Source organism: Oncorhynchus mykiss, chromosome 25 (genome assembly GCF_057628025.1).
Source record: "Oncorhynchus mykiss isolate SJ-2025 chromosome 25, ASM5762802v1, whole genome shotgun sequence".
Classification (NCBI taxonomy): Eukaryota; Metazoa; Chordata; class Actinopteri; order Salmoniformes; family Salmonidae; genus Oncorhynchus; species Oncorhynchus mykiss.
Genome location: NC_143046.1, coordinates 18,642,465 through 18,714,553, shown reverse-complemented (window position 1 = coordinate 18,714,553; position 72,089 = coordinate 18,642,465). Strand labels below are relative to the sequence as shown.

The 72,089-nt window shown below is 42.9% G+C and overlaps 1 protein-coding gene across 1 annotated transcript; it reads right to left on the bottom strand.

Annotated features, from left to right (window-relative positions):
* Nucleotides 1–17,805: 17,805 nt before the first annotated feature.
* On the bottom strand, nt 17,806–62,499 carry fat1b (FAT atypical cadherin 1b). The gene is made up of 30 exons (XM_036969679.2): nt 59,216–62,499; nt 58,728–58,846; nt 58,494–58,589; nt 58,298–58,397; nt 56,298–56,359; nt 55,781–56,155; nt 54,836–55,046; nt 52,178–52,317; nt 47,543–47,818; nt 46,286–46,496; nt 42,060–46,115; nt 41,732–41,928; nt 40,800–40,953; nt 40,433–40,666; nt 38,206–38,592; nt 37,871–38,085; nt 37,546–37,683; nt 37,213–37,356; nt 36,662–36,859; nt 33,626–34,451; nt 33,162–33,284; nt 32,768–32,925; nt 30,548–30,867; nt 30,266–30,426; nt 29,972–30,125; nt 26,964–27,074; nt 26,407–26,695; nt 25,976–26,321; nt 25,602–25,718; nt 17,806–18,115 (listed from the first exon to the last, which is right to left on the bottom strand). Exons 1-30 carry the CDS (start codon nt 62,496–62,498, stop codon nt 17,937–17,939), a joined length of 13,380 nt encoding a protein of 4,459 aa, XP_036825574.2. The 5' UTR covers nt 62,499; the 3' UTR covers nt 17,806–17,936.
* Nucleotides 62,500–72,089: the final 9,590 nt, after the last annotated feature.

Here is a 72,089-nt window from a genome sequence, read left to right as displayed (position 1 = left end):
GTCATTTCAATATATTTAATGTATCAAATAGTAGGCTTCAGTAGCCTGGAAATAAAATAAATGAATAGACTATTTGATGGCCAACAGATGCAAATGTAGCCTATCATTCTCCACATTTAATGTAATTTTCTTGTGGACCTTTTCCCATAACAAGCATGAGAGAGTTCTATAACTTCCATTTCAAAAGTACAATCGCGCAGCGCTCCAGACCCTAGAACTGAGCACGAGTAAAACCACTCGCTTGATACTGTTATTCATAAGATAAGTCCACATTAGAATTCAGTTTACTCTTTGCGAATTCATCTAAAGAGCTCCAGTGCGCCTAACACCGTTTCCCAGCGCGTTGTGGTCGTTGTATCAGTTCTATCGCGTTAATATGTTTAATGGGAAAAGCGTGTCTCCATAACGACCAATCTAAATAGCCTACCTACAACTGGTCAAATGTTATCACGACGTGCGTGCGTGTTGCTCTGTCTCAGTGACTCAGATGCCTCTGCTGCTGCGCTCTCTCAACGAGTGCTGTCAAAGCACACACACCCCCCCGGCCCTCTCCACCATTCATTCGCTCAGTAACAGTCTGCTCAGTACCTGATAGTCAGCAGCAGGTCACAGTGAAATATATATTTTTTAAGAGAAATTACATGGCGGCCGCGGTGCAATTTAGAAGTAGCCCAAAAAGCTGCCACCCGCGACCAATACATTCTCACCCGCGACGTCGTCTTCAAAGTGCCCGATTTTTCTGAAAAACCCAAGAATATAGCAACACTGCCAGAGAGCAAATCAAGTTCAGTTATAGGCCTACTGCTGGCCAATCAGATAGCTCAGATCAACATGTCTGCAGTTTCCTTGAACCATACTGTCAAATTAAGCGTTGAGCGCACAGCTAAATTGATACTGTGATATTTCAAAACGTTTAAACCATGACTAGAGATACTCAACGAATGTTTTTCTGAGTGAGTTCATATTTAAGTTGTTATTCATCACTGTCAACATGTTGTTCAACATTTTTATAAGCCATAAAATGCGATACAACCAGCTCTGCAGCTGCAATGAATGAGTTATTATTAGCAGCTCGTCTGTTTTTTATATCGAGTAATATTTCACTGGACATCCGATTAACAGCATGAATTTGTGCATGAGGCAGAAATAATGCAGTGCAACTTGCATTTCGCCATCAGCTGGAAGACAGTGTCCCCTTTTCTCCGCAAAGGGAGGGTGAGCGGTGAGTCGGTTCTCTCGCTCCCCTGACTGACCATCAGATGCAAGCCATCAGTCTAGTAAAATAATAAAAAATAGCAAATGATTCTACTCACTCAGTTGTGCCTCAAAAGTAATACAACAAAGTATCTATTACAAGTGTGATCATATAGGCTACCTACTATTTTGAAATATATTTTCAAAATGGTCTCAGTACAACACTGGCAGGGAAATTCAAGCATAGCCAATGTGCAGTGTTAATGTATTGGGCCTATAGCCTATGACAAATCTCATTGCTACAGAACTTTTTTTAATGGGTTAATGTTGCATAGGCTTACATTTTTTAAGTCATATTTAATCTGTGCAGTAGAGCCGTAGATCTCGCCTTGCATTTAGACTCAGAACAGGGACAGCCGAAGACCCTTTTAGGTTCTAGATAGCACCTTTTTTTCTAAGTGTACAGTCAATTTAAGAGAGTCACTCCTCAGAGTTAAAGGCCTGGACCAGAAGAACAAGGCAGTGGAGTGAGACAATAAAGACCAAGGGAACATTGTGGTAACAGAGGCCAGAAACAGACTCGTCTCTGGTGGACAGAAAAAACATTAAGACTGTAGAGGCCAGCGAGATTTGGTTCTGGGTTGCTGAGATTAAGGACATATAGCGGGGCAGCCATGGAGGGGGCAGATGAAACAGGCTACAGCAGAGAGGATGGATGGAGGAGAAATCTTGTATCTTGTGATGTGAGTAGACAGTCAGAGAGAATAGAGTCAGCTGAGAATAGAGAGAAAGCAGTGCAGTCTGGGTAGAAAATGTATTCTGATGTATTGTATATGACAATGTTTGGCTGGACCACTGTATTTGGTTTATATTGAGCTGCTATGCTTCTTCCCACATTTGATTCCATGTTTTATTCTTCCCATTCTACTAATTCCATACTGAGTCAGATGTTTCACAACTGTGATGTGTCAACATCTACTTGGAAATGCTTACTTGGAAGTTTTTCCTTAATGCATTAAGCAGTATGAAAGGTAAAGGAATAGAAAATAGATCATAGAAACTAAAAAAGGAGCACAGAATAAATACTCCCACTGGCAAAAACTGGTTGAATCAACAGAATACTGGTGGTAGTAGAGGTAGATCAGGGATACTGGTGGTACTAGAGGTAGATCAGGGATACTGGTGGTACTAGAGGTAGATCAGGGATACTGGTGGTAGTAGAGGTAGATCAGGGATACTGGTGGTACTAGAGGTAGATCAGGGATACTGGTGGTAGTAGAGGTAGATCAGGGATACTGGTGGTACTAGAGGTAGATCAGGGATACTGGTGGTACTAGAGGTAGATCAGGGATACTGGTGGTACTAGAGGTAGATCAGGGATACTGGTGGTACTAGAGGTAGATCAGGGATACTGGTGGTACTAGAGGTAGATCAGGGATACTGGTGGTACTAGAGGTAGATCAGGGATACTGGTAGTACTAGAGGTAGATCAGGGATACTGGCGGTAGTAGAGGTAGATCAGGGATACTGGCGGTAATAGAGGTAGATCAGGAATAGTGGTGGTAGTAGAGGTAGATCAGGGATACTGGTGGTACTAGAGGTAGATCAGGGATACTGGTGGTAGTGTAGGTAGATCCGGGATACTGGTGGTACTAGAGGTAGATCCGGGATACTGGTGGTACTAGAGGTAGATCAGGGATACTGGTGGTAGTGTAGGTAGATCAGGGATACTGGTGGTAGTAGAGGTAGATCAGGGATACTGGTGGTAGTAGAGGTAGATCAGGGATACTGGTAGTAGTAGAGGTATATCAGGGATACTGGTGGTAGTAGAGGTAGATCAGGGATACTGGTGGTAGTTGAGGTAGATCAGGGATACTGGTGGTACTAGAGGTAGATCAGGGATACTGGTGGTAGTAGAGGTAGATCAGGGATACTGGTAGTAGTAGAGGTATATCAGGGATACTGGTGGTAGTAGAGGTAGATCAGGGATACTGGTAGTAGTAGAGGTAGATCAGGGATACTGGTGGTAGTAGAGGTAGATCAGGGATACTGGTGGTAGTTGAGGTAGATCAGGGATACTGGTGGTAGTAGAGGTAGATCAGGGATACTGGTGGTAGTTGAGGTAGATCAGGGATACTGGTGGTAGTAGAGGTAGATCAGGGATACTGGTGGTAGTTGAGGTAGATCAGGGATACTGGTGGTAGTAGAGGTAGATCAGGGATACTGGTGGTAGTAGAGGTAGATCAGGGATACTGGTGGTAGTAGAGGTAGATCAGGGATACTGGTGGTAGTTGAGGTAGATCAGGGATACTGGTGGTAGTAGAGGTAGATCAGGGATACTGGTGGTAGTAGAGGTAGATCAGGGATACTGGTGGTAGTAGAGGTAGATCAGGGATACTGGTGGTAGTAGAGGTAGATCAGGGATACTGGTGGTAGTAGGGTATATCAGGGATACTGGTGGTAGTAGAGGTATATCACGGATACTGGTAGTAGTTGAGGTCAGGGGTAATAGTGACTGGGCAGCAAATAATAATAAATAGTAAGAGCAGCGTAAAAGGTCATGGTGTGTGTGCGTTATATCGGCATCGAACACATCACCCTCCCTAGGAGAGGGGGTGACCTCGACAATTTATTGTTAAAATGAGAGGCTGTCTGGATCTTTAATTTAGACCCTTCGGTCTCAACGTAGACTTTGATCTGAAGCCATTCTTGTGATTTTGCTATTCATTGTACATTTTTGTTGGCCTTTGTAGCCAAATTGTATCTATGATCGTATGCTATCCATTCATGTTTTTTCTATTTGAAATATGTTCTATTTATTTACATTAACCAATGATATCAAGCCACACCCGGCCATGATTACAGACACCTGTGTGTGTCCTTTGACACTATATAAACTAGTCACCCTGCAGTGTTTGTCATTGTACCCTGAAGAGGACAGCTTGTCTGTCCAAACGTTGATTATTAGGTTATTCAATGATTGCATCTGAGCTCCTAGAGTGTGCGTCTCTCCTTTTCTTTTTCCAAGTGTTCTACTCCGCTAGCCAGCACCTCGCCTAAACAGGTGTGCATTTCTTTTGCCTCCAAATTTGTGTGTGGAAAGAGACCTGTGAGTGTGCATAGAGTCAGTGCAGATAGTCCAAGGGTGAGGGTGGGCAGCCATTGATTAGCTGTTCAGTCTTATTGCTTGGAGATAAACTCAGCAAAAAAAGTAACGTCCCTTTTTCAGGACTCTGTCTTTCAAAAATAATTCTTAAAAATCCAATTAACGTCATGGATCTGCATTGTAAAGGGTTTATGAACCATAAACAATTAATGAACATGCACCTGTGGAACGGTCGTTAAGACACTAACAGCTTACAGACGGTAATTAAAGTCACAGTTATGAAAACTTAGGACACTAAAGAGGCCTTTCTACTGACTCTGGAAAACACCAAAAGAAAGATGCCCAGGGTCCCTGCTCATCTGTGTGAACTTGCCTTAGACATGCTGCAAGGAGGCATGAGGACTGCAGATGTGGCCAGGGAAATACATTGCAATGTCCATACTGTAAGACGCCTAAGACAGAGCTACAGGGAGACAGGACGGACAGCTGATCGTTCTCGCAGTGGCAGACCACGTGTAACAACACCTGCACAGGATCGGTACATCTGAACATCACACCTGCAGAACAGGTACAGGATGGCAACAACAACTGCCCGAGTTACACCAGGAACGCACAATCACTCCATCAGTGCTCAGGCTGGACTGTGGGCTTGTAGGCCTGTTGTAAGGCAGGTCCTCAACAGACATCACCGGCAACAACGTCGCCTATGGGCACAAACCCACAGTCGCTGGACCAAACAGGACTGGCAAAAAGTGCTCTTCACTGAAAAGTCGCAGTTTTGTCTCACCAGGGGTGATGGGTGGATTCGTGTTTATCGTCGAAGGAATGAGCGTTACACTGAGGCCTGTACTCTGGAGCGGTATCAATTTGGAGGTGGAGGGTCCGTCATGGTCTGGGGCGGTGTGTCACAGCATCATCGGACTGAGCTTGTTGTCATTGCAGGGAAGATATCCTCCTCCCTCATGTGGTACACTTCCTGCAGGCTCATCCTGACATGACTCTCCAGCATGACAATGCCACCAGCTATACTGCTCGTTCTGTGCGTGATTTCCTGCAAGACAGGAATGTCAGTGTTCTGCCATGGTCAGCGAAGAGCCCGGATCTCAATCCCAACTTGCAGGTGCCTTGGTGGAAGAGTGGGGTTACATCTCACAGCAAGAACTGTCAAATAAGGTGCAGTACTTAATGCAGCTGGTGGCCACACCAGATACTGACTGTTACTTTTGATTTTGAACCACCCTTTGTTCAGGGACATATTTATGTTAGTCACATGTCTGTGGAACTTGTTCAGTTTATGTCTCAGTTGTTGAATCTTATGTTCATACAAATATTTACACATGTTAAGTTGCTGAAAATAAACGCAGTTGACAGTGAGAGGACGTTTCTTTTTTTTGCTGAGTTTAGAAGCTCCCTCGGAGCCTGTTAGTCTGAGACCTGATGCTCCGGTAGCGCTTGCCAGACGGTGGTGGAGATAACAGTCCATGGCTGGGGTGGCATAAGTATTTGGCAATTTTCCTCAGACCCAGCCTGGTATAAATATCCTGGGTGGCTCGGAGCTCGCCCCCTGTGATGTAGAGCCTTGGGGCTGAGGGCAGTGCTCTCAATAATGCATCTGTAGAAGTTCTTGAGGATCTGAGAGGCCATGCCAAATCTCTTCAGCCTCTTGAGGGAGAAGAGGCGCTGTTGCACCTACAATATCTTTGTTCATTGCCAGATTATGCCGTGAGTAAAATATCGATATTATTTTGTGACACAAATGCATGTGTGTAATGGGGAAATCTAAGATGAGTAAAGGTTTCCAGTGATTAACACGATGCATAGCATATTGATGTTTTCAGTTTCTGTAATACACATGATTTCCAGTGATTAACACACTGCATAGCATATTGATGTTTTCAGTTTCTGTAATACACATGATGTCCAGTGATTAACACGATGCATAGCATATTGATGTTTTCAGTTTCTGTAATACACATGATGTCCAGTGATTAACACACTGCATAGCATATTGATGTTTTCAGTTTCTGTAATACACATGATTTCCAGTGATTAACACACTGCATAGCATATTGATGTTTTCAGTTTCTGTAATACACATGATGTCCAGTGATTAACACACTGCATAGCATATTGATGTTTTCAGTTTCTGTAATACACATGATTTCCAGTGATTAACACACTGCATAGCATATTGATGTTTTCAGTTTCTGTAATACACATGATGTCCAGTGATTAACACACTGCATAGCATATTGATGTTTTCAGTTTCTGTAATACACATGATTTCCAGTGATTAACACACTGCATAGCATATTGATGTTTTCAGTTTCTGTAATACACATGATTTCCAGTGATTAACACACTGCATAGCATATTGATGTTTTCAGTTTCTGTAATACACATGATTTCCAGTGATTAACACACTGCATAGCATATTGATGTTTTCAGTTTCTGTAATACACATGATGTCCAGTGATTAACACCCTGCATAGCATATTGATGTTTTCAGTTTCTGTAATACACATGATTTCCAGTGTACTATTTGTGACACTGATACTAATTACTTATGTTCCTACCTTTGACCCGTGAAACTGCCAGTATCCAATGTCTGCCAGTGTTGAATGGTATGGTTAAAGTTTGGCTCCATTCTGTGCCGGAGACACACGTATAATGTATCTGTGAACCTGTTTGATTCTGTACCAGCTGATGTTTGTGACAAACCTCTTGAGCTGATGTTCAGAGAACGTTTGGTACGGTCTGATTAGAATATAAAGGGCACGTCTCCAAGAGGTCTGTTTCTCTTCTGTGTCTCCCTGTTGATTTACAATTGAATATATCTGCTCTTCTCTTTTATTCACCTAAACATCCCCTTTAAAATGTGTATAGGCAATGGTACAAACCATGAATGAATTAATGGGGTCTCTTCTGAATGGACAATAAGCACTCAGTGCGGGGAGTAAGCTAAGAATAGTTTTTGTGAGAGTTAGGCATCCATGTGATTGTTGCGAAACGGTCTGCTAAAGTGACTGGGGAGACAGCGTTGGTTTACCTCTCTGACTGGGCCAGGGTTGACCTGGGGACACAGCGTTGGTTTACCTCTCTGACTGGGCCAGGGTTGACCTGGGGAGACAGCGTAGGTTTACCTCTCTATGACTGGGCCAGGGTTGACCTGGGGACACAGCGTTGGTTTACCTCTCTATGACTGGGCCAGGGTTGACCTGGGGACACAGCGTTGGTTTACCTCTCTATGACTGGGCCAGGGTTGACCTGGGGACACAGCGTTGGTTTTCTGCTCTATGAGGCCAGGTGTGAGGAGACTGCAAGGGACAATTAATATGTTAAATATGGTTATTACCACCTGGGCTCCTCATTAACATGAATACATTTTTGTTTATTTATTTGTGTGTGAGAGAAAGTGTGTGTGTGGGGAGAAGAGTGTTTCTGAGTCTGTGTGCATGTGAGAGAGAGTGTGTGTTTGTGTGTGGTGGGGAGTGTTTGGGTCATTGTGTGTGAGAATAACTGTGTGTTTGTGTGTGTGTGCGTGCATGTGTTCTGACCAGGGATTTACATGTGTGTGTGTGTTTGTCATACATCTCCATTGTGCCTGTGTCACATGTTCCTGTTTGTCAGTCAGTCAGTCAGTCAGGGTGAAGCAGGCTGCCACATCACGTTACACACATGGCTCTGCTCCTCTCCCCTAAGGCCCACCCACTACATGTCACAGAATTTAAATTATGTCACTGTCTGACAAGGATTTGTGCTACATGTAGGACAGAAGTAGACCTGTTTAATCCAAATTATAAACTGGGTGGTTCCAGCCCTGAGTGCTGATTGGCTAACAGCCGTGGTATATCAGACCGTATACCACGGGTATGACATTTATTTTTACTGCTCTAATTACGTTGGAAACCAGTTTATAATAAAAATAAGGCATCTCGGGGTTTGTGGTATATGGCCAATATACCTGGCTAAGGGCTGTGCCTAAGAAATGCCCTTAGCTGTGGTATATTGGCCAAATACCACACCCCTCGTGCCTTATTGCTTAATAATACCATCCTGTAGTTGGTAATGCCCTCCCTCCTTTCTGGTTTGATAAGGTGATGAAGTCTGACACATCCATTCAGAGGAACATTGACATCTGAGCTAGACCACATGAATCCAGGTTACTTATGGTGTCTAATCCACACCATTCCCAAGAAAAGCTTTCTGGGGTTATACTGCCATCTTGTGCTATGCAATGAGCATCTTTAGCTCTCACTATCAAGAACCTACACTAAAACAGGGGCGTCAAACTCATTTTCCCTGTGGGCCGCATTCCATCTTCACCGAGGTCTGGAGGGCCGCACTGAAAATAGATTATTAATCCTAGCTGTCAAAATAGTAAAAATAAAGAAAAACCCAGGAATGAGTAGGTGTGTCCAAACTTTTGACTGGTTCTCTATATATTTTGTTTTACATCATATTGACCTCATTTATACAGGACTGAACAGAATGGATACAATATATTTGTTGTGCATCTCTGGCTTGCTGTAGTGTGATAAGATCCTATGGAAACAGAAGTATCTGTCATTCTATTTCTCACAGAGGGTTAACCTTGTGAAAAGAGCTTTATTTTCCTTGAGAAACATGTAAACATAAACAACAGCTTCTAAAATGATTTTCCTCCAATGGAAACCGCATAAGAAGTAGAGGTGACCGTACTATCGACAGGCTAGATCACCACCATCAAGTCAAGTGCATCTGGTGAGGGAATGAGCAGCAGTCTTCCTTTGATACCCATGTATACGTCCCAAATGGCACCCTATTCCCTACATAGTGCATTACACCCTTATGGGATTTGGCCAAAAGTAGTGCACTACATAGGGAATAGGGTGCCATTTGGGAAGAAGCCCAGCTCTTTTACATCTCACAAGTTAAACTGGAGTAAATAAAAACAATTTGAAAGTGTTCCAAAGTAAAATGCTTCATTCTTTGGTGAAAGTCCTATTCAGTCCAAATTTAAACATATCAGTCCAAAGTAGAAGTTAGAAACTGTTACCCCCTTTTAAAAAGAATGAGCTTGAGGGCAAAAAGAGGACTTTCCTCTCATCCTCTTCCCCTTTCCTTACTGATGATAGCAGGGTATGGCAGGACAACAGGATAGCTAATGCTAAAACAGTATTGCTGTCCCTTCTGCTGACTGATCTGTATTCATTTATTAAAACAAACGTAACAGCAATGATTCAATGGCAGAATCATTTATATAAATGTTTATTGTACAGTACAATCAAATAGCTGATTAATATATAATAAGTATAAACCTAACATAAGCTTCATGCAATGCAATATCACTGATAAGAATATGCAGACATGTATGGTATTTACAGTATTAGCCATTACAGACGTAAGGTGTGAGCTTTTTCTTCTGAAATTACATAACATTCACTACACCTTTCCTGCAGTCAAATGACCAAATTGCCCTATAGTGGCCTCATGGGTGGAATGTTATTCATATTTGTTATAATTTCATAATTAATAAACATTATTTTACAACACGCCAAAAATCTCACGGTTATGTTATTTTTCAGTCTTCTGTGAAGTATATAAAGTGTAATATTGGGATGCAAACTCAAAGTGTAATACATTTTAACTCTATATCTGACATGGTAAAGGTGTCTTCTTTCTCTAAAGCCCATAACCATGTGTATGAGATGTATACTTTTGTTTCAAAGTAGATTTGATTAAGACTACCAAGACATATTTCCAATAGAGAGCCAACGCTCTGATCATCAGTGTCTATCTCTGAATTCTCTAAGTTAAGTTTATAGTTTCAGTCACCTGTCAGAGGCGTTGTGTCCAGAGGTTAGGGTGTGAGATAACCAAACAAGCCTGCTGGTCACTCTGACCCAAGCCTGACAGGTCAGAGCTGGAGGCATGGGAGATGGGCACACTGCTGCTGAGCTCCTATCCACAGCTCATGTCCAAGGGGTCACTTTGTGTCCCTATATGCACCCTGCTGATACCTGTGTTACTGCCTTGGAGCTTAGTGGGGTCTGTAGGGTAGAGGTGGTGCTGCTGGTGCTGGTAAATGTTTCCCCCTGCTGGCTACAGGTGAAGTATGTGTCTGGATGGAGTCATCATAACTGGCCCTGATGCCTAACAGGCATCATCCAGAACCAGAGAAAGGAAATCAGTTGGTGGAGTCACTCTCAATGTCTATACCTCCTACATAGCAGTCAAGGTTGAGGAGCTCAGGGTCAGAGTCAGTGCAGGAGGGGGCAGGCTTTTCTATACATATACACTGCAACAGTTCCTGATCTACAGGACGCTGAGCACTCGGCATCCAATCAGATGTGTCCCAGTGATAGCCTATTCGGGGCGAAAATGTTATCAGTGAAAAACAAGCATCAAAGTGTCTGTCTCCCCTTAGACACAAATACAGACATGCATAGATCATCTCAGTAGTCTGTTACTGTGACCATTGTTGGAGAATAGTCTGATAGGAGGTTTGGAGAATATAAACTGTGGATAATTATAGGGTGTCCAATCTAAAAAAAAAAAATAGGTAAAATAATGTGTAGATACTCCACTAAGAAAACCAATGGTCCAAACCTTATGTCTCCATCATAATCTGTTAAAAAGTTTACCCTTGTAGGATGGCCAAGATTAGGGTCACAGTAACTAACCTCATCATCTGTATTCTCCAATCAAGAGGACATAAAACAACAGAGGTAAGACAGATACAGTTGAAGTCGGACGTTTACATACACCTTAGCCGAATACATTTAAACTACGTTTTTCACAATTCCTGACATTGAATCCTTGTAAAAATTCCCTGTCTTAGGTCGGTTAGGATCACCCCTTTATTTTAAGAATGTGAAATGTCAGAATAATAGTAGAGAGAATGACTTATTTCAGCTTTTATTTCTTTCATCACTTTCCCAGTGGGTCAGAAGATTACATACACTCAATTGGTATTTGGTAGCATTGCCTTAAAATAGTTTAACTTGTGTCAAACATTTTGTGTTGCCTTTCACAAGCTTACCACAATAAGTTGGGTGAATTTTGGCCCATTCCTCCTGACAGAGCTGGTGTAACTGAGTCAGGTTTGTAGGCCTCCTTGCTCGCACACGCCTTTTCCGTTCTGCCCACAAAATGTCTATAGGATTGAGGTCAGGGCTTTGTGATGGCCACTCCAATACCTTGACTTTGTTGTCCTTAAGCCATTTTGCCACAACTTTGGAAGTATGCTTGGGATCATTGTTCAATTGGAAGACCCATTTGTAACCAAGCTTTAACTTCCTGGCTGATGTCTTGAGATGTTGCTTCAACATATCCACATACTTTTCCTACCTCATAATGCCATCTATTTTGTGAAGTGCACCAGTCCCTCCAGCAGCAAAGCACCCACACAACATGATGCTGCCACCCCTGTGCTTCACGGTTGGGATGGTGTACTTCGGCTTGCAAGCCTCCCCCTTTTTTCCTCCAAACATAACGATGGTCATTATGGTCAAACAGTTCTATTTTTGTTTCATCAGACCAGATGACATTTCTCCAAAAAGTATGATCTTTGTCCCCATGTGCAGTCTGTCTTTTTTATGACGGTTTGGGAGCAGTGGCTTCTTCCTTGCTGAGCGGGCTTTCAGGTTATGTCGATATAGGGCTTGTTTTACTGTGGATATAGATACTTTTGTACCTGTTTCCTCCAGCATCTTCACAAGGTCCTTTGCTGTTGTTCTGGGATTGATTTGCACTTTTCGCACCAAAGTACGTTCATCTCTAGCAGACAGAACACGTCTCCTTCCTGAGCGGTATGACGGCTGCGTGGTACCATGGTGTTTATACTTGCGTACTATTGTTTGTACAGATGAACGTGGTACCTTCAGGTGTTTGGAAATTGCTCCCAAGGATGAACCAGACTTGTGGAGGTCTACAATTTTTTTCTGAGGTCTTGGCTGATTTCTTTTGATTTCCCCAAGCAAAGAGGCACTGAGTCTGAAGGTAGGCCATGAAATACATCCACAGGTACGCCTCCAATTGACTCAAATTATGTCAATTAGCCTATAAGAAGCTTCTAAAGCCATGACATAATTTTCCTGAGTTTTCCAAGCTGTTTAAAGGCACAGTCAACTTAGTGTATGTAAACTTCTGACCCACTGGAATTGTGATACAGTGAATTATAAGTGAAATAATCTGTCTGTAAACAATTGTTGGAAAAATTACTTGTGTCATGCACAAAGTAGATGTTCTAACCGACTTGCCAAAACTATTTGTGGAGTGGTTTTAATGACACCAACATAAGTGTATGTAAACTTCCAACTTCAACTGTAGATATGAATTTTGAGACATGACATTTTAATATTTTAGTATACGCTTTTCATATTAATGAGACATAACTCAGAAAAACAAGTGTATCTCTATGAAATGTCAACCGAGCACTGAGCGTACTGCAAGCTATTTATTTCAGTCTTTTACATTTCATTTTCAACATATTCAAATAAGGATTGATAGACAATTTCATTAAAAACATTATTTTGATGAATTTTTTCATACTATTTCTTCCACAAGATATAGTCCTGACCCAAATCTGGGGTTGCAACACAAGCCGGCTGGTCGTTCGTTCTATCGGTTCGGTTGCCAGAGACACAATCCAGTAGTTAAGTCTTTTTGTTCTAAATGCCATGATGGCTGGCAACGTTCTTATCCCTTGCCTGCTAGCTAATCAACTTTGACTAACACAGTCAAGTCAAACAGTGTAGCCAGAAAAACAGCAAAGTAGCTGCATTTGCGTTTGTTTAAGCTGTTTTCTAGTGACTTTTTGGGGGATACATCCATAACAATAAGCTAATGATGTGTGATTTCGCCTGGCCTAGAAAATGTGCTCTCTTGCAAGGCCACTGTTCAGAGGAGATAGCCAACTACACAGCTAAAACAATGATTTCAAACTGAAGCTGGAATGACAACAAACTAGCTGCCTTTTGTGTTTTTCTATTGGCATTTCTTTGTATACAGTGCCTTGCGAAAGTATTCGGCCCCCTTGAACTTTGCGACCTTTTGCCACATTTCAGGCTTCAAACATAAAGATATAAAACTGTATTTTTTTGTGAAGAATCAACAACAAGTGGGACACAATCATGAAGTGGAACGACATTTATTGGATATTTCAAACTTTTTTAACAAATCAAGAACTGAAAAATTGTCCGTGCAAAATTATTCAGCCCCCTTAAGTTAATACTTTGTAGCTCCACCTTTTGCTGCGATTACAGCTGTAAGTCGCTTGGGGTATGTCTCTATCAGTTTTGCACATCGAGAGACTGACATTTTTTCCCATTCCTCCTTCCAAAACAGCTCGAGCTCAGTGATGTTGGATGGAGAGCATTTGTGAACAGCAGTTTTCAGTTCTTTCCACAGATTCTCGATTGGATTCAGCTCTGGACTTTGACTTGGCCATTCTAACACCTGGATATGTTTATTTTTGAACCATTCCATTGTAGATTTTGCTTTATGTTTTGGATCATTGTCTTGTTGGAAGACAAATCTCCGTCCCAGTCTCAGGTCTTTTGCAGACTCCATCAGGTTTCTTCCAGAATGGTCCTGTATTTGGCTCCATCCATCTTCCCATCAATTTTAACCACCTTCCCTGTCCCTGCTGAAGAAAAGCAGGCCCAAACCATGATGCTGCCACCACCATGTTTGACAGTGGGTATGGTGTGTTCAGGGTGATGAGCTGTGTTGCTTTTACGCCAAACATAACGTTTTGCATTGTTGCCAAAAAGTTCAATTTTGGTTTCATCTGACCAGAGCACCTTCTTCCACATGTTTGGTGTGTCTCCCAGGTGGCTTGTGGCAAACTTTAAACGACACTTTTTATGGATATCTTTAAGAAATGGCTTTCTTCTAGCCACTCTTCCATAAAGGCCAGATTTGTGCAATATACGACTGATTGTTGTCCTATGGACAGAGTCCACCCTGCATAGCATATTGATGTTTTCAGTTTCTGTAATACACATGATTTCCAGTGTACTATTTGTGACACTGATACTAATTACTTATGTTCCTACCTTTGACCCGTGAAACTGCCAGTATCCAATGTCTGCCAGTGTTGAATGGTATGGTTAAAGTTTGGCTCCATTCTGTGCCGGAGACACACGTATAATGTATCTGTGAACCTGTTTGATTCTGTACCAGCTGATGTTTGTGACAAACCTCTTGAGCTGATGTTCAGAGAACGTTTGGTACGGTCTGATTAGAATATAAAGGGCACGTCTCCAAGAGGTCTGTTTCTCTTCTGTGTCTCCCTGTTGATTTACAATTGAATATATCTGCTCTTCTCTTTTATTCACCTAAACATCCCCTTTAAAATGTGTATAGGCAATGGTACAAACCATGAATGAATTAATGGGGTCTCTTCTGAATGGACAATAAGCACTCAGTGCGGGGAGTAAGCTAAGAATAGTTTTTGTGAGAGTTAGGCATCCATGTGATTGTTGCGAAACGGTCTGCTAAAGTGACTGGGGAGACAGCGTTGGTTTACCTCTCTGACTGGGCCAGGGTTGACCTGGGGACACAGCGTTGGTTTACCTCTCTGACTGGGCCAGGGTTGACCTGGGGAGACAGCGTAGGTTTACCTCTCTATGACTGGGCCAGGGTTGACCTGGGGACACAGCGTTGGTTTACCTCTCTATGACTGGGCCAGGGTTGACCTGGGGACACAGCGTTGGTTTACCTCTCTATGACTGGGCCAGGGTTGACCTGGGGACACAGCGTTGGTTTTCTGCTCTATGAGGCCAGGTGTGAGGAGACTGCAAGGGACAATTAATATGTTAGATATGGTTATTACCACCTGGGCTCCTCATTAACATGAATACATTTTTGTTTATTTATTTGTGTGTGAGAGAAAGTGTGTGTGTGGGGAGAAGAGTGTTTCTGAGTCTGTGTGCATGTGAGAGAGAGTGTGTGTTTGTGTGTGGTGGGGAGTGTTTGGGTCATTGTGTGTGAGAATAACTGTGTGTTTGTGTGTGTGTGCGTGCATGTGTTCTGACCAGGGATTTACATGTGTGTGTGTGTTTGTCATACATCTCCATTGTGCCTGTGTCACATGTTCCTGTTTGTCAGTCAGTCAGTCAGTCAGGGTGAAGCAGGCTGCCACATCACGTTACACACATGGCTCTGCTCCTCTCCCCTAAGGCCCACCCACTACATGTCACAGAATTTAAATTATGTCACTGTCTGACAAGGATTTGTGCTACATGTAGGACAGAAGTAGACCTGTTTAATCCAAATTATAAACTGGGTGGTTCCAGCCCTGAGTGCTGATTGGCTAACAGCCGTGGTATATCAGACCGTATACCACGGGTATGACATTTATTTTTACTGCTCTAATTACGTTGGAAACCAGTTTATAATAAAAATAAGGCATCTCGGGGTTTGTGGTATATGGCCAATATACCTGGCTAAGGGCTGTGCCTAAGAAATGCCCTTAGCTGTGGTATATTGGCCAAATACCACACCCCTCGTGCCTTATTGCTTAATAATACCATCCTGTAGTTGGTAATGCCCTCCCTCCTTTCTGGTTTGATAAGGTGATGAAGTCTGACACATCCATTCAGAGGAACATTGACATCTGAGCTAGACCACATGAATCCAGGTTACTTATGGTGTCTAATCCACACCATTCCCAAGAAAAGCTTTCTGGGGTTATACTGCCATCTTGTGCTATGCAATGAGCATCTTTAGCTCTCACTATCAAGAACCTACACTAAAACAGGGGCGTCAAACTCATTTTCCCTGTGGGCCGCATTCCATCTTCACCGAGGTCTGGAGGGCCGCACTGAAAATAGATTATTAATCCTAGCTGTCAAAATAGTAAAAATAAAGAAAAACCCAGGAATGAGTAGGTGTGTCCAAACTTTTGACTGGTTCTCTATATATTTTGTTTTACATCATATTGACCTCATTTATACAGGACTGAACAGAATGGATACAATATATTTGTTGTGCATCTCTGGCTTGCTGTAGTGTGATAAGATCCTATGGAAACAGAAGTATCTGTCATTCTATTTCTCACAGAGGGTTAACCTTGTGAAAAGAGCTTTATTTTCCTTGAGAAACATGTAAACATAAACAACAGCTTCTAAAATGATTTTCCTCCAATGGAAACCGCATAAGAAGTAGAGGTGACCGTACTATCGACAGGCTAGATCACCACCATCAAGTCAAGTGCATCTGGTGAGGGAATGAGCAGCAGTCTTCCTTTGATACCCATGTATACGTCCCAAATGGCACCCTATTCCCTACATAGTGCATTACACCCTTATGGGATTTGGCCAAAAGTAGTGCACTACATAGGGAATAGGGTGCCATTTGGGAAGAAGCCCAGCTCTTTTACATCTCACAAGTTAAACTGGAGTAAATAAAAACAATTTGAAAGTGTTCCAAAGTAAAATGCTTCATTCTTTGGTGAAAGTCCTATTCAGTCCAAATTTAAACATATCAGTCCAAAGTAGAAGTTAGAAACTGTTACCCCCTTTTAAAAAGAATGAGCTTGAGGGCAAAAAGAGGACTTTCCTCTCATCCTCTTCCCCTTTCCTTACTGATGATAGCAGGGTATGGCAGGACAACAGGATAGCTAATGCTAAAACAGTATTGCTGTCCCTTCTGCTGACTGATCTGTATTCATTTATTAAAACAAACGTAACAGCAATGATTCAATGGCAGAATCATTTATATAAATGTTTATTGTACAGTACAATCAAATAGCTGATTAATATATAATAAGTATAAACCTAACATAAGCTTCATGCAATGCAATATCACTGATAAGAATATGCAGACATGTATGGTATTTACAGTATTAGCCATTACAGACGTAAGGTGTGAGCTTTTTCTTCTGAAATTACATAACATTCACTACACCTTTCCTGCAGTCAAATGACCAAATTGCCCTATAGTGGCCTCATGGGTGGAATGTTATTCATATTTGTTATAATTTCATAATTAATAAACATTATTTTACAACACGCCAAAAATCTCACGGTTATGTTATTTTTCAGTCTTCTGTGAAGTATATAAAGTGTAATATTGGGATGCAAACTCAAAGTGTAATACATTTTAACTCTATATCTGACATGGTAAAGGTGTCTTCTTTCTCTAAAGCCCATAACCATGTGTATGAGATGTATACTTTTGTTTCAAAGTAGATTTGATTAAGACTACCAAGACATATTTCCAATAGAGAGCCAACGCTCTGATCATCAGTGTCTATCTCTGAATTCTCTAAGTTAAGTTTATAGTTTCAGTCACCTGTCAGAGGCGTTGTGTCCAGAGGTTAGGGTGTGAGATAACCAAACAAGCCTGCTGGTCACTCTGACCCAAGCCTGACAGGTCAGAGCTGGAGGCATGGGAGATGGGCACACTGCTGCTGAGCTCCTATCCACAGCTCATGTCCAAGGGGTCACTTTGTGTCCCTATATGCACCCTGCTGATACCTGTGTTACTGCCTTGGAGCTTAGTGGGGTCTGTAGGGTAGAGGTGGTGCTGCTGGTGCTGGTAAATGTTTCCCCCTGCTGGCTACAGGTGAAGTATGTGTCTGGATGGAGTCATCATAACTGGCCCTGATGCCTAACAGGCATCATCCAGAACCAGAGAAAGGAAATCAGTTGGTGGAGTCACTCTCAATGTCTATACCTCCTACATAGCAGTCAAGGTTGAGGAGCTCAGGGTCAGAGTCAGTGCAGGAGGGGGCAGGCTTTTCTATACATATACACTGCAACAGTTCCTGATCTACAGGACGCTGAGCACTCGGCATCCAATCAGATGTGTCCCAGTGATAGCCTATTCGGGGCGAAAATGTTATCAGTGAAAAACAAGCATCAAAGTGTCTGTCTCCCCTTAGACACAAATACAGACATGCATAGATCATCTCAGTAGTCTGTTACTGTGACCATTGTTGGAGAATAGTCTGATAGGAGGTTTGGAGAATATAAACTGTGGATAATTATAGGGTGTCCAATCTAAAAAAAAAAAATAGGTAAAATAATGTGTAGATACTCCACTAAGAAAACCAATGGTCCAAACCTTATGTCTCCATCATAATCTGTTAAAAAGTTTACCCTTGTAGGATGGCCAAGATTAGGGTCACAGTAACTAACCTCATCATCTGTATTCTCCAATCAAGAGGACATAAAACAACAGAGGTAAGACAGATACAGTTGAAGTCGGACGTTTACATACACCTTAGCCGAATACATTTAAACTACGTTTTTCACAATTCCTGACATTGAATCCTTGTAAAAATTCCCTGTCTTAGGTCGGTTAGGATCACCCCTTTATTTTAAGAATGTGAAATGTCAGAATAATAGTAGAGAGAATGACTTATTTCAGCTTTTATTTCTTTCATCACTTTCCCAGTGGGTCAGAAGATTACATACACTCAATTGGTATTTGGTAGCATTGCCTTAAAATAGTTTAACTTGTGTCAAACATTTTGTGTTGCCTTTCACAAGCTTACCACAATAAGTTGGGTGAATTTTGGCCCATTCCTCCTGACAGAGCTGGTGTAACTGAGTCAGGTTTGTAGGCCTCCTTGCTCGCACACGCCTTTTCCGTTCTGCCCACAAAATGTCTATAGGATTGAGGTCAGGGCTTTGTGATGGCCACTCCAATACCTTGACTTTGTTGTCCTTAAGCCATTTTGCCACAACTTTGGAAGTATGCTTGGGATCATTGTTCAATTGGAAGACCCATTTGTAACCAAGCTTTAACTTCCTGGCTGATGTCTTGAGATGTTGCTTCAACATATCCACATACTTTTCCTACCTCATAATGCCATCTATTTTGTGAAGTGCACCAGTCCCTCCAGCAGCAAAGCACCCACACAACATGATGCTGCCACCCCTGTGCTTCACGGTTGGGATGGTGTACTTCGGCTTGCAAGCCTCCCCCTTTTTTCCTCCAAACATAACGATGGTCATTATGGTCAAACAGTTCTATTTTTGTTTCATCAGACCAGATGACATTTCTCCAAAAAGTATGATCTTTGTCCCCATGTGCAGTCTGTCTTTTTTATGACGGTTTGGGAGCAGTGGCTTCTTCCTTGCTGAGCGGGCTTTCAGGTTATGTCGATATAGGGCTTGTTTTACTGTGGATATAGATACTTTTGTACCTGTTTCCTCCAGCATCTTCACAAGGTCCTTTGCTGTTGTTCTGGGATTGATTTGCACTTTTCGCACCAAAGTACGTTCATCTCTAGCAGACAGAACACGTCTCCTTCCTGAGCGGTATGACGGCTGCGTGGTACCATGGTGTTTATACTTGCGTACTATTGTTTGTACAGATGAACGTGGTACCTTCAGGTGTTTGGAAATTGCTCCCAAGGATGAACCAGACTTGTGGAGGTCTACAATTTTTTTCTGAGGTCTTGGCTGATTTCTTTTGATTTCCCCAAGCAAAGAGGCACTGAGTCTGAAGGTAGGCCATGAAATACATCCACAGGTACGCCTCCAATTGACTCAAATTATGTCAATTAGCCTATAAGAAGCTTCTAAAGCCATGACATAATTTTCCTGAGTTTTCCAAGCTGTTTAAAGGCACAGTCAACTTAGTGTATGTAAACTTCTGACCCACTGGAATTGTGATACAGTGAATTATAAGTGAAATAATCTGTCTGTAAACAATTGTTGGAAAAATTACTTGTGTCATGCACAAAGTAGATGTTCTAACCGACTTGCCAAAACTATTTGTGGAGTGGTTTTAATGACACCAACATAAGTGTATGTAAACTTCCAACTTCAACTGTAGATATGAATTTTGAGACATGACATTTTAATATTTTAGTATACGCTTTTCATATTAATGAGACATAACTCAGAAAAACAAGTGTATCTCTATGAAATGTCAACCGAGCACTGAGCGTACTGCAAGCTATTTATTTCAGTCTTTTACATTTCATTTTCAACATATTCAAATAAGGATTGATAGACAATTTCATTAAAAACATTATTTTGATGAATTTTTTCATACTATTTCTTCCACAAGATATAGTCCTGACCCAAATCTGGGGTTGCAACACAAGCCGGCTGGTCGTTCGTTCTATCGGTTCGGTTGCCAGAGACACAATCCAGTAGTTAAGTCTTTTTGTTCTAAATGCCATGATGGCTGGCAACGTTCTTATCCCTTGCCTGCTAGCTAATCAACTTTGACTAACACAGTCAAGTCAAACAGTGTAGCCAGAAAAACAGCAAAGTAGCTGCATTTGCGTTTGTTTAAGCTGTTTTCTAGTGACTTTTTGGGGGATACATCCATAACAATAAGCTAATGATGTGTGATTTCGCCTGGCCTAGAAAATGTGCTCTCTTGCAAGGCCACTGTTCAGAGGAGATAGCCAACTACACAGCTAAAACAATGATTTCAAACTGAAGCTGGAATGACAACAAACTAGCTGCCTTTTGTGTTTTTCTATTGGCATTTCTTTGTATACAGTGCCTTGCGAAAGTATTCGGCCCCCTTGAACTTTGCGACCTTTTGCCACATTTCAGGCTTCAAACATAAAGATATAAAACTGTATTTTTTTGTGAAGAATCAACAACAAGTGGGACACAATCATGAAGTGGAACGACATTTATTGGATATTTCAAACTTTTTTAACAAATCAAGAACTGAAAAATTGTCCGTGCAAAATTATTCAGCCCCCTTAAGTTAATACTTTGTAGCTCCACCTTTTGCTGCGATTACAGCTGTAAGTCGCTTGGGGTATGTCTCTATCAGTTTTGCACATCGAGAGACTGACATTTTTTCCCATTCCTCCTTCCAAAACAGCTCGAGCTCAGTGATGTTGGATGGAGAGCATTTGTGAACAGCAGTTTTCAGTTCTTTCCACAGATTCTCGATTGGATTCAGCTCTGGACTTTGACTTGGCCATTCTAACACCTGGATATGTTTATTTTTGAACCATTCCATTGTAGATTTTGCTTTATGTTTTGGATCATTGTCTTGTTGGAAGACAAATCTCCGTCCCAGTCTCAGGTCTTTTGCAGACTCCATCAGGTTTCTTCCAGAATGGTCCTGTATTTGGCTCCATCCATCTTCCCATCAATTTTAACCACCTTCCCTGTCCCTGCTGAAGAAAAGCAGGCCCAAACCATGATGCTGCCACCACCATGTTTGACAGTGGGGATGGTGTGTTCAGGGTGATGAGCTGTGTTGCTTTTACGCCAAACATAACGTTTTGCATTGTTGCCAAAAAGTTCAATTTTGGTTTCATCTGACCAGAGCACCTTCTTCCACATGTTTGGTGTGTCTCCCAGGTGGCTTGTGGCAAACTTTAAACGACACTTTTTATGGATATCTTTAAGAAATGGCTTTCTTCTAGCCACTCTTCCATAAAGGCCAGATTTGTGCAATATACGACTGATTGTTGTCCTATGGACAGAGTCTCCCACCTCAGCTGTAAATCTCTGCAGTTCATCCAGAGTGATCATGGGCCTCTTGGCTGCATCTCTGATCAGTCTTCTCCTTGTATGAGCTGAAAGTTTAGAGGGACGGCCAGGTCTTGGTAGATTTGCAGTGGTCTGATACTCCTTCCATTTCAATATTATCGCTTGCACAGTGCTCCTTGGGATGTTTAAAGCTTGGGAAATCTTTTTGTATCCAAATCCGGCTTTAAACTTCTTCACAACAATATCTCGGACCTGCCTGGTGTGTTCCTTGTTCTTCATGATGCTCTCTGCGCTTTTAACGGACCTCTGAGACTATCACAGTGCAGGTGCATTTATACAGAGACTTGATTACACACAGGTGGATTGTATTTATCATCATTAGTCATTTAGGTCAACATTGGATCATTCAGACATCCTCACTGAACTTCTGGAGAGAGTTTGCTGCACTGAAAGTAAAGGGGCTGAATAATTTTGCACGCCCAATTTTTCAGTTTTTGATTTGTTAAAAAAGTTTGAAATATCCAATAAATGTCGTTCCACTTCATGATTGTGTCCCACTTGTTGTTGATTCTTCACAAAAAAATACAGTTTTATATCTTTATGTTTGAAGCCTGAAATGTGGCAAAAGGTCGCAAAGTTCAAGGGGGCCGAATACTTTCGCAAGGCACTGTATATCCATAAAATGCTGATTCATGATTTCGACTGGCTGAGAAAAGCTGCCAACCTGTCTGTTTCGTCCCGGCACCACATTCATTACCATAGAACAGCTGGAGACTGAATTTCAATATTGAAACAGACAACAAGGTTATGACACATCTCCGCTGTTGAAAACCAAATGCTAGTCTAAAAGAAACGGGAGATAATGTCTAGATGCTTTTTACAATGTAGATCTAGTATATAAAATGCCTGTCTGAGCTGATGCGACTGTGGATTGCGCAGTCAGACGGAACAGATTAAATAGGCATTTTAACGTCATAGATTTAGCCGGTGGTAACTTGTGGAATAGACATGGGCTGGAATGCATTTTTAACCAATCAGCATCCAGTATTAGACCCAACCGTTGTATAATTAAGCTTTTTGCGACCACCCGGGAAGAAAGACCTCACGGAGTGATTCAGAACATGAACAATCATATTTGTCTTGGTAAAATGTATTTTATAACATAAGGAAGTGATATTCCATCACCAAACACGTTTTCGGCACCTAATAATTAGTGATCTCACAACATCATTGTGAAATCTCCTCTGTATTAAATCAGATTAGACACCAGCAGGCCTTCAGCAGCACATTCAAGGGTAAGATGTTATAGAGGGTTTATTTACAAGCCAGCACATTGTTAAATGGTCCTTTCGGAGTACAATTCTGCATTCGCTACGGCAAGCTAACAGAGCATGAGAGGAGGGAAGACAAGCACATCACCTCTGGTGTTTTGAAGAACACAAGCCCAGTAATGACAGCTGAGAGAGAAATACAATATGTCAAGAGTTTACACTACAAAGAGACAAATGAACACCCATGGGAGTCAGTGTATTGGACTGATGCCTACTGAAGAGCATATGCTGCATGTAAAGATGTAACCAGAACCACTGGGACCTCTAGCCAGAATCACTTACAGCCAACATTACCTCATCTACTGACTCCCTAAACACAATTATCTACTGACTCCCTGAACACAGTGGCATGCAAAAGTATTCACCCCCTTGGCACTTTTCCTATTTTGTTGCCTTACAATCTGGAAATAAAATTGATTTTTTGGGGGCTTGTATCATTTGATTTACACAACATGCCTACCACTTTGAAGATGCAAAATATGTTTGATTGTGAAACAAACAAGAAATAACAACAACAAAAAACATAACTTGAGCGTGTATAACTATTCAACCCCCCAAAGTCAATACTTTGAATACCCACCTTCTGCAGCAATTACAGCTGCTAGTCTCTTGGGGTACGTGTCTATAAGCTTGGCACATCTAGCCACTGGGATTTTTGCCCATTATTCAAGGCAAAACTGCTCCAGCTCCTTCAAGTTGGATGGGTTCCACTGGTGTACAGCAATCTTTAAGTCATACCACAGATTCTCAATTGGATTGAGGTCTGGGCTTTGACTAGGCCATTCCAAGACATTTGAATGTTTCCCCTTAAACCACTGGAGTGTTGCTTTAGCAGAATGCTTTGGCTCATTGTCCTGCTGGAAGGTGAACCTCCGTCCCAATCTCAAATCTCTGGAAGACAGGTAGAAGGTGTTGCCTAATAACATGCATTAGCCTGGATTCCAGCACTTACACTGATGTCTCATTGGGTCATTGTCCTGCTGGAAGGTGAACCTCTGTCCCAGTCTCAAATCTCTGGAAGACTGAAACAGGTTTCCCTCAAGAATTTCCCTGTATTTAGCACCATCCATCATCATTCCTTCAATTCTGACCAGTTTCCCAATCCCTGCCGATGAAAAACATGCTGCCACCACCATGCTTCACGGTGGGGATGAAATTCCCGGGGTGATGAGAGGTGTTGGGTTTGCGCCAGACATAGACATAGCGCCAGACATCCTTGATGGCCAAAAAGCTCCATTTTAGTCTCATCTGACCAGAGTACCTTCTTCCATATGCTTGGGGTGTCTCCCACATGCCTTTTGGTGAACACCAACCGTGTTTGGTTGTATTTATTTTAATAATGAATTTAATGGTGCTCCGTGGGATGCTCAAAGTTTTGGAAATTTTTTATAACCCAACCCTGATCTGTACTCATCCACAACTTTCTCCCTGACCTGTTTGGAGAGCTCCACGGTCTTAATGGTGCCGTTCGGAACAGGTGTATACATACTGAGATCATGTGACACTTAGATTGCACACAGATGGACTTTATTTAACTCATTGTGTGACTTCTGAAGGTAATTGGTTGCACCAGATCTTATTTCGGGGCTTCACAGTAAAGGGGGTGATTACATATGCATTCACCACTTTTCTGTTAAAAAAAAAGTAATTAATTTCACTTCACCAATTTGGCCTATTTTGTGTATATCAATTACATGAAATCCAAACAAAAATCCATTTAAATTACAGGTTGTAATGCAACAAAATAGGAAAAACGCAACGTGGGATGAATACTTTTGCAAGGCACTGTGTCTCCTGCCTCCCTGAACATAACTATCTCCTGAAACAACTAGTGTAGTATAAGATAGGAATGATACCTTATTTTCCACAGTAAATAATGTGTGATTGAAGTCCTATGAGGGCTAAGGAGGGAGTGACGAGAGAAATCTAACATTAGCACACAATAAATGTACCAAATACTACATAGGGTGAATACTCCATTGAGTAATGGAGGTGGAAATAAATAGATGGGAATTTAACCATATGTTTCAAAATAAACACATGCTAATGGTATGGATTGGAACCACAGAAGCCACAAACTACACTTAACACAAGAGTTCAGGACAACACAAGGATGTGATCTTACACTTACATCAGGAGACTATCAGGAGACTGTCAAACTATCAGGAGACTATCAGGAGACTGTAAAACTATCAGTACTGTACATGTAGATTGTCAGACTATCAGGAGACTATCAACAGACTATCAGCAGACTATCAAGAGATTGTAAGACTATCAGGAGACTATTGGGCTACTTCCCACAACTTCAATGTAAATGACAACTTACACTGTGCCCCCTGTTAAACCCTGACCTGGGGCTGTGCATAGATTTAATCCAAACTGGAGCTGAGACTAGAGAAAAGGAGAGGAAGAAGGACAAGTGACATAAGAGAGAACACTCATTCAGAGGTATCATTACAGGTAGGTGTTGCCTAATAACATGCATTAGCCTGGATTCCAGCACTTACACTGTGATGTCTCACCCTGTCATCTTAGACGAGTAACGAAACCTACCGTTCTCATCTCCTGATCCTGACTGGTAGGAACAGAGGGACTCTGAGGCACTGCTACGGTTTTCCAGGTCTTTCCTAGATCTCTGAGTGGAGACCGGATCCAGCTCCACTACCTCTTCTGGGGGAGACAAAGATACAAATCACTTATGACCTTGCTGATGAAGATGAGATTGTTTGATTCACCATAAACACAAAGGTATCATACTGTACTATATGTAAATCCACATCAAATGTTCAATTTAATGTAGTTGTTTACAATAAAAATACATGCAGGTTATCAAAGTAAAGCTGATAGGTCAAAATGTGAAAACTATGAATGACAAAACAGTGTCTTCTCATTTCCTGCTCCCAGCCTCCAGTCATCTGCTCTCTCACCATCATAGGGGTAGTCCCAGCAGGGTTTCTGGATGGACTCCGTCTCTGAAGGGGTGTTGGAATGCAGGCGGCGTGGCAGGGTGGGAGCCACACTGCACACTGCCACCCCTCTCCTCAGCATGGGCACGGGGTCTGGGTCAGGGGTGCTGTGCTCTGTGGGTTCCACCAACCCAAGACCTTCGCAGGAACCCTTGTTCAGGTTGTGGCGTGAGTTGCTGGGGTAACTAGGGGTATAGGAGATGGGTCTAACTGGGATCTGTGGTGGAACGTCCAAGTAGACTGGGACTCCCCGGCTGGACTTGACCTCCAGGTAAGCTCTCCCAAAGAACTCTTTACCATCTTCATCCTTAAGGTTCAAAGTTCGAACGTCACAATTATTTGTCATATATTCAAAAATACAATCAATCACTTACTGACAACAGATATGATACCTCATATTCCTTAGATCTGTCCTGTTTGGCCCTCTTCCGGACGGCTACAAAGAGCAGAGACAGGCCGAAGATGGTAACCAGGAACAGGGCCAGTCCAATGAGTTCCTCCAGGCCGATGGACCAGCTGGTGAACAGCAGCTCGTTCCTGACCAACACCTCGAGCTCACACTGCCGCCCAGCGAACCCCACCACGCAGCTACAGTTGAAGGAGCCGTAGGTGTTTACACACACACCTCCGTTAGAGCAGAGGCTCTCTGTCTGCATACACTCATCTACATCCCCAAGGCACCTGGACAGAAGAACACCGTCCAGAGTCACATTCACATACAGCATCTATATGGAGTGTGTTCCAAATGGTCCCAATATAGTGCACTACTTCTGACCAGAGCTCTGTAGTGAACTATGTAGGGAATAGGGTGCCATTTGGGATGCAAACATCCAGAACCTATATACCGTATATATTTCAGCTCTGGCATAGTGTGACGTCATGGATGTGTCATACCAAACCCGGAGTGGAAGAATGCGGGTTAGTGAGAGTAATGGATGTTTCTGCTTACCGTTCCCCCTGAAACCCCGGCTCACACTCACACACAGCCCCATCCAGACTGTCGATACAATGTCCACTGTTTCTGCAGGGGTTATCTTTGCAGTACGGACCAACCGCACACCTGGAACATAGACACGCTTTTTAACTTCCCATACATCATCTATTGTCTTCAGTTTTTCACCAACAACAACAATGCTATGAGAAATGTCCAACCCCACAGGATAGCAGACACGTGACTAACACTATAGCGTTCTAAAGTCTCAGAACTGTTTTGTGGTGGTTTCTTCTTTCATAACCCATTAAGGTCCTCACCATAAAGGCACAGTGCTTTCAGAAAGTATTCACATCCCTTGACTTTTTACACATATTGTTGTGTTACAGCCATATTTGAGCCACTGGCCTACTTACAATACCCCATAACGTGGAATTATTTTTTTCCAAAAATGAAAAGCTGAAATATCTTGAGTCAATGAGAATTTAACCCTTTTGTTATGGCAAGCCTAAATAAGTTCAGGAGTAAAAATGTGCTTAACAAATCACATAACAAGTTGCATGGGCTCACTCTGTATGCAATCACCTTCCAGCAGGACAATAACCTAAAACACAAGGCCAAATCTACACTGGAGTTGTTTACCAAGAAGACAGTGAATGTTCCTGAGTGGCCTAGTTTCAGTTTTGACTACTTGTATGGCAAGACTGAAAATGGATGTTCAGCAATTGTTGTCCGGACCTCTGGCAGTCTGTATGAAGGTGCCACAGGGTTCAATTCTAGGGCTGACTCTTTTCTCTGTATACATCAATGATGTTGCTCTTGCTGCTGGTGATTCTCTGATCCACCTCTACGCAGACGACACCATTCTGTATACTTCTGTCCCTTCTTAGGACACTGTGTTAACTAACTTCCAGACAAGCTTCAATGCCATGCAACTCTCCTTCCGTGGCCTCCAACTGCTCTTAAATTCAAGTAAAACTAAATGCATGCTCTTCAACCGATCACTGCCCGCTTCTACACAGTGCCATCTGTTTTGTCACCAAAGCCCCATATACTATCCACCACTGTGACCTGTATGCTCTCGTTGGCTGGCCCTCATTTCATATTCGTCGCCAAACCCACTGGCTCCAGGTCATCTATAAGTCTTTACTAGGTAAAGCTACGCCTTATCTCAGCTCACTGGTCACCATAGCAGCACCCACCCGTAGCATGCGCTCCAGCAGGTATATTTCACTGATCACCCCCAAAGCCAATTCCCTCTTTGGCCGCCTTTCCTTTCAGTTCTCTGCTGCCAATGACTGGAACGAATTGCAAAAATCACTGAAGCTGGAGACCCATATCTCCCTCTCTAACTTAAAGCATCAGCTGTCAGAGCAGCTCACAGATCATTGCACCTGTACATAGCCGATCTGTAAATAGCCCATCCAACTACCTCATCCCCATATTGTTATTTTTTTTCTGCTCCTTTGCACCCCAATATCTCTACTTGCACATTCATCTTCTGCACACCTATCACTCCAGTGTAATTGATAAATTGTAATTACTTCACCACGACGGCCTATTTATTGCCTTACCTCCTTAATCTTACCTCATTTGCACACACTGTATATAGATTTTTTCTATTGTGTTATTGACTGTATGTTTGTTTATTCCATGTGTAACTCTGTGTTGTTTGTGTCGCACTGCTTTGCTTTATCTTGACCAGGTCACAGTTGTAAATGAGAACTTGGTCTCAACTGTCCTACTTGGTTAAATCAAGGTAAAAAAAAAAAAAAAAAAAAGATCAACAACCAATGTGACAGCTTGAAGAATGTTGAAATTAATAATGGCAAAATGTTGTACAATTCTGGTGTGGAAAGACTTACCTAGAAAAGCTCACAGCTGTAATCGCTGCCAAAGGGGCTTCTACAAAGTATTGACTCAAGGGTGTGAATACTTATGTAAATGAGATATTTCTGTGTTGAACTGAGGTCTGTGCCCAGAGGGAAGGTTATATCTGGCACGGAATGTTAAAATAATTCACATTTCCATAGAAAAGTACAGACAATTATGATTAAATAAAGAGAATAGCCTTCCTTCTTTCTAATCACATCATCAAATATATTAATTCATGTTCATCACACATTTCTTAAAGCGATAGCTCTCGAAAATGACAAATATACTACATCCTATGGATAACTAGCAGCATTGCTAAAGCTTAGCTCTGGATGAGTAAACTGATATGTGTGTCTGGTCTCTGACACCCAAAGTCAGTAAACTACTTGCTAGTTCTAAATAAAATGTGGTAAGTTTGACATTTTTGTGAAATACCTCTTCCTTGGAGGTTTTGGTATTGATATAGAACATGACAAAAACAGCCCTAAACATGCCCTAAGGCACCTGTATTTATTAAGTGCTGGGAAAAAGAGGACCAGAACCTATGATATGAATAATCAAGGACTTGGGACTAGAACCCATGATATAAATAATCGAAGACCTGGAACTAGAACCCATTATATGAATAATCAAGAACTTGGAACTATAAGGTCCTACCTGTAAAATGTATAGTTTGGAGTTAATGAGTATTTTTCAAGTCCCAGAACTATTTTGTGATGTCTTCCTCTTTCATGACTCAATAAATATATGACCTTACATACAGTTCATTTTGATTGGCAGCCCAGCATTGTGTGATTGGATTGCAGATATAACCCTCAAAGCATTAAGTTAAAAGGTGTTTGCGCACAAAGAACATTCAGATTTTTCATTGTAAATTTACTTTAGAACATCTCTGACAGATCTCACATGTAAAGGACCACCTAATGAGCAACTCTATGTGAATAACTCATTTTTTACCAAGATGTCAAATAGAATCTCAAGGTCACGATTGATAATGTCCCAACTGACACCCTGTTTCCTATACAGTGCACTACTTTCAACCAGAACCCTAAGGGTCATGGTCAAAAGTAGTGCACTACAAAGGAATAAGGTGCCATTTGGGACACATTATTCCAAATTTCATTTCACAATGGGTAACTGCTCTATATTACCGTGGTCCTGAGTACTGTCCTCTACACTGGCAGTAAAAGTCCTGGTTGTCCAGCACACAGGTTCCTCCATATAGACAGGGGTTGGAGGAACAGGGGCTAGCTGCCACCTCACAGTGAGACCCCATGAACAAGTCACTGCATTTACAGATGTAACCTGCAATAGAAACAAGTGTATAATGTACAAAATAATATATATAGGATAACAAGATGTTTGAGACCAATATGTTCTGTATAGACTGTGAATAGGACTGTATGGGGATTTATCTATGGCAATAAATGGTGTCTGTCTCCTACCTCCATGAGGCAGAGTGGAGCAGGTTCCTCCATTCATACAGGGCTGAGAGGAGCAGTCTGGAGCAGGGAGGGCCCCACAGCCTGGTGCCACCCCCACCACCTCCTCTACTAGAACATGGGCCTGGTCCTCAGTGTCCAGGTTCAGATCATAGCCATTAAACCTGACAAAATAAAATCAACAGTTATTTAGTCATTTCACAAGCAAGTTTGTCACAAATCAATTACAAAAAGAAAAATAAATAAACACAAAAGGTTGACAAAATGGAGGGAAACATCAAATACCTGACTGCCTCAATACAACCCTGAAGATCACGACTGTGAGAGACTGGCAAACGCTGTGAGGCTGTCTTTGCTGTCCTCTGCTGGTCGGATTCAGAAACACCACCCAGGAACAGGCTTCCGTCCAGGTTGAGGGAGCGGAGTGTGCCTGGTGCCGTGCCCGAGGCCGTGTAGAGCTGATCCAGAACCAGCATGGCGTGGTTGCCGTTTACCTCAAGGGATACGGTGTGCCACTGGCCATCACTGACCTGGGCACTGTGGATAGAGACGATGCCTGGGCCACTGCCACAGTCAAACTGGTACTGCAGCCTACCGTCCACTATCTGGGGGCAGGAGGGGTGCTGGGTCAATTGCTGAACATCCATTTTATAATTTAGCCCAAACAACTACCTCTTTCCCAACTGTATTTAATTTATTTCTTTATTTTGCTCCTTTGCACCCCATTATTTTTATTTCTACTTTGCACATTCTTCCATTGCAAAACTACCATTCCAGTGTTTTACTTGCTATATTGTATTTACCTTGCCACCATGGCCTTTTTTGCCTTTACCTCCCTTCTCACCTCATTTGCTCACATCGTATATAGACTTGTTTATACTGTATTATTGACTGTATGTTTGTTTTACTCCATGTGTAACTCTGTGTCGTTGCATCTGTCGAACTGCTTTGCTTTATCTTGGCCAGGTTGCAATTGTAAATGAGAACTTGTTCTCAACTTGCCTACCTGGTTAAATAAAGGTGAAATAAATAAATAAAAAAATAAAAAGGAGTGGGTACATAAAGATAGGAAATGGCTGTTAGGCCTGGGAATTGCCAGGGACCTCACGATACGATATCATCACGATACTTTGGTACCGATTCGATATGTATTGCGATTCTCATGATTCTATATACACTATATAAACAAAAGTATGTGGACAACCCTTCAAATTAGTGGATTTGGATATTTCAGCCACACCCGTTGCTGACAGGTGTATAAAATTGAGCACACGGCCATGCAATCTCCATTTACAAACATTGGCAATAGAATGGCCTTACTGAAAAGCTAAGAGACTTTTCAAAGTGACACCGTCATAGAATGGCACTTTTCCAACAAGTCAGTCCCGGTCAACTGTATGTGCTGTAATTGTGAAGTGGAAACATCTAGGAGCAACACAGCTCAGCCGTGAAGTGGTAGGCCACACAAGCTCACAGAACAGGACCGCCGAGTGCTGAAGTGCATAGCACGTAAAAATATTCTTATATAGTGCACTCCGGGGCCAGTTAATTAGGTACACTACCCCATTCACAAAAATGGTTTCTAGGGTTTACCGACAAACAAAAAACATCCATTCAGCGGCAGTCCGGTGGGCGAAAACAGCTTGTTGATGAGAGGTTGAAGGAGAATGGCAAGTATTGTGCAAGCTAACAGGAGGACAAATACCGGCGCATTGCAACAGTGGTGTGCAGAACGGCATCTCGGAACGCACAACTTGTCGGTCTTTGTCACAGACGGACTATTGCAGCAGACGACCACAGCAAGTTCCACTCCTATCAGCTAAAAACAAGAAGAAGCCCCTCCAGTGGGCACGCCCTCACCAACACTGGACAACTGAGGAGTGGAAGAATGTTGCCTGGTCTCACGAATCCCGGTTCCTGTTGTGTCATGCTGACGGCAGTCAGGATTTGGCGTAAGCAGCATTACTTCATGGCCCATCCTGTCTGGTGTCAACGGTACAGGCTGGTGGCAGTGGTATAATTGTGTAGGGAATGTTTTCCTGGCAAATGTTAGGTCCCTTAATACCAATTGAGCAACATTTGAACTACACAGCGTAACTGAACATTGCTGACCAGGTGCACCCCTTCATGGATACAGGGGGTCCGACCCGGTACTAGATTGGTGTACCTAATCAATTGTGTAGATGGAGTAGGGTGCCATTTTGAACACAAGACAATGTGATGTTAGAGAATACTGACTAAACACATACTATTTTCCAATGAGGCATGTGAGTGTCTCTACATGTGTAAAGTATAGTGTTGTCGTGCCTGTATTCACTGTCATTTCTTCTCAAAGTTTAAATCCTGAGTTTATGGCCTGTTTTATACAAATGTAATTATTGATTTTCCTAACTGAACAGCCAACAGCAACTTGTACCCTATCCCCTACTATTTTATAGTGCAGTACTATTGACCAGAGCCCTATATAGGGAATAGGTGCCATCTGGGACTTATCCATAGACCTACCTCTAGAATGCAGTAGTCTGTTCCTCTGGCAAACAGGAGAGTGGCATGGTGGGACAAGGTTCTCAGTCTGAGAGACAGTTTCATCTTCTCTCTATAGCGGTTCTCCATCAGACGGTACCTGATGTAACCCTTCCCACTGAACCATAGAGACTGACCTCCTGTGGTTTAAAAATAACATATAGATGGATCAGTTATGTGACATCTTACATCTCTGTTACTAATATCTGTTTTGCTGGTGACTGAAGTAATGGTTATATCGGATCTGAAGAAACAGGAGCCATTCTATTCATCTTGAATGTGAGAATAATGTCTAGCAAAGTTAGACTAAAGAAACAGTCATTGGAACACTTTCTTGGTTGATGATCTGTTTGGTTGTTTGAGTGACAGACAGTACCTGAGCAGTCTCCCTGTTGGTCAGGTGGACAGATACAGCTGTATGGTCCCTCTCTTTGGTTGGACACACATCCCGCAGGACAGGGCTTCCCCTCACAGAGCTTCAACACAGGACACTCACCACCTATTACCCAACATATAAAATCATTACAATAAGGGAGAGGACACACCCTAAATGGCACTCCATTCCCTATACAATGCACTACTTTTTGTAGGGAAAAAAGTGCCATTTGGGATGCAGCCGGAATGTAGTGTATTGGACGACTTCTATTGTTTTATCGATAACTTGACGATATGTGATGAGTGATGTGTGTTGGTGTGTTGTGTAGTGGTGTGCGCGGTGTGTGATGTGGTGGTGTGTCGTATGTGGTGGTGTGGTGGTGTGTGATGTGTGGTGGTGTGTGGTGTTGTGTGGTGTGTGGTGTGATGTGTGGTGATGTGTGTGATGCGTGATGTGTGGTGTACCTTTACAGAGGCACACAGCAGATCTGTGATGTGGCGGGGTGATGAGGCTGAGTCTAGCCGTGCTGTAGGTGGTCAGGAAGTTCTGGTCCAGGGTGACCACCTCCCTACAGAGCATGGCAGGACAATCCAAGCCTGCACATAGTTTCCTGAACACCCTGACCACGCGGAGGCCTGTAACCTCCTGGATTGCACCCACAGAGGCATTGAGCTTACGAAGGAGGATCCCGTCCTTGGTAGTGGTCAGGGGGCTACCGGGAGGTGACCGCTCCAGAGCCAGCAGGACATCCAGGCTACCAGGGGGCTCACAGGGCTGCAGACTGACCAGCTGGACATCACTCCTCTTGATCCCTGCCACCAGGCGCAGTGCCCTCAGGAAGCCCCTCCAGTGCTCCCCTACGAACTCCTCGGGGCCCACCCCAGCCAGACGGACGGCCACGGAGCTCTCCAGCATGCGCTTGGTCACCTGATGGACGTGCACACTGACACCGGTTGCCGTGGTGAAGCGTCCGTCAGTAACAGTGACGTTGAGCAGGTAATGGCCCAGCTTGAGGACGTGACCCGGCCGGGTCACCAGACGGCCATCTGAGGGGGACAGGGAGAACAGTAGTGTATTGGCTAAATTGGGCTGGAGGTTGTAGGTCAGGGAGTCATAGAGGTCCTGGTCAGTGGCTCGGATCTGACCCAGCACCCCGCCCGGATAGGCCTCTCCTGGGGTGGAGATGAGTACCTCCAGGGGGAGGATAGCAGGGGGGTGGAGGCTCTCTTGGATCACCCTGATATTGATCACTGTGGAGGCCAGGATTGGTGGTCTGCCACTGTCTAGCACCTGAGGAAACACAACAGGACCACAGCCATTATATCATTATTACAACCTATCACTATAATCACTACCCAGTGCTTGAATTCCTCACTTCAGGTTAAGAGGATAAAATAACAGGCTTGCAAGTGCCATTGATGACCAGAGGGGGGAGTTGGTGGACTTTGAGTCACTGCTGCTTCTGGGATCAAAGGACAGAATCAATACAGTAGAGGCAATCTGTACAAACTCTGGGATTAAAGGAGAGAATAAATACTGGAATTAGGGCAATCTGTACAAACTCTGTTATGATCACAGAAGTTTACAACCATTCCTGTGTTTGCAGTGAACCTACTGGTGCTCCCTGATACAGACAGCAGGTATACTACCCTTCCACTATTCCCTGGGTGCCGATTAAGCGGATGTCGATTAAGGCAGCCCCCTGCAACTCTCTGATTCAGAGAGGTTGGGTTAAATGCGGAAGACACATTTCAGTTGAACGCATTCAGTTGTACAGCTGACTAGGTATCCCCCTTTCCCTTTCAACCATTCCTGTGTTTCCGGTGAACCTACTGGTGCTCCCTGATACAGACAGCAGGTATACGACCCTTCAACCATTCCTGTGTTTCCGGTGAACCTACTGGTGCTCCCTGATACAGACAGCAGGTATACGACCCTTCAACCATTCCTGTATAACGTTGAGGATCTGAGGACCCATGCCAAATCTTTTCAATCTCCTGAGGAGGAAGAGGCTTTGTCGTGCCCTCTTTACCACTGTCTTGGTGTGTTTTGACCATGATAGTTTGTTGGTGATGTGGACACCAAGGAACTTGCGGCTCTCAACCTGTTCCACTACAGCCCTGTCCATGAGAATGGGGGCATGTGCTCGGTCCTCCTTTAGCTGTAGTCCACAATCATCTCCTTTGTCTTGATTACATTGAGGGAGAGGTTGTTGTCCTGTAGCTGACCTCCTCCCTATAGGCTGTCTCATCGTTGTCGGTGATCAGGCCTACCACCGTTGTGTCATCGGCAAACTTAATGATGGTGTTGGAGTCATGCCTGGCCATGCCATCATGAGTGAACAGGAAGTACAGGAGGGGACTAAGCACGCAGCCCCTGAGAGGCCCCCGTGTTGAGGATCAGCGTGGCAGATGTGTTGTTACCTAGCCTTACCACCCTGGGGTCGGCCCGTCAGGAAGTCCAGGATCCAGTTGCAGAGGGAGGTGTTTAGTCCCAGGTTCCTTAGCTTAGTGATGAGCTTTGAGGGTACTATGGTGTTGGACGCTGAGCTGTAGTCGATGAATAGCATTCTCACATAGGTGTTCCTTTTGTCCAGGTGGGAAAGGGAAGTGTGGAGTGCAATAGAGATGGCATCATCTGTGGATCTGTTGAAGCAGTATGCAAATTAGGGTTTCTGGGATAATGATGTTGATGTGAGCCATGACCAGCCTTTCAAAGCACTTCATGGCTACAGACGTGTGTGCTACGGGTCGGTAGTCATTTAGTCAGGTTACCTTTGTGTTCTTGGGCACAGGGACTATGATGGTCTACTTCAAACATGTTGGTATTACATACTCAGACAGGGACAGGTTGAAAATGTCAGTGAAGACACTCCAGTTGGTCAGCGCTTGGTCGGAGTACACGTCCTGGTAATCCATCTGGCCCTGCGGTATTGTGAATGTTGACCTGTTTAAAGGTGTTGTTTCAGTGTTACTTGCTTCGAAGCGAGCATAAAAGTAATTTAGCTCGTCTGGTAGGCTCGTCTCACTGGGCAGGAGGATAGAATTACGGTAAGATTTGCCAAATGGAGGGCGAGGGAGAGCTTTGTACACATCTCTGTGTGTGGAGTAAAGGTGGTCTCAAGTTTATTTCCCTCTGGTTGCACATTTAACATGCTGGTAGAAATTGTATTTTATTTCACCTTTATTTAACCAGGTAGGCTAGTTGAGAACAAGTTCTCATTTGCAACTGCGACCTGGCCGAGGTAAATGAGGTAAAACTGATTTAAGTTTCCCTGCATTAAAGTCCCCGGCCACTTGGAGCACCTCCTCTGGATGAGCGTTTCCCTATTTGCTTATGGCCGTGTCCAGTGAACCTACTGGTGCTCCCTGATACAGACAGCAGATATACATCAATGGTTGATCTATTACTAATAATTTACTGTATCAAGAACAAAACACATATCAGAAAAATGTAATACTACTGTTAGCCTAATTAGCATTTTGTGAATGTAGTCCAACCTGAGCATGTAGTATGTAGTGGTCCTTTACTGTGCGGTCCAGCAGTGTGGTGGTCCTGAGGGTTCCCTGGGGGTCTATTAGGAAAGAGCCTCCTTCATCTCCCCCAAGGATGGTGAAGGAGAATGGGGGGCCGTTGTGGGAGGCATCCCTATCTGTTACAGTCAGCTTGAGAACACTGCTCCCTACTGGGACACTATCCTGGGGTAGAGAGTGGAGAAGGAAAGAAAGAGGGGGACAGAGGGAGGGCGAGAGACAGAGAGAGGGGGAAAGAGAGAGAGAGAGAGAGAGAGAGAGAGAGAGATTCCATATCCATGCCTTTCGATGTTGATTTAAGAGCTACTGTTCAGAGGCTTAATGAAGCTCCCTCGTTTATCCTTTCTCTTCTCAGCTATACATCCTGTATCTGTACCTCACACTATTCCTTACACTCATCTGCTTCAAGTGCAACTCTATGGCACCCAATAATGTTTCTGAGGCATCTTCAGTTAACTTGCACCCTTCAGCTAAACCTCACTTCATTTAAGAAGTGTAGTCAGTGTTGTCTGTCTTACCTGGATGACAAGGCTGTAATCAGCCTCAGAAAACACGGGCGCATTATCATTCACATCCGACACGTCAATATTGACCAGGGCACTGCTGGATCTGGATGGACTCCCACTGTCTGATGCCAGTACCGTCAGAGTGTACGCAGGCACCTAGTTTAACACAAAGGGGAGTAAAGGGGTGGGGAAAAAATCTACTCTAGACTTTGTGAGCAATTAAAAACAATTGAGGCTTATAACATTGCCAATACTTGTCTGCTTCAAACTGTGATAATTGGAGTGTTAATTGTGCTCTGTTGAATGAGAGGAACATGGGAAGAACGTGGAAAGTTAGTTAGCTACCTTTTCTCGGTCTAACGGGCGAACAACCTTCACCTCACCGCTGACCGTGTCTATGGTGAAGGGCCCGGCTTGGTTGCCCTTGACGATTGAAAAGTGGATGTGATTGTTGGAGGGACCATCAATGTCATCAGCCATCACCTTAACAACAAAGAACAGAGTGCATGAATGGACATGTTAACACTAGTAACAATAGTGCATCAGATGTTTTCTAGTAAAATGACACAGCAGGATTTCCCTTTCTTTCTACAGAGCATTTGAGTACAAATCAAAGCTTGAAAATGTTTCATTTATAATGATTGGGGATTTAATACCACTGGACACTCACCGTCAACATGGTCAGGCCCATGTCGGTATCTTCACTGATCACAGCAGAGTACACCTCTTGGCTGAAGACAGGAGAGTTGTCATTGACATCTGTCAAGTAGATGGTTACCGTGGCAATGTCACCTTGGCTCGTCCTGCCTTTGTCCGAGGCCTGTACTGTCAAATAGTGCTCATGGGACGCTTCATAATCCAGAGCCTTGGTCACAAATATGTCACCTGTAGACACACATACGCTCAGTAAAGGGACACTAAACTCACATGACTAGGACAGCCTTTTCAATGGCAATCCTCATTTCATGTCATAAACAATAAAGTTGACATTTATAGTATAGCTACCGGTGTGTGAGTCCATGCTGAACATCCCATGCTCGTTGCCGTTGACGATGGAGTAGGTGATGTCAGCGGTGGCCTTGGGGTCTCCGCTAGCCGCAAACACCCTGACTACCTGGGTCCCCAAGGTGACGTCCTCTGACACCGTGACGCCATAGTCCCTGTTTTGGAAGGCCGGGGGTCTGTCATTGACGCTGAGCACAGAGACCAGCACGGAGCAGACAGAGGACAGTCTTCTGGGTGAGCCCTGGTCTGTGGCCCGGACACGCAGCGTGTACCCAGCCTGGGTCCTCACCAGGGGTCGCTCCACACGGACCAGCCCTGAATGCTGCTGGATGGAGAACCGGCCATCGGCTGAGTCCTCAAAGGAATACAGGATCCTGCTGTTGTTTCCTAGAGAGAGGGAGAGGGACAGAGAGTTTAACCCATAAACGCACAGCCATCTCCACTCTATCCTACATGAACAATCCAGATGAAATGGGAGGTCAATGGCATTTTGACCCAAGCTTACCCAGCCCAAGCATATCCATTATACTATATCTGACCACAGTCATTTGTTAAGATAACTGCACGGCAGCTGAGTGAATTGGGGCCAAATCTCTCCATGATCTCAACGACCTCCAGTCATCAGATGACAAGGCATTTCATTAACTGATCCTGAACGATGCGCGTTAATGAGGCCAGGGAGAGTGAGTCTGTCTGTGATGACATGGACATCCTCTGGGCAGGTCTGTGTTTAGGTCTGTGATTAGTGTAGACAATAGGGTTGTTTATGATAGAGGCCCAGCTGGGGCACGACATGACTGCCTCACAACAACAGGCCCTGATGAATACAGCCAGGCAGGCATCACAAATTAAACCCAACTCCCGCCATTTATGATGCAACCAAAGAAATAGAGGAGTATACTGCATAACTCAACTCTTATCACAGATTAAAGTCTGTCTGGCTCTCCATCACAGCAGGCACCAGTGGAGATACAGAAAGTCCAAGGTAGGAGTCCATGGAGAAATATCCCGACGAAATACAAATGGCTCCAAGGAAAGCAATACTTTCTCAATATGAAGTGCTGAAAAGCACCAGTAAGAGGTCAATTAGAGGTATATAGGAACAAACAGCTACAATTTGTTGTAAAATCCACACAACAACACTGTTGTTGCACAACTACATCATCATACAGTAAACTCTTTCTGCTGGGAACAGAACCAAAGGTTGCGTCCCAAATGGCTTCCTCCCTATTCCCTACAACATAATACACTACTTTTGACCAGACCCTTATGGGCCCTGGTCAAAAGTAGGGAACTAAATAGGGAATGAATAGAGTGTCATATCCAGCGTGACTTCAATTAGTGCATTCATCTTAAGATGAAGGTGAGAGAACCACATTTCACAGTCATAGTAAGTACATTTTCCCTCAAAGTAGCAATCAGCAAAGTAGATGCACTTGTAATTTCATACTAGCAAGTGTTTTAAAATATATACTGTATATATATATATATATATATATTGACCATGTGTGGGTGTGTTTTCACCTTGGTTAGGGCTGTTGACTGAAGAAAACTACCTAATGTATAGTGGATACCATCACTTTATACTCATATTGCTGAGGACCAATGGACAAAAGCACTGTCCGTATCAATCACTCACTGCATTAAGTCCATATAGAGAAAGTCTTTCATTCTTTTGTTGTTGTTTTCCTGTTGCTTGGTTGGAGAGGAAATATTATTTACACAGCTTGCCAGTGTTTAATTGGATTTCGAGGAATATTTGGGCTTGACTGTTAACTATTAACAGGAAAGGACTACTGTCAATAACAGACTAAATAACATTGTCATCTTATCATCAAAGCAATCTTTTTCCAGTTGAATAATTCCATCAGCCTGGGCCGTGTTAATTTGTGTTTCTATGTGTTTGTGTCTTCCGTTAATACCAGGATAAAGCACAGACCTCATTCTCTGTCTTACTACATAATTGATTACTTGCAACAAAGAGCAACCAGCGCTTGCTTATGACTTTGGAAACTTCTGCAAGACTTACTTCAAAAGGTATACCACACCAACCATTTATTTTGAATGTGAATTAGGACTTTTCTCAAGGCTCTTTTTATTCATTACATCAGCATATCTATTCTATTTGATCCGTAAATCGTGATATTGCTGCACATTTATGAAATTAGCTCTGTCTAATAACAGGATATATCTTCTGAATACTTTTTGGTAAGTTAATGCCTCTTACCTGCATCCAGATCAGTGGCCTGTAGCCGTGCCACATACGTGTTTATCTCAGTGTTTTCAAAGACAGTGACAGGGTAGGGGTCAGCTGTGAACTCAGGAGCGTTATCGTTGACATCTCCCACTGTTATCACCACATTAGCCTGGCAGTAACGCTGTCCTCCGTCATCCGCTTGTACCAATAGACTGTACACATCCCTCTCCTCACGGTCCAATGGCAACAGGGTTCTCAGCCGGCCTTCAAAAAACACACAGCACAGACAACTACGTCTTAGGTTCTACAGGCTCCGCTCCTAGAACATTTACTAGTAACATTTGGTGAACAATTTTCACCAAACATGATGATTATATGTTTGATTGATATACAGTACCTGTGTCTGATTCAATGCTAAAGTAATCAGCCCCATCTCCAGAGAGAGTGTATGAGATCTGAGCGTTGGATTGGATGTCTGCATCAATGGCAGAGACTTGCAGGACCAGCCTCCCTTCAGGAGCGTTCTCAGGGACTGTCTGGGCATAGAGAGCCTGTAGAGGAGTCATGGACGTTACATGAGGTAAACAACTCTGTAAGAAACTCAACAAAATACACTTTTGGACTTCATATTACATAGAAACTTCGTAGGGTCATTTTGTTTAAAAGTACTTTCACTCTGTTACAGTATGTTCTCTAAGTGCCTTTGTACTGCCCAACCCTTACCCTCTCACAGACAGGACTGTTGTCGTTTGTACTGCCCAACCCTTACCCTCTCACAGACAGGACTGTTGTTGTTTTGCACTGCCTAACCCTTACCCTCTCACAGACAGGACTGTTGTCGTTTTGTACTGCCCAACCCTTACCCTCTCACAGACAGGACTGTTGTCGTTTTGCACTGCCTAACCCTTACCCTCTCACAGACAGGACTGTTGTCGTTTTGTACTGCACAACCCTTACCCTCACAGACAGGACTGTTGTCGTTTTGCACTGCCCAACCCTTACCCTCTCACAGACAGGACTGTTGTCGTTTTGTACTGCACAACCCTTACCCTCACAGACAGGACTGTTGTCGTTTTGCACTGCCCAACCCTTACCCTCTCACAGACAGGACTGTTGTCGTTTTGTACTGCCCAACCCTTACCCTCTCACAGACAGGACTGTTGTCGTTTTGCACTGCCCAACCCTTACCCTCTCACAGACAGGACTGTTGTCGTTTTGCACTGCCCAACCCTTACCCTCTCACAGACAGGACTGTTGTCGTTTTGCACTGCCCAACCCTTACCCTCTCACAGACAGGACTGTTGTCGTTTTGCACTGCCCAACCCTTACCCTCTCACAGACAGGACTGTTGTCATTTGCATCGAGGACACTGATCTCCACAGTGGCTGTGGTCACAAACGTTCCATCGGAAGCAGTGACGTTCAGGAGGTAACTGTCCCTCTCCTCCCTGTCCAGAGCTCTCCTCACCACAACCCTCCACTCCCCCTGAGAGTGCTCCAGGTCAAACTGAGCCCGTGGATCACCTCCTGGGAGAGGCAAAATACATTTAACATTCAGGGTAACAAACAATTTTGCAAAATAATCCAAAGCAACTGAAACATCCCTGTAACATTCTGTAATTCAAAGACAATCTGTTTACTCAAGCCAGCTAGAGTACCTGTGATGAAACAGCAGATTGGCTTGTTGAGGTCTTCAGAGTCTCTGTCGGTGGTCCTCAGGACTGTTATGGCCCTGCTAGGAACGGGGATGTCCTCACTGACGCTGGCCCTGAACACCTCTGCCGTGAAGTGCATAGGATTGTCATTCACGTCTACCACCGTCACCTCCACTGTGGCAGCGGTATTCAGCCTCCCGTCATGCCCTCTGTCTGTAGCCAGTACTGCTACTGAGTACCGGTCCTGCTGCTCCCGGTCCAGCTCCTTCAGGGTTGTGACCCACCCTGACTCTGCATCCACAGCAAACATCCCCAGGACATCTACAGAGTTTTGATACTGGTCCAGACTGTAGGTAACCTGGCCGTTCACTCCTGAGTCTAGATCAGTAGCTTTCACCTGAATCACTGAGGTCCCTTTAGGTAGGTTCTCAACAACAAATGATCTGTAAGAGTCCGATTCAAACTGTGGACTGTTATCGTTGACGTCCTGTACCTGAATATGGAGTTGGGCAGTAGTAATCACATCAATGTCCTCTAGGTCGCCCTGTGCCTGCAGAGTCAGCAGGTACCATTTAGTGGTTTCAAAGTCAAGACGTTTGGCTAGTTTGAGCTTCCCTGTGTCTGTGTTGACAACGAAGACTTGGTCTTGGTTGCTCTCAGGGGTGCTGCCTTTAACAAGGTTGTATATCAAAAGCTGCTCACTCTCTTGGATGACATCAATCTCAGAACCTATAGGAAGACCCTCACTGACTGACCATCTCTTCTGTAACTCAACTAGTTTTGGCACGGTCACCTCCTTGGGCAGTAGTCTGATATATACTGGCACCAAAGTTTTTTTTGGTGGATCTCCAGCGTCTTTAGCACTCACATAAAAGGAAAAGAGGTCATTTTTATAAGCTGTAAAATTATTTTTGGCAATTATATCACCATTGAGAGGATGTATGTCAAAACCTCCCACCTCAGATTGTACAGTGTAAGTGATGTCAGCATTGCTGCCTTCATCTGCGTCCACAGCAGTAACTCTGACTATGACAGTTCCTTCAGAGACATCCCTGGGAATATTGGCTTTGTATTCTGCTGCCCTGAACTGAGGAGCGTTATCGTTAACATCAGTCAGGATCACGTTGACAGAGGTGAAGCCTAGCTTTCCCCCTCCATCTTTAGCCATCAGACTAATAGAGATTAGGTTACTGATTACATTTTCTCTGTCTAAGCTTTCCACAGTAAAAATCTCCCCATTTTCATTGATAGTGAATTTGTCCTTTGCGACATCATTCACTATGTAATATGTCACCTTGCCATACACTCCAAGATCTTTATCGGTAGCTGTGACTTGAGTGACCAACATGCCAACAGGTGAGTTCTCCAACAGCTCTACAACAGAGTCAGTGTGGGAGAAAGAGGGGCTGTGGAGGTTAGAAGTGACCACTGTGACCTGTACATTACATACACTACTATAAAGCCCATCAGACACAGACACACTGAGGTTATAGAGTGTCTCCCTGTTCAGCTTGCGGTATTTTGATATGACAATCTCTCCACTCCTTCCGTCTATGGTGAAGCTGGAGTCCTCATTGCCAGCGAGTAGGGAGTATTCCAGGCGGTCAGTGTCTGACAGGTCAGCATCAGAGGTCCTCACACAGGCTACAAAATGACCCCTTTGGGCCAGCTGGCTGACCATAGCCTTATACAGATGCTGTGTGAAGACTGGTGGGTTGTCATTGATGTCTGTCACTGAGATGATGACCTGGACCTCACTGGATTGGGCAGGGACACCCCCATCCACAGCTCTGACCACCAACCTATGTTGTGGTCCCACCTCAAAGTCTAACAGGACAGAGGTCATGATCACCCCACTGTCTTGGTCAATGGTGAAGTATTCTGAGCCACCCCCCTCCTCCACTAACTGGTAAAACAGCACTTTGTTGTTGCCCGAGTCTGAGTCTGTGGCAGACACCTGTAACACTGACGAGTCAATGTCAGCCAACTCAGACACACTAGCCTCATATAACCTCTCTTTGAAAGTCGGTGCATTATCATTGACGTCCTCCAAGATAATGTCAAGGAAAACTTCAGAGTGAGCCCCTGTAAGTGAGTCTGAGGCTCGGATACTAAGTCTGTATGCTGGGTGGGTCTCGTAGTCCAACGGCTGTACAACATGGAAGACACCAGTGATGAAACTAATGGAGAACTGACCTAAAGGGTCTCCCTTTGATATGCTATAGACAGTCCTTGGTCCCTCTGAAGCATTGGCCTGGATCTTCACAATGGAGGTGTCTAATGGAACATCCTCTGGTATAACTATGTCATAGGATGATTTTTCAAACACAGGTACGGCTTTGCTCACCACTGTCACAGCCACCTCCACTGTTGCCGAGAGAGATGGGTCCCCTCTGTCTTTAGCGATGACGCTGATTGCAAACTTAGTGTCAACGTCTTTTGGGTGAACGGTCCCTTTGAGTGAGATTTCCCCTGAGGGGCTGATCTGAAAATATCCCCAGTCTTCTTTCAGCTGGTATTTGATCTCAGCATTCCTACCAATGTCTTTATCCACTGTGGTTATCTGCCTGACAACCTGACCCACTGCTGAATCTAACTGCACCAGGGCTGAGTAAGGGAGTCCCACGAACACAGGCTCATTGTCATTTACATCTTCAATGGTCACCACCACAAGAGCATGAGCCACCCCTGAGGATCTGTGTTCCTTCGTCACCTCCACAACGATCTCAAATGTATCCTGTTCCTCTCGATCGAAAGGTACTCCAGTCGTAAACAGCACACCAGAGGTGTGTCCAATTTCAAACCTCCCCTGTGGGTTCAGGATGGTGTAAAACAGAGGTTCGTTTAACCTTTTTCTCGCAGCAGTCACCACAGCCAGAGTTTTCCTCTCAGATGAGTTCTCTGGTAGAGAGACAGTATACAGGTCCTTGGCAAACGCCAGATCTTTGTTCTGATTCTCTCTTATGTTAATTTTGACCATGGCAGTCTTGGTGAACTTCCCATCAGACACTCCGACTGTCAACTCGTACCCATTTCGCAACTGGGCTGGATTCAAAACAGAAATAATGCCTGACTTGGGATCAATCATGAATTGACCTCCTATGTTTCCATCTGAGATAGAGAACAGTAGTTTGGAACCAGGTCCTGAATCCAGATCAGTGGCGTTTATAGAAATCACCTTCACTCCACTGTAGGTTGGCACTATGACAGACGTCTCAAACACGTCTTGGCTGAATGTTGGGGGGCAATCATTGACATCAGTGATGTGGATGGTGACATAGGCTATGATATCAGAGAAAAGTTGTGGCTTTCCACTGTCATGGACCTGCACAGTGAAGTTGAACTCTGACCTCTGCTCATAATCCAGGCCAGTGACAGTGCGAATGGCTCCGGTGCTGGAGTCAATGGCGAAGTATTCAAGGGCATAGGGCTCTACAATCTGGTAGACCAGCCTGCCATTCAGATCACTGTCAGCATCAGTGGCTTGGATAACCAGAGGAGACCTTCCATTGGTTAGCACCACACTGTTAACAGGGGCGGACTCACTGACAACTCCTCTGAACTCTGTCTGTGTGAACACTGGACTGTTGTCATTCTCATCTCTGAGGTGAATAAGGACTGTAACATAGTTCACCATCTCTGCCATGTTGGTGGCCTGCACTGTCAGTCTATATGAAGACACACTCTCATAGTCCAACAGCCTCTGAGTGACAACAACCCCAGAGGTTGGATTGATATCGAAGGCGTTGTTGACATTTCCCTCTCTGATCTGGTAGAGGACAGAAGAGTGACTGGAGGCAGAGACCAGAGTAACTAAGCTCCCTACAGGGGCTGTCTCACTGATAACAGCTGAGATCTCCTCCTCAGGGAACCTGGGCCTGGCGTTATCTGGCACAGTGACAGCTATACGTACTGTTGTCACCGCACTCAGTGGAGGCGCTCCTCTGTCTGACGCCTTTACAGCCAGCTCAAACTGACTCTTGTCATCACGATCTAGCTCCTTAGCCACTGTAATGGTCCCCAGGACTAGGTCGATAGCAAACGAGTTGTCCTCGTTCCCTGTGAAGGGAAAACACCAAAAGAGAGTAAAAAGCAAAGATATTAGTAACAGCATGGATTGTTATTCTACAGTCTGGTGTACTGTAGTTATTAATTAATAGTCAAAGACTAAAAAGTCATGGTACACAGAGAGTCATGGTTTCAACAGTGTGGTAGGAACAGTACTGTACCTGACTCTATGATGTAGCTGATCTCTGCATTGCTTCCTCTGTCTCGGTCCTGAGCAGTAACTTGAAGTACAGCCGATCCCACAGCAGCTGACTCAAACACCTGGCCTGAGTACCGGGGGCTGGTGAACCAGGGGGTGTTATCATTGGTGTCCTCCACATTAACTATCACTCTGACCAGGTTACGCTTTACAGGCACACAATCATCACACACCTGGAAAACACATGGATCACAGTACTCATATAAGACATTATATCACACATGGGTAGGTGCTACACTGTACCAGTTATTCCTACAGGCCTGTTTCTCAAACAAAACATCAACCAAGACATCCACACAGTGACACAGAAAGGCCTGTTTATCCGCTTGATTAGAAAGTTTTGTTTGTCATCTTGATTTGATCTGATTTGAAAGGCTTGTTTATCAGCTTGATTTGCGTGTTATGAGTGATACATGACTCATTGTGCGTTCCAAATAATAGCACCCTCCTCCCTATATAGTGCACTACTTTTGTGGGCCATGGTCAAAAGTAGTGCACTATAAAGGGAATAGGGTGCCATCTGGGACACAAACAAATTAAATACCTAGTTTTGTCTTACTATGACAGTGAGGGTGTGGCGGTAGAGCCCTCATGTCATCTTACCATGACAGTGAGGGTGTGGCGGTAGAGCCCTCATGTTGTCTTACCATGACAGTGAGGGTGTGGCGGTAGAGCCCTCATGTCGTCTTACCATGTCAGTGAGGGTGTGGCGGTAGAGCCCTCATGTCGTCTTACCATGACAGTGAGGGTGTGGCGGTAGAGCCCTCATGTCGTCTTACCATGACAGTGAGGGTGTGGCGGTAGAGCCCTCATGTCGTCTTACCATGACAGTGAGGGTGTGGCGGTAGAGCCCTCATGTCGTCTTACCATGTCAGTGAGGGTGTGGCGGTAGAGCCCTCATGTCGCCTTACCATGACAGTGAGGGTGTGGCGGTAGAGCCCTCATGTCGTCTTACCATGACAGTGAGGGTGTGGCGGTAGAGCCCTCATGTCGTCTTACCATGACAGTGAGGCTGTGGCGGTAGAGCCCTCATGTCATCTTACCATGACAGTGAGTGTGTGGCGGTAGAGCCCTCATGTCGTCTTACTATGACAGTGAGTGTGTGGCGGTAGAGCCCTCATGTCGTCTTACCATGACAGTGAGTGTGTGACGGTAGATCCCTCATGTCGTCTTACCATGACAGTAAGGGTGTGGCGGTAGATCCCTTATGTTGTCTTACCATGACAGTGAGGGTGTGTTTGTTCATGACCTCGTGGTCCAGTGGTTCTGTGGTGTAGAGCTGTCCCGTCCCAGGGTCCAGCCTGAACCTCTTCTGGCTGAAGAGATCAGTGCTGCTCAGCAGAGTGAAGGTTAGCCTGTTCCTCTGGTCTCTGTCTGTGGCACTGAGCTGCAGAATGCCTGTTTCTGGTGCTGTGTCCTCTGGGATGCTGACCTCATACTGGGGCTGAGAGAACTGGGGCTGGTGGTTGTTGGTGTCAATCACTTTGATGAACACCTAGGTAAATGAAGACTGTGTATTTGTTGCACCAATTTCCAACATACTGCAAATTGAAAAGAGGCTGTTTGTTTCAAAATGCATTTAGTTACAACAGTATGCAAATGAAAATAACAGTATGCATTACATATTAATTGCTGTCATGCATTGCTGTATAAGTATTTGTTGCACCGATTTCCAACATCTTGCAAATTAACTTAACAGTCAGCTTTAAGTGTGGACATCTTCATTGCTGTCATGCATTACACTTTTATATTTAAAATAGTCTTCCCTTGTTTCCTGAGTGGAGTCAGCACTAAAAGTGTTCCCTTCTAAGATCCTGTTTGAATGTCCAATATTTTGGTACTGTAGCTATTTTCAACATTAGTTCCATACTCCATAAACCCACATAAGAGGGGAAAGAGAAGTGACTCAACGGCATTATGTGCAGGAACATATGGTAGAAATTAAACTGAGGTAGAAATTGCCATAAATAAATGTGCTTTTTAGAGAAAAAGTCGCTACAAACAAACAAATGAAGAAATGATAGTGTTTGGCAGATGCCTAGATTGCAATAAAACCGCTTGGGTAAACAATTCTCTAAACCTGGACCTTTAAAACCATATGAAGGCCATGTGTGCATCCCAGATGACAGCCTATCCCTAATGTAGTGCACTACCATAATAAGGAATAGGGTTCGATTTAGTATGCAGCTCATGATTATCATTTCATGGTGGAATTTCTCTGGAACCAGAGACACTGAAACTGAGACTGAACCATAACAAAACAGTGAATGTCATTCCCTGTCTAACCAATCGCTTCACCCCAGGCTGTTGGTCATGGTGATGCATGCCATTTCTGTGCACAAACACCTACAAATCCTCCACCAACAACAAGCACACGTGGACGGCTTGAGGATGTTGTGGCTATAGGAACAAGGAGGTATATGTACAGTGCCTTGCGAAAGTATTCGGCCCCCTTGAACTTTGCGACCTTTTGCCACATTTCAGGCTTCAAACATAAAGATATAAAACTGTATTTTTTGTGAAGAATCAACAACAAGTGGGACACAATCATGAAGTGGAACGACATTTATTGGATATTTCAAACTTTTTTAACAAATCAAAAACTGAAAAATTGGGCGTGCAAAATTATTCAGCCCCTTTACTTTCAGTGCAGCAAACTCTCTCCAGAAGTTCAGTGAGGATCTCTGAATGATCCAATGTTAACCTAAATGACTAATGATGATAAATACAATCCACCTGTGTGTAATCAAGTCTCCGTATAAATGCACCTGCACTGTGATAGTCTCAGAGGTCCGTTAAAAGCGCAGAGAGCATCATGAAGAACAAGGAACACACCAGGCAGGTCCGAGATACTGTTGTGAAGAAGTTTAAAGCCGGATTTGGATACAAAAAGATTTCCCAAGCTTTAAACATCCCAAGGAGCACTGTGCAAGCGATAATATTGAAATGGAAGGAGTATCAGACCACTGCAAATCTACCAAGACCTGGCCGTCCCTCTAAAATTTCTGCTCATACAAGGAGAAGACTGATCAGAGATGCAGCCAAGAGGCCCATGATCACTCTGGATGAACTGCATAGATCTACAGCTGAGGTGGGAGACTCTGTCCATAGGACAACAATCAGTCGTATATTGCACAAATCTGGCCTTTATGGAAGAGTGGCAAGAAGAAAGCCATTTCTTAAAGATATCCATAAAAAGTGTCGTTTAAAGTTTGCCACAAGCCACCTGGGAGACACACCAAACATGTGGAAGAAGGTGCTCTGGTCAGATGAAACCAAAATTGAACTTTTTGGCAACAATGCAAAACGTTATGTTTGGCGTAAAAGCAACACAGCTGAACACACCATCCCCACTGTCAAACATGGTGGTGGCAGCATCATGGTTTGGGCCTGCTTTTCTTCAGCAGGGACAGGGAAGATGGTTAAAATTGATGGGAAGATGGATGGAGCCAAATACAGGACCATTCTGGAAGAAAACCTGATGGAGTCTGCAAAAGACCTGAGACTGGGACGGAGATTTGTCTTCTAACAAGACAATGATCCAAAACATAAAGCAAAATCTACAATGGAATGGTTCAAAAATAAACATATCCAGGTGTTAGAATGGCCAAGTCAAAGTCCAGACCTGAATCCAATCGAGAATCTGTGGAAAGAACTGAAAACTGCTGTTCACAAATGCTCTCCATCCAACCTCACTGAGCTCGAGCTGTTTTGCAAGGAGGAATGGGAAAAAATGTCAGTCTCTCGATGTGCAAAACTGATAGAGACATACCCCAAGCAACTTACAGCTGTAATCGCAGCAAAAGATGGCGCTACAAAGTATTAACTTAAGGGGGCTGAATAATTTTGCACGCCCAATTTTTCAGTTTTTGATTTGTTAAAAAAGTTTGAAATATCCAATAAATGTCGTTCCACTTCATGATTGTGTCCCACTTGTTGTTGATTCTTCACAAAAAAATACAGTTTTATATCTTTATGTTTGAAGCCTGAAATGTGGCAAAAGGTCGCAAAGTTCAAGGGGGCCGAATACTTTCGCAAGGCACTGTATTTGGTGCAGATCACTCAACACAAACTATACCTAGATAAAATTGCCTTAGTCTCAAGGTAATGTGTGCAGCATATGAAATGTCTTACAAGGTCACAGCCTAAGGCCTACAACATTATAGCTAGTGCTTCTTCTTTTTGATTCCCTAAATGTCAGTCATCACCGATGTATTGCATTTAACATTTTACAACTATCCTGAACAAAAATATAAACGCAACATGTAGTGTTGGTCCCATGTTTCATTAGCTGAAATAAAAGATCCCAGAAATGTTCCTATGCACAAAAAGCTTATTTCTCTAACATTTTGCGCACAAATTTGTTTACATCCCTGTTAGTGAGAATTTCTCCTTTGCCAAGATAATCCATCCACCTAACAGGTGTGGCATATCAAGAAGCTGATTAAACAGCATGATCATTATACAGGTGCACCTTACACTGGGGACAATAAAAGGCCACTCTAAAATGTGCAGTTTTGTCACACAACACAATGCCATCAATGACTCAAGGTTTGAAGGAGCATGCAATTGGCATGCTGACTGCAGGAATGTCCACTAGAGCTGTTGCCAGATAATTTAATGTTAATTTCTCTACCATAAGCCATCTCCCAATGTAATTTAAGAGAATTTGGCAGTATGTACAACCGGCCTCACAACCACATGGAACCACGCCAGCCCAGGACCTCCACATCCGGCTTCACCTGCAGGATCGTCTGAGACCAGCCACCCGGATAGCCGATGAAGCTGAGGAGTATTTCTGTCTGTAATAACGCCCTTTTGTAGGGGAAAAATAATTCTGATTGGCTGGGCCTGGCTCCCCAGTGGGTGGACCTGGCTCACAAGTAGGTGGGCATATGCCTTCCCAGGCATACCGATGGCTGCACCCCTGCCTAGTGATGTGAAATTCATTGATTAGGACCTAATGAATATATTTTAATTGACTGATAACTCAGTAAAATATTTGAAATTGTTGCATGCTGCGTTTATATTTTTGTTAAGTATAGACTTAGCCGTGGGCAGATGGTCGGAGGGACACAACATAATTATAATAATTTGTACACTGCAAATTGACCACAACTAAGCCCAAAAATAGTTTTTATTTGAAAATAATCATTTCATACCTTAATTACTGTCACGCCCTGACCATAGAGAGCCTTTGTTTTTCTATGGTAAAGTAGGTCAGGGCGTGACTGGAGGGGTTTCTAGTTATTATTTTCTATGTGGGGTTCTAGTTTCGTTTTTCTATGTTGGTGTTTGGTATGATTCCCAATTAGAGGCAGCTGGCTATCGTTGTCTCTAATTGGGGATCATATTTAAGTAGCATTTTTTCCACCTGTGTTTTATGGGATATTGTTTTGAGTTAGTGTATGTTACACCTCTTTGTTACGGTTCGTTGTTTGTTTCGTTCTTTCTATGTTCTTTTGGTGCGTTTCTAATAAATAATATGTGGAAACCATATCGCGCTGCAGCTTGGTCCGATAATTATTCCAGCGAACGTGACAATTACATTGAACCCCATCACGTCTCTTTTTTTATTCATTGGAATACTTTAATTCTAAATAAAGTTTTTTTTACTAAAAACATTGCCCCTAAATAATCCCTTTACGTGCCTGTTGCCAACCCCTGCTTTACAATATCTCTGAATCATTTAAAATAAGTTGGAAGATGTACATAAAAATCCAACAGCCAACTCATTTGTCATTCGGCTGTGTGACAAGACAGCATTCCCTGGATGCTAGCATGGTACCCATATGGCAGGAGTTATCTGGAGAAAAAAAATTTCAGTCCTGTGTTTTTCAGTGTCGTGAATTACCTGGGTGCTGATGTATCTGTTTCCATCTGTTGCCTCCACTGTCAGGCTGTAATTTGATTTTGGTTCTGCATGGAGGGGTTTGGCTAAAATGACGGTTCCACTGCCCTTGCCTACATCGAAGCGGCTGTCAGCGTTGCCACCTGTTATCAGCGTAATGAGAAGTAACAGTGGATTAAATTAACGTTTCCCCTTCTCTCAACAGGAGACATATAGAGCTTTTTTTGGATGCATTGTCTTCTATGCTTAAGAGTAAACCCATATAATCCTATTTAATCTTATTCTATTTGATAACAACACCATAAGAGAGTGGACAAATGTCAAAAATAGACATACACAATTTTATTTAATCAACGATGTTACATTTTTCTATGAAATCTGTACAAGTTGGGCATTCTGAGAAAGCATCACAAAGCCTAACAAAGAACAGGAGGTAGATAACAAGATCTGGTTAATCTCTGCAGCAGATACCTTCTGTAGTACATGTCAAGTCGCAAGCCATTTGAGCGATGTGAAACACTTCTTTAGCGTGCATGTCTCCTTGCCAATTAAAGAGAAATCCGCAGAGGGTGAGAGAAAGAGGAGAGTTTGAACAGAGGAGCAGAACAGAAGAGAGATCAAGTTGTCAGTTGTAGGACAGTTAATTAGTGCAGGAGAAGAGGTAAAGAGAAAGAGAAGTGAACGACGTCTAACGGGTTGTTATCTAGCAAGCCTTACTTCTAACAGGGGTTGTTACCTAGCAAGCCTTACTTCTAACAGGGGTTGTTACCTAGCAAGCCTTACTTCTAACAGGGGTTGTTACCTAGCAAGCCTTACTTCTAACAGGGGTTGTTATCTAGCAAGCCTTACTTCTAACAGGGGTTGTTATCTAGCAAGCCTTACTTCTAACAGGGGTTGTTACCTAGCAAGCCTTACTTCTAATAGGGGTTGTTACCTAGCAAGCCTTACTTCTAACAGGGGTTGTTATCTAGCAAGCCTTACTTCTAACAGGGGTTGTTATCTAGCAAGCCTTACTTCTAACAGGGGTTGTTACCTAGCAAGCCTTACTTCTAACAGGGGTTGTTGTCTAGCAGGCCTTACTTCTAACAGGGGTTGTTGTCTAGCAGGCCTTACTTCTAACAGGGGTTGTTACCTAGCAAGCCTTACTTCTAACAGGGGTTGTTATCTAGCAAGCCTTACTTCTAACAGGGGTTGTTATCTAGCAAGCCTTACTTCTAACAGGGGTTGTTATCTAGCAAGCCTTACTTCTAACAGGGGTTGTTACCTAGCAAGCCTTACTTCTAACAGGGGTTGTTACCTAGCAAGCCTTACTTCTAACAGGGGTTGTTACCTAGCAAGCCTTACTTCTAACAGGGGTTGTTACCTAGCAAGCCTTACTTCTAACAGGGGTTGTTACCTAGCAAACCTTACTTCTAACAGGGGTTGTTACCTAGCAAGCCTTAATTCTAACAGGGGTTGTTATCTAGCAAGCCTTACTTCTAACAGGGGTTGTTATCTAGCAGGCCTTACTTCTAACAGGGGTTGTTACCTAGCAAGCCTTACTTCTAACAGGGGTTGTTATCTACCAAAGCCTTACTTCTAACAGGGGTTGTTACCTAGCAAGCCTTACTTCTAACAGGGGTTGCTACCTAGCAAGCCTTACTTCTAACAGGGGTTGCTACCTAGCAAGCCTTACTTTTAACAGGGGTTGTTATCTAGCAAGCCTTACTTCTAACAGGGGTTGTTACCTAGCAAGCCTTACTTCTAACAGTGGTTGTTATCTAGCAAGCCTTACTTCTAACAGGGGTTGTTATCTAGCAAGCCTTACTTCTAACAGGGGTTGCTACCTAGCAAGCCTTACTTCTAACAGGGGTTGTTATCTAGCAAGCCTTACTTCTAACAGGGGTTGTTATCTAGCAAGCCTTACTTCTAACAGGGGTTGCTACCTAGCAAGCCTTACTTCTAACAGGGGTTGTTATCTAGCAAGCCTTACTTCTAACAGGGGTTGTTACCTAGCAAGCCTTACTTCTAACAGGGGTTGTTACCTAGCAAGCCTTACTTCTAACAGGGGTTGTTATCTAGCAAGCCTTACTTCTAACAGGGGTTGTTACCTAGCTAGCCTTACTTCTAACAGGGGTTGTTATCTAGCAAGCCTTACTTCTAACAGGGGTTGTTATCTAGCAAGCCTTACTTCTAACAGGGGTTGTTACCTAGCAAGCCTTACTTCTAACAGGGGTTGTTACCTAGCAAGCCTTACTTCTAACAGGGGTTGTTATCTAGCAAGCATTACTTCTAACAGGGGTTGTTATCTAGCAAGCCTTACTTCTAACAGGGGTTGTTGTCTAGCAAACCTTATTTCTGACATGGGCTGTTACCTAGCAAACCTTTAGGAAATTAAGCCTAAAGACTTCAACATAGCAGCTCAAGTTTTTACAGAATAATGGTGATATCAACAATAGTAACCCACATTCACACATTTTCTGCATGGGAAATGATTAATGTGCTGGGTTCCTGTAATTTTGATGCAGACAGGTGAGTCTGGAAAAACAAATGTGTGTTACTGGTTACCGGTGATTTGGAAACAGACAGGTGAGTCTGGAAACACTAATGTGTGTTACTGGTTACCAGTGATTTGGAAACAGACAGGTGAGTCTGGAAACACTAATGTGTGTTACTGGTTACCTGTGATTTGGAACCAGACAGGTGTGTCTATGGGTTGGGTGGAGATGACCCCCACCATGTGAGCCACTGGGTCAGTCTCCATGACAGAGAAGACGAGGGAGGTCTCTTCAAACACCAAGGGCTCAGAGGAGGGCTCAGGCCTCACGATCCACTCAATGTGCAGCCGACAGGTTGAGGACCTTTGGGGTCTCCCGTTGTCCACCACTTTAATCTGGGCAACGGCACAACATGGGAGAGCAAGGGATAATAACTGGGTTATTAACAGAAATACTTAAGGTGCTGCCTTGAGCTAAATGGACGTAATACATGTTATACATCAGTAGCACGTTGAGCAGAATTAATACACGTTATACATCAGTAGCATGTTGGCAGACTTAATACACGTTATACATCAGTAGCATATTGAGCAGACTTAATACACATGTTATACATCAGTAGCATGTTGGCAGACTTAATACACATGTTATACATCAGTAGCATGCTGAGCAGACTTAATACACGTTATACATCAGTAGCATATTGAGCAGACTTAATAAACATGTTATACATCAGTAGCATGTTGGCAGACTTAATACACATGTTATACATCAGTAGCATGCTGAGCAGACTTAATACACATGTTATACATCAGTAGCATGCTGAGCAGACTTAATACAAGTTATACATCAGTAGCATATTGAGCAGACTTAATACACATGTTATACATCAGTAGCATGTTGGCAGACTTAATACACATGTTATACATCAGTAGCATGCTGAGCAGACTTAATACACATGTTGAGCATACATATTGCATGTCTTTAACTAGTTCATATTTAAACACAAAGTTTGAAGCTGCAGGCTGGTGCTGAATGGCTATATAAATATGATAGATAATTGAATACATTTCATTGCTAAACAGATGTAATACCACAGTAGCTACTGTAACAAGCTGTACAGACTTACTGTAAGGATGGCATGCTGTCCTGCCGAGACAACCTCTCTGGAGAAAACATGGCCAGTTTGGGGTTCGATGAAGAACCTCCCCTGCTCGTCTCCCCCCTCGATGCTGTAGGACACCTCAGCGTTGGGGCCCGTGTCTCTGTCAGAGGCGATCACTCTGTAGATTGGCTCGCTTTTAGCAACCCCCCTCCTCTCTGTTGGTCTCTCCCTGTCTCCGTTTGACCTGTCCCTGTCTGACCTGTCCCTGTCCCTCTCTGGGAGCTGGACCTTATAGATCTTCTCCAGGAACTGTGGGGTGTTGTCGTTCTCATCCTGCACCCTCACCACCACCCGGACAGCTGTGGACCTGGCTGGCACGCCCTTGTCTGTTACTGTGATCTGGGAGTGAGGAAGGAGGGGAAGGGTCAAGCAAGCATGAGGTGTCACTTTTACAGTATGTTAGATATTCATATTTTGATTAATTGGATATTGATTTCCAGAACGTCCAATAGGATGATGCTACGTATAAAAGATGGTTCACCTCCAGTGTATGTTCCTCTTGCTGCTCTCTGTCCAGTTTTCTGGAAGTGGTTGTCACCAAACCTGTCAGGTCAGATATCAAACACAGACTGTATTAATACAGTCATGATCTACATGTAAGATACTCCTGTGTTCTTGCAAAACTCCCATTTGCATCACTGATAATGTGGGTTAATGTTATTCAAAGGCAAATGAACATGGGTATGTTTCAGAGGCATAGAGTGTTTGTGTCTTGTACCCAGCTCTGGGGAGCTGGAATGGACCTTCAGACATGTTCTACTTTATATATGGTCCTTAAACACTGGGCCATAAACGCAGGTTTTATACACAAATTCATGCACATAAGCCCAAAGAAATTAACCACTTCCAATACAACAAGTTTGTGCCATATTCTGAGGAAAGGAAAACTGTTTTTTCCCAAGACTTAACGGGATGCTTGTTAGGTTAAATGTGGAGTCCACTTGCCCATTGAAACCACATAAACGATGGCTGTTTTGTGTGCTATGTATGATTAGCAGTGGGAAAAAATACATTTTGTAAGCCAAGCCTGTTGATAGCATAGCATTATGTTAGTTATGCAGGGGGAAAGTCCACCACAACATAGGGCTGGGAAGGTTCTTGATTGCTACTTGAATTAACAATGAAGTAACTAAATAATGACATAATGGAAGTAACTTATTCTTCTCAACAGTTATAGTATAAAGAAACAAGCCAAGATTTACTGTATCAGAGGGAAAATATATTATAATACTGTAGCTAAGGATAGGTAACCTATTATAGGTCTACAGACTACAGTAGCAATGTCTGGAAGTTGTTAGAGAAGGAATCCATAACCTACTTGGTTGGATCTGTTCTCCACAGGGTCTTTTTTGGTAAAAACGCCGACATTGTTCTCAACCTGATACAGTCCCTGTCCCAAATGGCACCCTATTACCTACATAGTGCACTCCTTTTGATCAGAGCTCTGGCCAAAAGTAAGTGCACGATATAGGGAATAGGGTGCCATTGGGGAGCGGTATGAAGCTGGTTGATTTACAGTGAAAGGGCTTTTTCATGGTCAGTAAACCCTGTTGGCTGGGTGCACAAGGGCTTTTTCATGGTCAGTAAACACTATTGGCTGAGTGCACAAGGGCTTTCTCATGGTCAGTAAACCCTGTTGGCTGGGTGCACAAGGGCTTTCTCATGGTCAGTAAACCCTGTTGGCTGGGTGCACAAGGGCTTTCTCATGGTCAGTAAACCCTGTTGGCTGGGTGCACAAGGGCTTTCTCATGGACACAACAGAAAATCTAGTGTTAGAAATAAACTAAATGACATGGTGTGGCCATCAAGCTCTAGCCTGGTCCCAGATCTGTATTTGCATTAGCCAAGTCCTCTGACTGTTTCATGACATTACAAGGAGTTGGCTAAACAAGCACAGATATGGGACCAGGCTCACCCAGATGACATGAAACACAGAGATATATACTGGACAGACAGCAACACTATCTCTACACTGGACTAGCAATGTTAGATTTACTTTACAGGGAGTGCTGCCATAAAACTTTGCATAACAGGAGCGCTTCCATGAGAAGAGTTCGTACTGAGTGAGATGTCTATGCAAACTGAAAATGTTCATGTTTAAATTAGCCTACTGTGCAAAACTTTTCAGGGATGTTACGCTTGTTATGACATCAAATGGTTTACAGTATAATGAAAAGTACAACACTTTGGCTAAAATCAGTTAAACATGATGACGCAATAGGACAGTCTCACACAAAGATCAGTGTGTAACAATACAAAGCATAGTGAGGATCTTCTTTCAAAAGTTTTCAGCTTATGCCGCGACCGTTTGTGGTAAATGGTGGCAGATTGTGGTAAATTGTGTCATTCTGGCAACAATGGCTGACACTTAAATAACGTGCCATAGAATTCTGCGGCACCCCGCTATCTGTGCTGCAGTACACCGCAACTTTTAAAGGAAGAACCACTGTAAAAATGCATGAATAGTGTTTAGGATTGCACCCGTCTGGTGGTCGATGCTGAAGAATCCCTGTGGGTTCCCGCTGGTTATCTTATAGTCGAACTTGTCACTGTTCCCAGAGTCAGGGTCCACCGCCTCCACCTGGATAACAGAAGGGGAGAGAACATTCAGCAACTCTCGGAGGACAGTGGAAGTTCATAAAAGTGCTTCTTTAAAAGTATGTCTAGAAGTATGGACCTGGATAACAGATACATCCTTGGGGGAATTCTCCATGACCTCAGGATAATAGACTGGCTCGGAGGTCTGTGGTGCATTGTCGTTGACATCTTCAACCTGAATAATAAATAATCATACATTTGATTTGGAACACAAATGTCATTGAAAAACAATCGCAAAGTGCTACATGTGAATTAAGATAAATAAAAAAGAGAGACATGGACAAAAAAGAACACAATCCAACAATAAACTAACCTCAATGTAGACCTCCATAAAGGACGACTGAGGCACCACAGCTAGGTCGGTGCCATAGATAGTCAGCCAGTAATGATCGGTGGTCTCATGGTCTAAAAGCTCCTGTGTCTGTATGACACCTGTGAGGAGAAAGAGAAGAAGCATGTTTCATGTCAAGGCATCACTGGGAACTCTGGTCTCACACACGGCTCGAGATCCCAGCTCTGTGCTCTCTACTTTACATAGCAAACATTACAGGATGAAAGTCCAGATATAAGTCAAAAACATCATTGAAAATGCAAAGTAAGTTCAAGAATAACCCGGTTTTAAATACCTCAGTGATAAAGGGTTGTGTTGGCCTAAAGGGACAAATGTTTTATCCAAACAAGAAAATATATGAAGACCATTTTTGCATTCACTTGGTTACAACATGCAATATATAGTACATTTCAATGCTATAGCAGGGTTAGGTTTAAAGGTTATCATTTTAAAAAGAAGAAATCTCTTACCACTCTCTTCATCTATGGTGAATACTCCGAGGCCTGATCCGTCCCTTATAGAATAGCGTATTTCTCCAGCTCTACCTTGGTCATTGTCTTGTGCTATAACTGTCATTATAGTTGTGCCAACAGGAGCATCTTCTCTCACACTTCCCTTATCCACAAAGGAGGCAAACCGAGGCTGGTGCAGATTCTCATCCACATCTACTACGTAGACTTCAATAAAACATGTGCAGGACAACGACTCAGGTTTCCCTTTATCCTTGGCTCTGGCTGTCAGGTTATACACCTGTCTCCTCTCAAAGTCCAGGGTCCTTAATATACGAACAGCACCGTTTGTTTTATCAACATCAAAGTCTCCATCTCCATTGTCCAGCAGGCTGAAACGGACCTGTCCAGACTGACCTTGGTCAGGGTCATGGGCCTGTAGCCAGACCACCACCGCCCCTAGCGGGAGGTCCTCCCGCACCTTCACGCGCTGGTGGAGGGGGAAAAACCTAGGAGGGTTGTCATTGATATCCTCTAACACTATCTTCAGAGATACTGTAGAAACCATCTGAGGTTCATCAACTGCCTGATCACAGGCCACAACTTTTAGGATAATAGTTGGGTGTAGCTCCCGGTCCAATGGACTTTTAACCTTCACCACTCCCGTCTGGTCATCTATGACAAAGTGATCGGACTCAGCCATCAATGAATACCTGATGATTCTGTTGGCCCCTGAATCTTTATCTGTGGCATCAACCTGAATGACAGCTGTTCCTACGTCTGTATCCTCCCTTATCGATACAGAGTAGCTATTCTGGAGGAAGATTGGGCTGTTGTCATTTGAATCCAGGACATTGATCTGTAAGACATGTGACGCTGACCGCTGTGGTGTTCCCAGATCATACACAGTGATGTTGAGAGTATATTGATCCATTATTTCTCTGTCTAATGGCTCCATAATCTTTAGCCAACCCGTGTCCATTTCAATCATGAAACGACTCTCGACATCTCCTCCAGATATCACAAACATCAATGTTCCACTGAAGCCATGGTCTGCGTCTATGGCACTTAGATGAGCTATCCTCATCCCAACTTGTAGGTCCTCTTTAACCTCAATGACCTTAGGAGTAGAGTCCACAAAGTGAGGAAAATAATTATTGATTGAATGAATGTCCTCAAAATGATCTTCTCTTTGAGAGGGGGGCATGGTGCCAAGAAGCAGCTTCTCAGCCATACGCCCAACCACTCCTGTATCCACACACTTTTCAAAGACGGCTCCTGAACCAGACAGGACTGTGATGTTCACAAACATTGGCTTACTTGATGTCTCCCCATCGTTGGCACTAATTTGTAAGGAGTGGAAGGACAACCTTGCAGCTTCGCCGTAATGTAAGGGCAGCTTGAGTGATAACAGCCCAGTGTCTGGTGTCAAGTCAAAAAGACCAAGGCTGTTACCGTCTATGACTACATGCTGAACCCCTTCCATGTCATCTGCATCGATAGCAGACACCGCGACTATCTGCTCACCCACCCTGTAGTATCTTGGTAAGCTCACTTCACAGTCAACCTTCTCAAACAAGGGCTCATTGTCATTAAGGTTGTTGAGTGTAATAGAAACTGGAGTCTCCACTTCACGGCGGAAAGGAGAGCCCCAATCTGAAGCTCTGACTCTGAGGTTGTAAACCCTTGGCATCTTTTCATAGTCCAATTCCTTGGCAGTGCTGATGACACCTGTGAAGTAATCTATGTTAAAAGGTTGTGGTGGGTTTACATTGGCGATGGTGTAAGTAACGTAACCATTCTCTCCTTCATCCATGTCACTGGCACTGACCGTGAGGATGCTGGTCCCCACTGGTACATTTTCATTGACATTGCCTTTGTAGGTCGGTTGCTGAAAAACCGGTGCATTATTATTCACATCAATCACGTTGATGACCACCCTGGTTGATGCTTGTTCTTGGTTATTAATAATCACCTCAAAGTCATACTTGCTGGCACAGTCAGCTTGGATAGCTGCAGTTGTTGTTATCAAGCCTGTGTTTGAATTAATAGTGAAAGGATGAGTGATCTGTTGGATCTTGGGGTATTTGATGGAGTATTTCAACATGGGGTGATTTGGCATAGCTCTCACCATTACAACAGAAGTGTTGGGCGGGGAAAATTCTGTCAGGTTGACTCTGTAAATGTTTTTTTCAAATGTAGGAGCCCTCACATCAACAAGTGGGGGTCTCACTCTAATGACTTCAGCGGAGGAGAACTGTGGCGGGCTACCTTTATCCTCGGCCTGTAGTGTAAGATTGCATCCAAACTGACAACTATCCCAGTCCACATCCTTAATGGCTTTGACCCTGTATTCTTTTCCACCAGGGCTGGTTTTCACTGCCCTAAACTGCTGGAGTGGGTCCCCAGCTACTATACTCAGTGATGCTATCTCACCATTAGGCCCTTGATCATTGTCTTCCACGGTTACTAGAGCATATGTAGGGTCAGTGTCTGTGGCTGATGGAGCTAAGGGAACAGCTGTGAGGACGGGAGCGTGGTCATTGGCCTGCAGTACCCTGACCGTCAGCTTGGCTGTGCTGCTGAAGCCACTGCTCCCATAGAGTTTCATGCCCCGATCTACAGCCAAGACATCCATCTCAAACAGCCTCCGCTTAGCGTAATCCAGCCTGGCCATGAGAGTAATCACCCCACTGGTAGGATGAATGGCAAACATGTGGGTGTGTTCTCCTCCCAAGCTGAAATAGTACTCTGCATTTGAGCCGACGTCGGCATCGGTGGCAGTGACTCTCACAATGCTAGTTCTGATGTCAGCGTGTTCAGGCACGGAAACAGTGTAGGAGGTTGGTGAGAAAAGAGGCCGGAGATCATTGGTGTCCAGAACTCGCACTTGAACTATTGTTTGAGCGACAGCGTTGGTGCTCCATTTTAGTGCTTTGACTCTCAGTGAGTAGTGCTCCTTCACTTCCCTGTTGAGTATAGCAGAGCTGCCTCCTTTGGTCCTAATTCGCAGGAAACTGAAGTCTCCCAGTACATATTCTTCAGCCTTGAATAAAACCTCTCCATCTCCAGATTCTATTTTGTATTGAATGTCCCAGGATGGGTCTGTGATGTATATTCCCATTTTAATTGGGCATTCTACATAGCTTTTAGCAGCTGAGTTTTCATATATAGTGGTATTGTATACTGTTTGTGTAAATTGAAATGGTGATGTCTGCTGTCCAGGTATTCCTGAGCAACTCCATAAGATCTGCATAACAATTGCTGTGAAGAGCTTTCCCATGTTGGCATCGTATATCAACATAGTTCCTAAAAAAATACAAATAATAATGACTCAAGTGTGAATACATTGCAGTCGGATGTATATTTTCAGAACTACTATGCTTAGGTATGCTGCCAACTTAAACCAAATCCCCAAATCCAATTAAACATTTCAAGAGTATCTAAAATAAATCCCACGGCCGACAGTAAATCGCTCTGGGTAAGATCCGTCTACTAAATGACAAAAATGTCTAAATGTAGGATAATAGAGCACTCACACGCAGGCACTCTCTCTAACAGACATAACACAAGTCAACTAGAATTGTTCTGTTGCAAGCTACACTTGAGATCATTTGAGAGGAAGACTATAAATAGCCTACTGTAAATTATTGTCAATAGGCTTTTTCAATTAATCCACTTCTCAAGTAAGATTTTTAAGCAAATGCATAATTTATAACAGAATGTGCAAATTAACATCAATACTCTGAAAACGATTGCTGGGTTATTAGCCCACAGAAAGCCCTACATGGAAACTCACCTTCTCACAACTTTCTGCTACTCAAGTAGTTGCCAACATTCCTTGTTGCCAAAACAACACGAATTTGAACAGGAATACTGCAAACTGAATTTATCTGAAGACATGTTTTATTCTTAAATATCTAAAGGAAAAGTGTATTTCGAAGTCGTTAATGAATCAGAGATTACAGTCCAATTGTTGGCTCCTCACTCTGAATGAGCGGCTCGAGCGCAGCAGCAGCAGTGTGGGATACGCCTGCACTGCAAGAAGTGACGTATTTCAAGCTCGAGCGCTCGTTCCTGTCTGAAAGAATACTTACAGCAGTGAGGTAATACGAATGCCAGACAATGGATGGAGTTGGCAATACAGCACAGAACTTTTAAAAATTAAATCTTGCCCGACACCCACCTATGAGCGTGCACTAGTAATGTTATCAAGCTATTTGATATTTACAGACGGGCAGCCAGGTTCGACTTTCCCTTCCTTTGTATTTTATCGGTGTCAAGGCGAACAGCAGACCCCCCCCCCCATCTTGTGTTTTTTGCATAGAAAATATTAATAATATTAAATATTATTATGAATAAAATAGAATAATTGCATTTATATGTTTCTGTTCACTGTCAGGTAAAGTCTATATCTGGGCTCAGAGTAACAATATTTAAGCTGCCTGAACTGAATGGTCTGTACCCAGTAATTTCCTGAGCAATTCAACTAAAGATAAACCCTGTTCTCAGTCATAAAACCAAGAGAAAGAAAGAAACTGCATTTCATCCTATAAATAATTTCCCTGTGGTGGGTATGAGAGGGGTAGAGAAGTTCCAAATGGCACCCTATTCCCTATTTAGTGCACTACATCAGAGTCCCTATTTCCCTACACTATACAATATAGACAATAAGGAGCCATTTGGGACTCAGGAGTACATTATCATATGTGTTTTCAGGTAACATATTGTAGGAAAGTGTTTGAAGCATCCTCTATGGTTCACAGATCTTCATATTGCGTAAGGCTAAATCGTTATGGGGCTAAAGGGATTCATTTTGACCACAGATCAATAGGGGTTAAAGCTGAGAGACTGAAATATTTTCATCAAAGTTTGAAGAAGTGGAAGAACAATTGATTGTCCACAAATTGGGTCAACTGAATCCAGCAAATTGGGCAAGATAATTATAATTCCATGGACATTATTGCCACAGATTAGATCTAATAGAGACACTAGAACCTGTGAAAGTTTGACATATGTGTAAATTACACATTTGTCTAAAAACATAATTTATATGATCTGTCAATAGAGCAATTGTTCGACCAAGAAATGTGCATATAGTTTTAATGCAGCCTCAGACCATTTGGTGTCCCAAATGGCACCTTATTCCCTACTCAGTGCACTACTTTTGACCAGGGCCCATAGACAATGACAGAGCAGAGCCACTCAGTGGGTATAATGGCAGTGCTGTCTGATAGACACTTTTTTGTGTCAGTGATGTAGAGCCACACTGATACAATATTCCCATTACTATTTCTGCACCTTAAAGAAAAACAACATAAATCACAGACTTTTGTCATCTCATCATCTATTCAGTCAAGTGGACTGTACTGTATACATACATTGATATAGCCTACAGTACTTACTCTTAATCAGAGACACCATAGCCATAGCTGATGCTGTATATAAGAGCAATAAAATAGGAAGCTTTTCAAAGGGAGATGAATGCATGCTGTCAATCTCTTCCAACCTCAAGACAATTTCGAATGAGGATCTTGGTGAGAACTGTATAGTACACCATAGAGGACCTACTATATCCTCACAAGGTTTGGTCTCAGATTGAACTGTTCTTCATCAACACATACAATTTGTGTCTATTTGGCCCACATCTAAGGAAGGTTAATGATGATCCCTGACTGTCAGATATAATTTGTTGTAATTTTGGACAGTGAATAATAGAATGTGGTTAAACATGTACTAGTACATGTTTAACCACATTCTATTATTCACTGTCCAAAATTACAACAAATTATATCTGACAGTCAGGGATCATCATTAACCTTCCTTAGATGTGGGCCAAATAGACACAAATTGTATGTGTTGATGAAGAACAGTTCAATCTGAGACCAAACCTTGTGAGGATATAGTAGGTCCTCTATGGTGTACTATACAGTATAGTTAGGCTGTGTCATGCCTTGGTCTGTGTGATCCCCTGGATAAAGCTCTTTTGGAAGTAAGTAAGTAAGTTTATACAGTGTGTAGTAGTATAGTACAGTATGTGGTAGTGCAGTACAGTATGTAGTAGTACAGTACAGTATGTGGTAGTACAGTACAGTATGTGGTAGTACAGTACAGTATGTGGTAGTGCAGTACAGTATGTTGTAGTACAGTACAGTATGTAGTAGTACAGTACAGTATGTGGTAGTACAGTACAGCATATGGTACAGTGTGTTGTAGTACAGTACAGTATGTGGTAGTGCAGTACAGTCTGTTGTAGTACAGTACAGTATGTGGTAGTACAGTACATAACAGTACAGTATGTGGTAGTACAGTATGTGCTAGTACAGTATGTTGTAGTACAGCACAGTATGTAGTAGTACAGTTCAGTATGTCGTAGTACAGTACAGTATGTGCTAGTGCAGTACAGTATGTTGTAGTACAGTACAGTATGTAGTAGTACAGTACAGTATGTGGTAGTACAGTACAGCATATGGTACAGTATGTTGTAGTACAGTACAGTATGTGGTAGTGCAGTACAGTCTGTTGTAGTACAGTACAGTATGTGGTAGTACAGTACATAACAGTACAGTATGTGGTAGTACAGTATGTGCTAGTACAGTATGTTGTAGTACAGCACAGTATGTAGTAGTACAGTTCAGTATGGCGTAGTACAGTACAGTATGTGCTAGTGCAGTACAGTATGTAGTAGTACAGCACAGTATGTTGTAGTACAGTACAGTATGTTGTAGTACAGTATAGTATGTGGTAGTGCAGTACAGTATGTTGTAGTACAGTACAGTATGTAGTAGTACAGTATGTGGTAGTACAGTACAGTATGTGGTAGTACAGTAGAGTATGTAGTAGTACAGTACGTAGTAGTACAGTATGTGGTAGTACAGTATATGGTAGTACAGTATGTAGTAGTACAGCACAGTATGTAGTAGTACAGCACAGTATGTAGTAGTACAGTATAGTGTGTTGCAGTACAGTACAGTATGTGATAGTAAAGTACGTAGTAGTACAGTATGTAGTAGTACAGCACAGTATATAGTAGTACAGTACAGTATGTTGTAGAACAGTACAGTATGTGGTAGTACAGCACAGTATGTAGTAGTACAGTATGTTGTAGTACACTACAGCATGTAGTAGTACAGTACAGTATGTTGTAGTACAGTACAGTATGTGGTAGTGCAGTACAGTATGTTGTAGTACAGTACAGTATGTGGTAGTACAGTATGCGGTAGTACAGTACAGTATGTGGTAGTACAGTATGTGGTAGTACAGCACAGTATGTAGTAGTACAGTACAGTATGTGGTAGTACAGTACAGCATGTGGTAGTACAGTACAGCATGTTGTAGTACGCTATGTGGTAGTACAGCACAGTATGTAGTAGTACAGTACAGTATGTTGTAGTACACTACATCATGTAGCAGTACAGTATAGTGTGTTGTAGTACAGTACAGTATGTGGTAGTACAGTATGTAGTAGTACAGTATGTGGTAGTACAGTTTGTAGTAGTACAGTACAGTATGTTGTAGTACAGTATCGTATGTAGTCTTACAGTACAGCATGTGGTAGGACAGTACAGTATGTTGTAGTACACTACATCATGTGGTAGTGCAGTACAGTATGTTGTAGTACAGTACAGTATGTTGTAGTACAGTATGTGGTAGTACAGTACAGTATGTTGTAGTACAGTACATTATGTTATAGTACAGTATGTGGTAGTACAGTACAGTTTAATAGAAAATTCTTCAAGTGAAATTCACCCAGTAAAATATTACTTGAGTAAAAAGTATTTAGTTTTAAATGTACTTTTATCAAAATTATAAGTAACTTTTAATTCCTTTAAGCAAACCAGACGGTGCCATTTTGTTATTCATGGCTCACCAGGGGCACACTCCAACACTCAGACATCATTTACAAATAGTACAGTATGTGGTAGTACAGTATGTAGTAGTACAGCACAGTATGTAGTAGTACAGTACGTAGTAGTACAGTATGTGGTAGTACAGTATATGGTAGTACAGTATGTAGTAGTACAGCACAGTATGTAGTAGTACAGTATAGTGTGTTGCAGTACAGTACAGTATGTGATAGTAAAGTACGTAGTAGTACAGTATGTAGTAGTACAGCACAGTATATAGTAGTACAGTACAGTATGTTGTAGAACAGTACAGTATGTGGTAGTACAGCACAGTATGTAGTAGTACAGTATGTTGTAGTACACTACAGCATGTAGTAGTACAGTACAGTATGTTGTAGTACAGTACAGTATGTGGTAGTGCAGTACAGTATGTTGTAGTACAGTACAGTATGTGGTAGTACAGTATGCGGTAGTACAGTACAGTATGTGGTAGTACAGTATGTGGTAGTACAGCACAGTATGTAGTAGTACAGTACAGTATGTGGTAGTACAGTACAGCATGTGGTAGTACAGTACAGCATGTTGTAGTACGCTATGTGGTAGTACAGCACAGTATGTAGTAGTACAGTACAGTATGTTGTAGTACACTACATCATGTAGCAGTACAGTATAGTGTGTTGTAGTACAGTACAGTATGTGGTAGTACAGTATGTAGTAGTACAGTATGTGGTAGTACAGTTTGTAGTAGTACAGTACAGTATGTTGTAGTACAGTATCGTATGTAGTCTTACAGTACAGCATGTGGTAGGACAGTACAGTATGTTGTAGTACACTACATCATGTGGTAGTGCAGTACAGTATGTTGTAGTACAGTACAGTATGTTGTAGTACAGTATGTGGTAGTACAGTACAGTATGTTGTAGTACAGTACATTATGTTATAGTACAGTATGTGGTAGTACAGTACAGTTTAATAGAAAATTCTTCAAGTGAAATTCACCCAGTAAAATATTACTTGAGTAAAAAGTATTTAGTTTTAAATGTACTTTTATCAAAATTATAAGTAACTTTTAATTCCTTTAAGCAAACCAGACGGTGCCATTTTGTTATTCATGGCTCACCAGGGGCACACTCCAACACTCAGACATCATTTACAAATAGTACAGTATGTGGTAGTACAGTATGTAGTAGTACAGCACAGTATGTAGTAGTACAGTACAGTATGTGGTAGTACAGTACGTAGTAGTACAGTATGTAGTAGTACAGCACAGTATATAGTAGTACAGTACAGTACAGTATGTTGTAGTACACTACAGCATGTAGTAGTACAGTACAGTATGTTGTAGTACAGTACAGTATGTGGTAGTGCAGTACAGTATGTTGTAGTACAGTACAGTATGTGGTAGTGCAGTACAGTATGTTGTAGTACAGTACAGTATGTAGTAGTACAGTATGTGGTAGTACAGTACAGTATGTTGTAGAGGCGTTTCCCTTTGCATTGCTCAAATCAAGAGTACAATTCTAACATGAGAACAAATGTTTCAATTCATTAATATAACATTACAAAGTGATATCCCATGTTTATCCTTTTAGAATACATTTTCGATTGCAACTTTTAGTCAGAAGCAATAGCCCAAATAGGTCATACAAATTGTGTTGTTATCTCTTCTCCTGTATAATTACCTCTGAAAGTGTTAGAGCTGTCATGTATCACCTCCCTTCATGAAAAGCATGATACTGTCACGTTCTGACCTTTATTTCCTTTGTTTTGTATTTATTTAGTATGGTCAGGGCGTGAGTTGGGGTGGGCAGTCTATGTTTGTTTTTCTATGATTTGGGGATTTGTATGTTTCGGCCTAGTATGGTTCTCAATCAGAGGCAGGTGTCATTAGTTGTCTCTGATTGAGAATCATACTTAGGTAGCCTGGGTTGCACTGTTTGTTTGTGGGTGATTGTCTATGTTGATTGCTTGTGTCAGCACAGTTCTCAGTAGCTTCACGGTCGCTATTTTGTTTATTGTTTTTGTATAGTGTGTTTCAGTGTTCAGTGTTTTCTTTATTAAAATTCAAGATGAACACATACCACGCCGCATTTTGGTCCTCCGATCCTTCTCGCCTCTCCTCTTCAGATGAAGAGGAGGACGCCCGTGACAGATACATATTTTAAATAATTCCTGTGGGAAAGTTTTGCTCTTCTGATGAAATTAGGATTATTTATTAAATGAGAATATTGCCTCATACAGTCTATCCATATTTTTTTTCACAGGAAGACAGGCTGATAAAATAATAATGTGATACTTCTTTCTCTGAAGAAAGTCATTCCCAGTCCCTCCAGTGAGAAGTATGTATGTTAGCCAGGTACTAGACTATATCTGCTGTCCTTGTAAAAACACAATGGCAGTTTCACATTGCTATGCACCCTGGGGCACCTGACATGAGAGGGAGTTCTGTGCACATATCTTACTCCATGAGAGACAGTCACACAGCAGTTCAAGGCAATATCAGCCCAACCCATTCAAGGGGACCCAGGTAAGGATGCTCTGTGCTTTAGGTAATACGATCTTTCACATTGAAAACTGAAACCCACACCAGAATATGTTTTTCCCCTCTAGGTGTCTCATTGACCCATTCTTACGGAATAGTATCCTGGGTCTGGAACACAGAATGTAATCTGAAAGAATGTTATATCTATTATTGCTGAGACACCCATCAAAGAGGGAAGGTGGAGAGACAGGTGGTAGAGAATTCTGTCAGAGGAGAGACATGTCCAGGCAGGGCTCACAAGACCTGCTTGGTCTATCAGGCTTGTCATTTCATTAACTGCCTCAAAGGCTAATGAATATGATGAAGAAATACACCATTCTGTACAGTAGCCTGTTGTTTCAATATGCTGTGTGTTGTTGTCATTACAGACAAAGATATATAGTTAGGAGAACCTTACTGAGCATGTTTACAAAGAAGCTACAGTACATCAAGTAGTAAATAAGCAGTTTCTGTTTCCTGTGTAACATCAATATGAGTAACATCAATATTGCTGCTACACCTGTGCCTGCAGCTTCTCTGTATCAGTGCTGGCTGATACATATTAACCCATCATTTTGGAACGTTTTGCAAATCGCTAAGTTGTAGTTAAAGAAGCCTGGCTAAGAGAACAACAAGAACATCACTTACAGTGTGTGTTTGCTGGACCCCAGGAAGAGTAGCAGCTGCCTTGGCAGCAGCTAATGGGGATCCATAATAAATATAAATACAGTATATTTATGTAGACTTCAGAATCATATCCACATTACATAATAAAAATGTAAAAAACACATTGAAGCATAATGAACTTAATAAAATGAAATCATAATAAAAGCACAATAAACACTAATTGTTATTAGGGTAACTGGTCTTCAATATACTGTTATTATGAAAAAGTATCTCTCAAAAGTATTTCAAACTTTTATATGCCTACATCAATCTCAGAAACCCTGGGCGCCGGAGTCACAGTCCATTATGCTGCTCCCTCCAGGCAGTCAGACGATCCTGTCAGATTGCTGCCTCTTCCCCTCTATGACACTGTTCTGAGTGGGCTGATGGGCTGGCATGAGGCCTGGTTTGATGACTTCCCATCTTCAGCTCCATTGAGCTTTGTGCTCTCCACATCTCCTGGGAACTGTGGGATATCTGAGCTGCCCACTTCTATAGCGAGGCCATCTTTATGCGGCCACTACTGTAGTCACCAACCCTACTTCTTCACAACATGAGGCTCATAGCTATGGAATGACAGCAGATGTCCTCCCTCTCTCCCTGGATGCACTGACAACCACAAACATGCTGTCTTTGACTTTCAGTGCCCTCCCTCTCACAGAGAATCTTACGTCTGTCATGACAAAACGTTGAAATGAGGGAACAACTGAGCGTAAATGGCTTGTGACAGACTTGTGTGTGGGATTTAACTTGGTATACTGGAATCCAAATAAGATTAGGGCTTCCCCCTGGGACCATCTAATTCTATTTTCTCCTAATGCCATGTGACATTGTTTTAATAAGTCACCTCTTAGTCCTGTTTGTAATTAACCTAAGCCGCAAATCATCTTCTGAGCTGGTTAAAGGGTCTTAGTCTAACTAGCTTTGGGCCGGTAAAGGCCAGCTGGACATCTCTCCTAGCTGTTCACAGGGCTCTATACCAGTGCTCTATCCCTGGATTAAAGAGAGGCCAGTAGATCAGAACATAGATCAGAACATGTTCCACTGTTCTTCAGTGTTAACTCTGTGAGCCGCCTGAGAGAATACATGTTTGACATTTTAGCTAAATTTGTATGGTTAGTCTCATCAAATGTTGACAAGTGTTCAGCAATATGCTTCAATGAGAACAGAAAGAAAACATGCTATTTCTGTTAAGGATAACTGATTGGACATGACACAGTATAAGAAAAGCTTAGGTTGTTATCTTGAGATAGGTCTTCAGAAACTGAAGTACTGGATTCATTTAAAGAATGCATTCTTATGCACGCCAATCGTTCTGTGGTTATCTTTTCTCTGCATGACATCTTATCCTTACTTTACCCATTCAACGTATGCAGATAACAAATGCTTCAACTAGGGTTAATTGTTTCAGATAAAAACTGAGGGCTAAATGATATATCGAAATCATTAACATAATTTTTTTTTTTTATGTAGAATTGTTACAATTACTATTACTCCATAGCATTTTTTCTCTTGCCAATTTTAGCTTGCTTCAAGAGAAGAGGAGGAGAGGCCTGTAGAGATGGACAGAGATTGGCAACATTATTACATAATTATTTGATTTTTTAAGTGCTGTGGATTGAAAAAATAAGATCAGTCTGTGATTTAGATTAGTCCCAACGAGTATGAATTTTTTTATCTTGTAAAATGTGTGCTTGGTGCACATTTTGATGATGTGGACCAATCAGTGAACCACCAAGCACTGTTTAGTTTTAGCTCAAGGTATTACAGTATGGCAAGGAAATGATTAACTGATCTTCTGATAACAAAATACACATTGGGGCAAAACATACTGGAAACAATTGTCATTAGATAAATGAGT

Coding starts and splice junctions, on each gene's coding strand:
- fat1b (XM_036969679.2), bottom strand. CDS start 62,498: ATGTTGATATACGATGCCAACATGGGAAAGCTCTTCACAGCAATTGTT. Junction 41,929..42,059: donor AATCTGCTGTTTCATCACAG/GTACTCTAGCTG, acceptor TGCCTCTCCCAG/GAGGTGATCCACGGGCTCAG. Junction 30,868..32,767: donor CAGACTACTGCATTCTAGAG/GTAGGTCTATGG, acceptor TCCTGCCCCCAG/ATAGTGGACGGTAGGCTGCA.